The sequence below is a fragment of the Zingiber officinale genome, chromosome 10A (genome assembly GCF_018446385.1).
Source record: "Zingiber officinale cultivar Zhangliang chromosome 10A, Zo_v1.1, whole genome shotgun sequence".
In the NCBI taxonomy this organism is placed as follows: Eukaryota; Viridiplantae; Streptophyta; class Magnoliopsida; order Zingiberales; family Zingiberaceae; genus Zingiber; species Zingiber officinale.
Genome location: NC_056004.1, coordinates 11,847 through 83,935, shown reverse-complemented (window position 1 = coordinate 83,935; position 72,089 = coordinate 11,847). Strand labels below are relative to the sequence as shown.

The window sequence follows — 72,089 nt, the reverse complement described above, 5'->3', positions numbered from 1 at the left end:
TCTTCGCATTAATTTCGCCACTTAACCCTAAACCCACACATTCGGAAAATCAAATAATGAAAACAATATATATATCCTTTAAATTGTGTCCTGCTGTACACACCACATACAGAATATTTAAGAAACCAATAAGTAGATGTAGATGGTGCCAACTCGCTCGATTAACAAGGGACTTTAATATTTATTGTCAAGATATTAAATTTAAAATCTGTTTTTAATTATCGGAAGAGAAGGGACTTGATATTTTTCATTATATATACTATCGTAAACAAAATACACCGCCATTAAGTACGTAGAGCTTCTGTTTAGGAGGTTTAATTTGTCCCCGTTGTATACATGTTGATGGTGGTCTATTCATTAGTCTGAGCGTGATGCGATTAATGTGCAGGTTTGCTTCGATTTTCAGCAGGGATGTCTTTGATGGATACTTTTGCAGTCATAGTCACAAGAAGACGAGTGTCGCTTTGTTTCGTGACTTGGAACATCGCTGCTCTTATGATCATGTTCCTTGTCTCGATGATCATACACACTGGAGCACTGGTCGTTGATGGAGAGGCTGATGATTCGCATTTAGAAGCCCATCTTAAACGCCTCAACAAACCTGCAGTGAAAACGATGAAGGTAATTAAATTGTTATTCTTTCTTCCTTTAATTTTATATATCGATCCATATTGTAAAAATGAAAAATTTTCTTAATCCCATTTTTTGAATTTGTTTTCACTGCAGACACAACATGGAGACATATTTGATTGCGTTCCTCTGTACAAGCAGCCTGCTTTCGATCACCCTTTGCTAGCAGATCACACAATCCAGGTTAATTTGATTAATAAAACAAGTGCATGCAGTTACTTAACAATATATATATGATATATGTGCATGCGTATCAAATCTTAATTTGGGCCTTTAACTTGATATATATGTAGATGAAACCGAGCTTTGTGCCCAACAATATGGACGATGATGCTAATCATATTGGTAGTGATCCATTAATATCAACTAAGCCTCAATTAGAAATTGAAAGCTGCCCACTGGGCACAGTTCCGATAAGGAGAACTCAGATTAGCGATCTCCGTAGAGTTGCAAAGCTCCAAAACTACGGGAAGCGCGATGAATCTGATCATGCAAGACAAGAAGTGAGTAAATTAGAGTACATAGCTTCTAAAATTGCAAACTAAATGCATGCGTCTATATTAGTTTTACCACGTAAATTGAATTGAGATGTAGGTATGTACGTCTATCATTATTAATTAATATAATTCTTTGCAGCAAGCAGGGGCGAAACTAGAACGAGGAGGCCCTTATCTCGGAGCTAGAGGTAGAATAAATGTTTGGGACATCGAAGTCAATGATGGTGAATGGAGTCATAGTGCCATTGAAATTACAGACCAAAAAAGTGACTTCATTGAAGCAGGATGGCTGGTAATACACCCAGACACATACCTCATTTTGGTATTTATTAGCAATGATGAATATATATTCTATAATTTAATTCCTTCAACTTCAGGTGAATCCTCAACTGTTTGGTGATCAGAAATCTCGTCTCTACACTTATTGGACTGTAAGAATTAACTAACTAGATCTCTTCAGCCAATTAATAGAGAAACTAATTAATTTGTACGTAGAATGGCGGTTTTAATTAGTTTATTCATCCTAAAATTATACAGACAAATGGGTACTACAATACAGGCTGCTACAATTTGCTCTGCCCGGGTTTCATCCAAGTCAATCAGAACATTCCACTTGGTGGCGTAGTCGTCCCCACTTCTAGCTACAATGGCACCCAATACGCATTGAACACAGTAATATACAGGGTAATTAAATTAATTTATTGTTTGCGGAGCAAAACTAGCTAGCTAGGGTGAACCTATTTATATATTAATTTTGTTCCTTCCGGTTAATTTTTTGTGTACACGTGGCGATATATGCATGCGTTAGGATCCGGAGGAAATGAATTGGTGGTTGGAAATACATGGAGAACGGATGGGATACTGGCCAAAAGAACTATTCGGTGGGAGATTTGAAGAAGCTATGCAAGTGAAGTGGATCGGGTCTGTCCTGCAGTTGATGAGCGGCGGCGTCAACCACACGACGACAATGATGGGAAGTGGGCGGTTCCCGAAGGAAGGATTTGGTAAAGCAGCCTTCTTCCACACTGTTGAGGTGATGAATGATATGGGAGAGTATGAACCACCCATGTATCAAGAGTTTTACCAGACCAATGAGGGCTGCTATGAAGTGGATCCGGTGGTGCAAGAGATCTACTTCTATTTTGGAGGCCCTGGTGGTCGTTATGCTGGTTGTACAAACTAGCTAGCTAGTTAGTTCGATCGATTGTCAACTCTTGTTTGTATCAGTTGTACGTACGTGCGTGTCAATGTAACATGATACGGCCGGGGATGAAAAATGCCTCCGATTATGAATAAAAACAATGGGATTTCAAATCCTTCATTGTATCATATCTTAATTTATTCCTAAAATATATATAACTTTTCTCGATAAATATAAAGAAAAATAATTAATGAGGTTGGATATATTATATAACTAAGCACCCCGGGACTTCTTGGTAAATATAAAGAGATACTATGAAAGAAGTATAAACATTATAATGGTCTTTAATTTCTCCGTTATCTATTTTGCCTTTTTTGATTTAATCGAGTCAATGGAAGCTTTTCACTTTTATTTTTGCATAATAAGATATATAGTTTCCATCACCCCTACCCCCTCTCTATACCATAGATAGTGGAAAGATTTTAAGTTATCATCCAGATATCCATAATTCAATCTTTAGCTATGATACATTTGTAAAAAAATTTCTACCAAATGAGATACGCAACTATAAGATGCTGAGCTTCAACGAGCACTTCCTGATTTACCCTAGTGGTTGGTGAGAAACTTTTGTGTGGCTGGGTTGGTTGTCCCATGTTCAGTGTTAGCTAGTTCAATATTTTTGTCCATAGGGCTATGGTGCAGCCGAAGGGTGCCAAGTTGTCATCCAAGCACCCATGATTCGATCCCCAGATACGATGCATTTGTAGAGATTTTTTCTCCAAATGAAATGTGCAACCATGGGAAACTGAGCTTCTAGGCCACCCGCTGCATGCGCTTCTTGATTTATCCTAGCGACAGATGGAAAACTTCCGTGGGGCCAGATCAGTCATCCCAGGTTCAGTGTTACCAAGTTTAACATTTTTTTATAATAAAATGCCCACTCGAGGTGACTTTTTCACCCTATAATAAAATGTTTTCGTAATTTACCTATCTATATTTTATCGTGGGTCCGATAATACTGGCTGCTTGGGGTGAGCGATATTACCTTTTTCTCTAATATTATAATAAAATGCATCCACGGGCTAACACAGTTGATGCCTAATGGTGTTGTTGCAATAGGTCATGAGATAGAACCCCCAATGTGTGTGCAATGCCTCGCTAATCAATTGACCACCATTCAAAGGGTCATTGTACTGGGTTAAGCTCCCCATGATTTACCTCCTTTTCAAATGGCATGAGACTAGAGGGGTTTCTATGGTGAGGGTTATCACCTTTCTACTGTAATAATAAAAGCCCTTGTGGCATGGTGTAATTGTAAGAGACATGACAGTTAACCTACGCAATGAAAATATAATTCAATTCTCTCCACAGTGCTCAAACTACGGATGATGTTGAACTGCCACATCATTGTTAGGACACTTGAAAGCTAGAGGGGGTGAATAACTTTGATCGCTTCTTGTTGTTTGATATGGATTATCAGAAGCGGATCTCGTACAATAGTGTGAAAGGGGATATAATTAAGGAGAAGAAAAAGAAAGTAAGAAGGCATGGTCGAGACAAAAGCGCTCGGTAAGCAAATCTCGGACGACCATTTAGGACAGGCCGGTATAAAACTAATAGAGCGCACGACGTAGGTAGATATGCTCGACAGCCAAATCTCAACCGAGCATGTAGTGTCGGACGAACCAAAATGGGTAAAATATTAGCACTCGCATCTGCACCCGATAGAAAGCCTCGGTCGAGCAGGAAATCCCGCCCGAGAATATAAGCTCGATCGAGAGTATAAGCCAGACTAAACAAAAACAGACAAAGGACTAGAGCATTCGGATACGCTCGACAGTCAAGGTGCGACCGAGCAAAAAGTATTGACCAAACTAAAGCAACAAAAGATCAATAAACCTAAGAACTCTCGGCAAGCAAAGCCTGGCTGAGCTTAAAGGCGCTCATTCCTAAGCAAGCTCTATAACAGGTCAAACAAAGACCGATCGCATAGCATAAGGTTCAACATGACTCAATAGGCAAAGCCTGGTCGGGCATAAACACAATATGACTATAATACGCTCGATAGTAGAATCCCGGTCGAGCATGAACATGACTCGCTCGGTAATATAATCTCGAGCGAGCGAGTAGACATGCAAACTAAGGTTGGCAGAATGGGCTCGACCTAGAAATATCCGGTCAAACATAGGCATAATACGTTCGGTAGTAAAATCCCGGGCGGGCACATAAACACGCACTTTTATAAGGCTATTAGTATAAGATCCACCTAGAAAAATCTGGCCGGACATAAAGACACTCACACTTACCAAATCTCGCAAACATAACCAGTAAGGATTATTCTAGCTAAATATATATACGAACAATATGAGAATAATATATGATTTAGCAGGAAACGATTTCTAGAAACTTCTGTAAGTGCACTAAACGACAAAGAAAGGTACATCTGGAGTAAAAAAAAAGATTCCTTAAACTATCATTACAGGTGCTTACGTCATCTCATAACAAACTCTAACAAACCGGGTCCACCTCATGATTGAGGAGATAATATGAGGTGGTATAAAAAGGGGGGGTCCTCTCCGTTAGCAAGGTACATGCGACATCATCACTGAAACCCTAGTTCCACTACAGTTTTATTGTACTTCTTCTTCTTCTTCCCACTTGAACAGAGGAGACTGACCTGAGCGTCAGAGGGCCTAGCAAGGGATTCCCACCCCGGTCTTATGTCACTAATGCTTTGTCGGTTGGTTTCATAGTGCGCAGGAGGTGATAACATCCGTCGGAACATTGATCCGTGGTTCTCTTCGTCACGATGCCCTAATTCGCTGGAGTCTTCTCTAGATCTGCTTTGGGTTTCTCAGATCTAGCTTCAATCTTCTATTCTGTTGCTGGGAGGTATTTTTGACTGATTTCTTCAGGATCTGTTTTAGTTTTCTCAGATCCATCATCACTCACCTTCCCCGGAGTCATCGCCTATCCTTCCTCCGGAGTCATCGCCTACCGTTTCCAGCTCTTCATCGCGTCAAGATTTTAGACATGATCAAATTTAGCACCATATGTGGGAATCTTCAGCTGAATCTGAGACTACGTGATGGAGGATGCTGGAAAACTAACGACTATTACTTTAACCTAGGATGAATTGGAGATGCTCATCAATGCAAGAGTACAAAAGGCATTACAACAACAACAACAAGCGAATGCGGGGGGTACCTTGCCCGTAGCTGTAAATCCTATAATTTCGACCACTGATCATCGGAAAAACAGAGGTATGGAAGAAGAGGATCTTGCTTACAAAACCCCTGCTCCCGGTTCTCCTACCCGACACCCCCGAGCTTTTTTCCGTACACCTATGGAGCAAGGAGGATGAAGATCGATGCATGCTTCAAGAGTCCTCCAGTGAAGCACCGGTAAAAGAGAAACGCAAAGGGAAAATGGTGATCAGTGATAGTTCCCCTGAGAGAATTGTTACGCCATTTGCTCAAAGGATTCTTGACGATCCATTGCTAAAACATTATCAGAATCTAAATATCGGAGAGCACTCTGGAACTACTGATCCGGAAGATCATCTTTCTAAGTTTGAGAGTGCGGCTCTACTACAACAATTTCCTGATGGGGTCAAGTGTCAGATGTTCCTTACTACTCTTGGAGGAGCGACTCAGAGATCGTTCAAAAGATTACCAGAAAATTCTATTCGGCACTTCAAGGATTTCCGTAAAGTGTTTCTTCATCATTTTTCCAGCAATATAAGGTATCATAAAACTCCTTGGAGTCTTTTCTCTATTAAACAGGGGCCTAAGGAAAGCATCAGAGCCTATATTAAAAGGTTTAATCAAATAGCCATTGATGTTCCTAATGCTACTACTGAAATTTTGGTGAGTGTTTTCTCTCAAGGGCTCAATGACAATGATTTCTTCAAGGACCTAGTACGAAATCCTCCAACTAATTTTGATTTATTAATTGAGTGAGCTACTGAATTTATTAATGTTGAAGAGGCTCAAGTTGCTCGCAAGAAAGAGAATGTTATACCTATTCCGGTTCCAACTAATTACCGATCCACAGCTCCTATTCATCCACCTAGAGGACCTCGTGTATCTCGTCCACACCGTCAACCTAAACTCAGACCTCAAGTAGTGCAGCATGTGGGGATGCCACAAGAAATTCCAAGAAAGTGGTGTACATATCATATGCCAGGGATTCATTACATGGAGAATTGTTTTGCTCTGAAAAACCAGAGGACGAATAATGCTCGGTATCGTCGACGATCTCCCAACCGACAATCATATCCAAGGCAAAATAGTCTGCTCAAGCTGGAATATCGGGCGACTGAACCACAACCAGGAGTATTACAATTATCGGGTCGGCCACCTCGAGCGTCCGAACAAACACAACCCGAGATAACAACTGCTCAGCAAGGGAAGAATCAGAGTAATGTTGCCCGAGGTAACATTAATATGATCACAGGCGGGCCTACAGATGGTGATTCAAACCGGGCGAGAAAATCACACACTCGATGGTTACAAATCCATGTAGTGGGATGCAACATGGAAAGAGCAGCAGGACCAGAGATCAGTTTTATACCCAAAGATGTGGAAGGGGTAGAAGTACCCCATGACGATGTGTTAATAATCGAAGTTGTTATAGCTAATTACAATATTTCTCGTATCTTCATTGACACCAGTAGTTCTGTTAATATTATTTTCAAAAAAGCTTTTGATCAACTACAGATAGATCCGAGTGAGCTTCAACCCATGGTGACTCCTCTATATGGTTTCACGGGCAATGAAGTACAATCGCTCGGCCAAATAAAGTTGGCTATATCCTTAGGGGAGGAGCCCCTAATGAGAATCAGGAGATCTTATTTCATGGTGGTAGATGTACCTTCTGCTTACAATGCCATATTGGGTCGATCGGCATTGAACGAGTACTTTTGGACGGTCGTTTCTACTTTCTGCCAGAAGGTGAAGTTCCCTATTGATGATCAAGTTGGAAAAGTCTGCGGAGATCAATTACTAGCACGAAAACGTTATGTGAAGATCATCCGGACAGAAGCCAATACTGCTCACAAAGCTCAAAGAATGTAAGTCAATATTATTCATGAGAGACCACCCGGTCTGATATATGAAGAAAAAGAAGAGATACGAATATAGGGCAGGCGACCAGAAGCTGTGACTTATGTGGCTGCTGATTTGGATCTTCCACTCAAGACCGAGTTGATACAATGTTTGCTGCTGAATAGCGATGTGTTTGCATGGACCCCCAAGGAAGTAATAGGTGTTTCCCCCTTGTGATGGAACATTCATTACATGTCTATCCAGATGCTCGACCTATCAAGCAAAATAAAATAATTATATTTTATTTAAATGTTTTTAATCAAAGTAATATATTTTAAAATTAATATAATTTTTAATTTTACTTTTCTGTGTGAAAATTTTTATTGAAGTTATTTCCTTCTCCGCTTCATCATTTTCATTCTTAGTTCCTACTTGATTCTCATGGGTCAAAAGGATAATCAGGTGGATGGAATATTACCCATTAAATTTCTTACGGAGTTAAATTAAAGGACTGAATCAAATATGTACAAGAATTTGACTTGACTCATGAATTGTATTTTTCTACTGTAATGATTTATTTAATCAATGAATTGGATTTTTTTTCCCTCTTATAAAAAATCTAAATATTATAAAAAAATACCTCCAAATTAATATTATAATTATAATTTAATATAATTATTATTTGTATAATTTTACCCCAATAATTTGAAATTAAGCGGGGGAGAAAATTAAAGATTACCAATTGGAAGGAAAATAAAAGGAAATAAGAATTATTTTTCAGTCAATTTCAAATAAAATGGTTAGGTGAAAATACAAGGTATTAAAGTCTGAAGCTGGAAATGTAATTAATACTCACAACGTTTCCTTTAATTGTTTTCCAAGAGAGAGAGATGCTGTAATAATATAATTCTTTCTTTTTTTCATTGTTTTTTATTATTTTCTCTCGTATTTATTATACATTCCTTTGATTTGCTTCTTTTTATTAATCAAAGATCAAATTAAAAGCAAAATTGGTAGACTAGATTCTTATGGCATTTCTCTCTCTTCATATTAATCTCGTCACTTGTGCAAATATGACCTGATATTTATATCTATGTCCATTTACGGTAGACACATGATATCTTGACGTAGTGGGCAGAGATAGATTTTTATTACGTCAGAGATATGGACACGTCTGCGCCCTACGGTTAAAATCTGTCTTTAATTTTCAGAAGAGAGGTGACTTGATATTTTTCATTATATACTATCGTAAACAAAATACACCACCATTAAGTACGTAGAGCTTTTGTTTAGAAGGTTTAATTAATTTGTCCCCGTTGTATACATGTTGATGGTGGTCTATTCATTAGTCTGAGCGTGATGCGATTAATGTGCAGGTTTGATTCGATTTTCGGCAGGGATGTCTTTGATGAATACTTTTGCAGTCATAGTCACAAGAAGACGAGTGTCGCTTTGTTTCGTGACTTGGAACATCGCTGCTCTTATGATCATATTCCTTGTCTCGATGATCATACACACTGGAGCACTGGTCGTCGATGGTGAAGCTGATGATTCGCATTTAGAAGCCCATCTTAAACGCCTCAACAAACCTGCAGTGAAAACGATGAAGGTAATTAAATTGTTATTCTTTCTTCCTTTAATTTGTATATCGATCCATATTGTAAAAATAAAAATTTTTCTTAATCCCATTTTTTGAATTTGTTTTCACTGCAGACACAACATGGAGACATATTTGATTGTGTTCCTCTGTACAAGCAGCCTGCTTTCGATCACCCTTTGCTAGCAGATCACACAATCCAGGTTAATTTGATTAATAAAACAAGTGCATGCAGTTAATTAACAATATATATATGATATGTGCATGCGTATCAAATCAGAATTTGGGCCTTTAACTTGATATATATGTAGATGAAACCGAGCTTTGTGCCCAACAATATGGACGATGATGCTAATCATATTGGTAGTGATCCATTAATATCAACTAAGCCTCAATTAGAGATTGAAAGCTGCCCAGTGGGCACAGTTCCGATAAGGAGAACTCAGATTAGCGATCTCCGTAGAGTTGCAAAGCTCCAAAACTACGGGAAGCGCGATGAATCTGATCATGAAAGACAAGAAGTGAGTAAATTAGAGTACATAGCTTCTAAAATTGCAAAGTAAATGCATGCGTCTATATTAGTTTTACCACGTAAATTGAATTGATCAGATGTAGGTATGTACGTATATCATTATTAATTAATATAATTCTTTGCAGCAAGCAGGGGCGAAACTAGAACGAGGAGGCCCTTATCTCGGAGCTAAAGGTTTAATAAATGTTTGGGATATCGAAGTCAATGATGGTGAATGGAGTCATAGTGCCATTGAAATTACAGACCAAAAAAGTGACTTCATTGAAGCAGGATTGATGGTAATTAATAATTATGTTAATATACACGTTTGGGCCTAAGTCTTGACGACATGGCTTTGTCTCATGATTTTTATATTCATTTAAACTCATAATTTTTCTAAATTTTCCGAATGTTAAATCCTGACCGTATTTATTAGCAATGATGAATATATATATTCTATAATTTAATTCCTTCTACTTCAGGTGCATCCTCAACTGTTCGGTGACCAGAAATCTCGTTTCTACACTTATTGGACTGTAAGAATTAACTAACTAGATCTCCTCCGCCAATTAATAGAGAAACTAATTACTTTGTACGTAGAATGGAGGCTTTAATTAGTTTATTCATCCTAAAATTATACAGGCAAATGGGCACTACAGTACAGGCTGCTACAATTTGCTCTGCCCGGGTTTCATCCAAGTCAATCGGAACATTACAGTTGGTAGCGTAATCTTCCCCACTTCTAGCTACAATGGCTCACAATACGTCTTGGACACAGTAATATACAGGGTAATTAAACAAGTGTTGCATGCGTGCTTTAATTAATTTATTGTTTGTGGAGCAAAACTAGCTCGCTGCTGGGGGTTGTTTTAAATCAGTACCGTTTAAGAATTTAGTACGTACATTAGTTTAATTAATTATATTAATTTTGTTCCCTCCTGTATAATTATATTAATTTTGTTCCTTCCTGTTAATTTTTTGTGTATACGTACGTGGCGATATATGCATGCGTGCAGGATCTGGTGGAAATGAATTGGTGGTTGCAAATTCATGGAGAACCGGTGGGATACTGGCCGAAAGAACTATTCGGTGGGAGATTTGAAGAAGCTATGGAAGTGAAGTGGATCGGGTCGGTCCTGAACTCGATGAGCGACGGCGTCAGCCACACGCCGACAATGATGGGAAGTGGGCGGTTCCCGAAGGAAGGATTTGGTAAAGCAGCCTTCTTCGAAAATGTTGGGGTGATGAATTATTTGGGACACTATGAACGTCCCATGTATCCAAAGTTTTACCAGACCAATAAGGGCTGCTATGAAGTGGATCCAGTCGTGCAAAATATCTACTTCTATTTTGGAGGTCCTGGTGGTCGTTATGCTGGCTGTACAAACTAGCTAGTTAGCTCGATCAATCGTCAACTCTTGTTTGTATCAGTTATGCGTACGAACGTGTCAATGTAACATGATACGACCGGGGATGAAAAATGCCTCCGATTATGAATAAAAAACAATGGGATTTCAAATCCTTCAATGTATCATGTCTTAATTTATTCCTAAAATATATATAACTTTTCTCGATAATATATAATGAAATACTATTAAAGAAGAATGAAACGGGTTGTGATAAATCGACCTGAAAGGTGACATGATAGTAAGAGTCAAACTGGTATGATAGTTAAAGTCAAGGTGATGTGATAATTATACTTGAGAGAGAGTAATATATCCTCATTTGCCTTTGATTAATCGCCCAGTGCTAAGGTTCTTAGATTCAACCAGATCGAGTTATAAGCCGGGCAGAATGAGACGATTAGTCCTTAAGCCACGTGAACCAGAGAGTTTGATGTCTCAAGGCCGACCATATTTTAAGGCGACCATGATTGAGGTCGGCTAGTCTTAAGGGTTGATCAAAACGATTGACTCACTTTACACATACCAACTGCTGGGGGCAGTAGGTAGGTAAACTCGTCCGATCATAAAGTCATATGATATGGGTTATGATAGGTCGACCTATCAGATGATGTAGAGGTCATGAATGAGAAAGAAAGAAGACGCTCATAGCTGAGTGAATGTATGACTAAATATGATAATGGTTTGCCCAAATAAAAGGTTTTCCCCATACGCTCGATTGGACAAAGCCTGACCAAGCGTAAAGGCACTTGGCCTTATAAAGGTTTTAGTATATTAGCGGTCGAGTGAAGGTTGAACGAGCATCGATGTGCTTACATGTGCTCGTACGGACAAAGCTCGGTCGAGCATAAAGGCACTTGGTCTTATAAAGCTTTTAGTATATTACCGACTGAGTGAAGGCCAAGTGAGCACCAATGTTCTTACATGCGCTCAGCCGGGCAAAGCCCGATCGAGCGTAAAGACACTTGGCCTTATAAAACTTTTAGTATATTACCGGTTAAGTGAAGACTAAGCGAGCACCAATGTGCTTACATGCACTCGATCGGACAAAACCCGGTTGAGCATAAAGGCGCTTGGCCTTATAAAGCTTCTAGTATATTACCAGCTGAGTAAAGGTCGAGCGAGCACCAATATGCTTACATGTGCTCGGCGGTGCAAAGTTTGACTGAGCACAAAGACGCTCAGCCTTATAAGGCTTATAGTACATTCTCAACCTAAATATGCTTAACAGAGGGTATTCTTACATATATATACAACTGACTTGAATGGCTGTCCAGAACATGCTTAGCAAAGGATATTCTCATTATATATGTGACCGGTTTGAATGACCGGCCGAGACATGCTTAATAGAAGGTATTCTCAATATATATACAACCGGGTTGAATGACCGACTGAGACATGCTTTACAGAAGGTATTCTCAATATATATATATATATATATATACACACACACATACGACCAACTGAACGACCGGTGGAAACATGTTTAACAGAAGATAGCACACAAGTATGACAGCTTGGCAAATTTGGCGGAAAATAGTCTCTAGAAGCTTCTTCAGATATAGTAACGTGTTCCTATGCATACTTTATCAGGAATATGAGTCACAAACGACAAAAGAGGTACATCTGGGGTAAAAAAAAAAGATTTCTCAAAGGATTATTGCATGAAGCGTAAAGGGTGACTTCATCTTCTAACAAACCTACTAAACCGAGGACCACCTCACGACTACGGAGGTTATATAAGGTAGTATAAAAAAGGGGATCCTCTCTGTTGGCAAGGTAAGCAAGTTCTAGCATCTGAAACTTTGTTTCTAGGTACTTTGGTTATTGTACTTCTTCTCCTTCTTTCACTTTCAAGAGAGGAACTGACTTAAGCATTGGAGAGCCTAGCCAGGGATCCCAACCCCGGTCTTAGATCACTAACACTTTGTTGGCTCGTCTCACTGTACGCAGGATCATTGACGAGTTCTTCCGGATCTTTAGGAGTTCATTGTTCTTGAAACCCTAGTTCATCGGAGCTAGCGCACCACCTCGCAGATTTCAGATAGAATCAAATTTGGTGTCGTCTGTGGGAATCTTCACCTGAATCTAAAGATACGAGATGGAAGAAGCTGGAAAACCTAACACCATAACTATGACGCAAGAAGATCTGGAGTTACTCATCAACGCCAAAGTGCAAAAACTATTGCAACAACAACAACTAGTCAATATTAGTGGTACATTGCCCGTAGCTCCAAATTCGGCTTATGCGATGATAATGAAGGGCCCCACCCCGCTGCCACGGTGAAGGTCAAAGTCAAGACAGTCAACGAGTTGAAGGCATCGACTGGTCGAGCGAAACATGCTCCGACCGAGGAGAAGGCCCCGACCCATCGTCGACTTTGACATAGGGAGTATTTAAACAACCGACGCTCAAGGAAGAACGACACGTAGAAGCCGGGTCGAGCCGCCACCCCTCTCGGCCAGCCAGCGAGGCCTAACATCGACAGAGTTCAACTTCAACCGAGCGGCTACCCCGCTTGGCCTGACAACAGACTCGATATCAGCCGAGCAAGTGGACAGAGGACTTCCGGCCAAGCAGCTATCCAGCTCGACCCAACAACAGAGCTTGCAGATAGTGGACTTCCGGCCGGGCGGCTATCCCGCTTGGCCCGACAACGGACAGCACGTGGACAGTAGAATTCCGGTCGAGCGGCTATTTCGCTTGTCCAAGCAATAGACACAGCAGACTATCTTTTGACATCCTTTTGGGAGCTAGTGCCTTGACAAGCGGCATGGTCAGATAGAGGATCGTACGGCGGAAACTTTCACTGTCACTTTAGAGATATGCTAGGCCTGTTAAGGTACTGTGTCAGGGACACTTTATTGACAAGTCTTTTCAGGGAAAGCTTTAAGATGTGTGCTCGCTTTGGGAAATGTGCACACGTGTTACCGAAGCTCTATATAAAGGGCGTCCAAGCATCAGCGAAGGTATGCGATATTTTACTATTGCGCTATAGTCTTCTTGTTGCTCCGCTTACTGCTTCTTCTTCTTCTTCTTCTTTTTCGTCGGAGACTGACTTGAGCGTCGGAGGGCCATCGCCGGGGACCCCTTCCATGGCTCAGCACTGACGTCAATTGTGTTGAAGGGTGGACCGAAGTCCACCAGAGGTCAGCGTGAGCACCACATCCCCATCATCCATCTCATCAACTTTCGGATAGGATCACGGGCAATATCAACAACTACTTATCTAAGGGAGAGAAGGGGAGAGGAGGAGGATCATGCTTGCTTGCTTCCTACTCCTCTCTCCCTAGTTCGACGTCCTCGAGTATTTCTTCACACACCTTTTGAGCAAGGAGAATGAAGGGAAGCTACATAAGAATCTTCTGGAGAAGCACCTATATGGGACAAACGTAAAGGGAAGATCGTAGCCAGCAATAGTTCTATTGAGAGAATTGTCACTCCATTTTCTCAGCGAGTGATGGACTATCCTCTGCCGAAGCATTATCAAAACTTAAATATCTGAGAATATTCTGGGACAACTAATCCAAAAGATCATCTTCTTAATAAAAAATGTAGCTCTTCTTCAACAATTTACTAACAGTGTTAAATGTCGGATGTTCCTTACTACCTTTGGAGGAGTAGTTCAAAGGTGGTTCAAGCGATTACCAGATAATTCTATTCATCATTTCAAGGATTTTCGCAAGGTATTTCTTAATCATTTTCCTAGTAATCGGCGATATCACAAGATCCCCTGGAGTTTCTTTTCAATTAAACAGGGGTCAAAGGAATATATTTGAGCCTATATTAAAAGGTTCAATCAAGTAGCCATAGATGTACCTATGGCTACCACCGAGATCTTAGTAAGCATCTTTTCTCAAGGGATCAATGATAATGATTTCTTTAAGGATTTGGCCAGAAACCCTTTGGCCAATTTTGATTTATTGATCGAGCGAGCGACTGAGTTTATTAATGTGGAAGAACCTCAAGCTGTTCGGAGAAAGGAAGTTGTTTCTCCCACTCTCGCTTCCAATGTGGATCTTGTTACTCCCACTCCCTCTTCAAATGTGGATCCACATTTGAAGCGGGAGTGGGAGTAACAACTTCCTTTCTCCAAGAAGTTTGAGTTTCCTCCACATTAATAAACTCAGTCGCTTGATCGATCAATAAATCAAAATTGGCCGAAGGGTTTCTGGCCAAATCCTTAAAGAAATCATTATCATTGATCCCTTGAGAAAAGACGCTTACCAAGATCTCGGTGGTAGTCATAGGTACATCTATGGCTACCTGATTGAACCTTTTAATATAGGCTCAAATATATTCCTTCGACCCCTGTTTAATTGAAAAGAAACTCCAGAGGGTCTTGTGATATCGCCGATTACTGGAAAAATGATGAAGAAATACCTTGCGAAAATCCTTGAAATAGCGAATAGAGTTATTTGGTAATCGCTTGAACCACCTTTGAGCTACTCTTCCAAAGGTAGTAAGGAACATCCGATATTTAACACCATTGGTAAATTATTGAAGAAGAGCCGCATTTTCGAATTTAAGAAGATGATCTTCTAGATTAGTTGTCCTAGAATATTCTCTGATATTTAAGTTTTGATAATGCTTTGGTAGAGGATCGTCTAGCACTTGTTGAGAAAATGGAGTGACAATCCTCTCAGGAGAACTAGCTAGCTATGATCTTCCCTTTGTGTTTGTCCCATATAAGCGCTTCTCCAGAAGATTCTTGTGGAGCTTCCCTTCGTCCTCTTTGCTCAAAAGGTGTGCGAAGAAATACTCGAGGACGTCGAATTCGGGAGAGAGGAGTAGGAAGCAAGCAAGCAGGATCTGTAGGAGATCTTGCGATCGGCTAGAAGGGGGTTGGATAGACAACGCCCCAATCGTTCGCTTTCTACACTTGTTAGTTTGTGTAGTGGAAATACAACTACAAATACAAATATAAATATAAAGAACAAGCAAACAAACTGCCATGCCAATTTACGTGGTTTGGAGATAACTTACTCATACTCCACGGTTGTCCGTAAGGTGGACGATCTCTCAATCCGTCGGTGGATTAGTCCCTGGAAACTCTAGCTAGCTCAAACCTCCTTGTGGGTGAAGAAACATCACCACAACACTCACCAAGAACACTTGGATACAAAGGAAACCTTGAGCACTTAGTGACTACTAATTAGGATTTAACCAAGTCTAATTTTGTCACCTTGGCCAGCTATCCCAAGCTCCTTCTTATAGAGTTTGGAAGAAAATAGTCTTGTTATTTTACCATTACCAGTCGACTGGTTCTTGCACCAGTTGACTGGTGTCAGGCCAACGACTCTCTACCAATCGACTGCTACAGTGCACCAATCGACTGCTACAATAATTGCTCAGTGTCGTTAACTGATATAGTACCTCGTTGACTGCTATAGCACCCCCCCCCCCTCCGGGGATTTTTCCCTAAGTATAATCTCTCATGCACTCGTACCCTCATGACTCACTTGACTCTTCTTTATAGCCTTGAGCTCTTGCCTTCAAGTCTACTTCCTTTGGCTCTCATCCCTCGGATGCATCCAAGCCCGTGGCTCGTCCCTAATGTCATCCTTCGCGTATGCCTCGAAATCGCTTCCCTCGGCCCTTATCCTTGTTGCCTTTTCCACGGTCCCTCGGATGCTTCATCTTTCACCGGACTCGAAGCCATCAAGCTGAGTCATCTGTGTATCCTGCAAACCTGCACACTCACATACACATATCAAATAATGAGGGTAATCCTAACTTAAATCCTTTACCCAAACACCAAAACACATGGTCACACCGACCATTAGGATTGCTCCAATAGGATCCTCCTCCTGCCCTCTTCTCTCCCTTGGATAAGCAGTTATTAATATTGCCGGATTTGGAGCTACGGGAAATGTACCGCCAGTATTGACTTACTGTTGTTGCTACAATAGTTTCTGCACTCTGGCATTGATGAGTAATTTCAAATCTTCTTGCGTCATAGTTATGGTGTTAGGTTTTCCAGCTTCTTCCATCTCGTATCTTCAGATTCAGGTGAAGATTCCTACAAACAACGCTAAATTTGATCTTGTATGAAATCTATGAGATGGTGCGCTGGCTCCAATGAACTAGGGTTTCAAGGACAATGAACTCCTGAAGATTCGAAAGAACTCCTCAACGATCTAGACTTTTAATCAGCAAGTGTCTGGTTTTTCATGACCCACTTGGATTTTTCCCTTACCAACTTCTTGTTGGGCTTCCAATCACTAAGTTTTCAGTCCTCCGTTACCCACTTAGAATTTTCCCTTGCCAACTTTCCTTTAGAACTTTTGAACACCAAGTGTTAAGTCCTTTGTGATCCACTTGGACTTTTTCCTTGCCAACTTTCCATTGAACTTTCGACATCGTCAAGTATTTGGTCAACCTTAACCTACTTGACATCTTATTAACATATTGATCAAACATCGAAATCCAAACTTAAGTTTGATCAACCTAATCAACCTTGACCTAAGGACGATTACACCAATACTTCTTTCTAACTACTCTTACAATTTCATCTTTTAACGAATTATCTATAATAATACTCATTTCATTTCTTGTTTTACTCTTTCTTGTGTGTCATAACTTAAAATTTGAGTATTTTCTCATCTTTGCCTTGTCACCTACCCATTTTATTTCTTGTGCACATAAAATACTAATTTTTCTTTTAATCATCATATTTATCACCTCCATTGATTTACCAATGAGTGTTTTTATATTCCATGTTCTAAATCTTAGACTATTAGTTTTCTTATAATATTTATTTTATCTAATTTATGGTGTGAAAACTCTTGCTTATTTAATATTACACATAAGTTTTCATGGAGATATAGTGATTTTTGTCGATACGTTACAATCGAACCTTGCAACATGAACTCTTGTACATTTATCACTACACTCGAGTTCTATAAATGTAGTAATCATTATCAAGATATTACAATTGGATTTTGTAACATATTCTTTTCAAGGAACAACTTAGAATTAACATAATTATTTAATGGACTTATTCATTAAATATTTATCATAGTTTAATGCTAACTGATAATCTAACATGGATTTAAAATTTATCTAAGAGAAACATGTTTTTTTAGATATTAAAATGATTATGAGCAACAATTCAGATTAAATATCATAAACGTTATTGTCTTTGTTTTTAATACAAATATAAAGTTAAAGTCGAGTCATTTAATATACGAGTAGAGTATTACAAAATAACATTATCTTTGTCTATAATACAAATCTAAAATTAAATTGTACTTATTTCTTTACACATTATATAATTCTAAATAATTATTCGCATTTAACTAAGCATATTATATTAATTTTCCGTTTTATATAATTTACTTAATTAAATTAATAGACTAAATGAGCCGTAAAAGACTAAAATAGGATGCAATAAAACAAAATATAATTTGTAATGAGTTGGATGTAAAAGATGGACGACTGAAAATCAAAGTTAACAACAAATTAAATCAAGATTGAAATGATTATTAGAGGAGTCCTGGGAGTCAATTAGTATTGCAGGATAGAGTCACTGAATACGAATGGGAAATGGGAAGGACAACCAGTGAGTTATGGGAACTTAAAAGGAGTTGCACGACATTGTGCAAATGAAATTAGGACGGAAAGAGCTACAATTTGCCTGCAGAGTTAGCCGGCAGGGGGTAGCGAGAGGCAGATGCTAAATTGGACGGGAATGGACCGAGCTAGCAATGAGCATCATAAAGTGAAATGTCATCATATGGAAATCGACTATGAGGTAGGGTCTAGGGATATATAAACAGAGGAACTAGGATTAGCCGGATTATGTTAATTTTGCCCTCCTTGAAATGTTCTTTCGACTGATGTAAATTTTTTTTTTGGGTACCGTTTATCCCACTTATGTTGATTAATACAGGAGTGGCCGGTTTGATATTAAAAAAACTTTCTACGGATAAATTAAAAAATGCTCATAATAAATAATCTATAAATTTAATATTTTTACATCAATCATCTATTAAAAAAAAATCATTCATTAATTTGTAAAGATTGAGACTCAAGACATCTAATAAAAACAGACATCTTCTGTATATCATTGCCCTAGTCTGTCTTCTGTATCATTGCCCTAGAGTGACTGATGTAAACACTTGTGTGCAGATGAAATGGTATCACTTGTTATAGTGGGCCGAGTAGTTATTGACAAGGTATAGGGAAGTTGGACGGTGGTCGATTGACGACATGCATGATTGTGTGCATTTTTCATAAATATGTATCCATCTCTCTAATTAAAATGATCTAAAAGGAAAGTCTCCAGGACGAACAGATAGTTGTATGGAATATTACAATAGACACTATTTAAAAAAGCAAAAAAGTATTCATAATTTATTTCTTTACAAATAATTATGAGAACCATCGTGTGAAGCGTTCGAGATTAACGTATAAACATATGATTATTTTACCACACTACAAAAGTTACAGTAAATACCGACTTATAAATAATAAATGATAATTATTTTACTATTATTCTTACCTAAATAAGGTTCAACTTAAAACATAGACTAATCCTCAACCTTTATTTATTATAAGAAATTAAGTGGATCTTGAACAGTGATTATTCCAAACATATGACTGGAGATCACATCAAATTCACTCAACTTACCTATAAAAATTTAGGAACATTGAGCTTTGGTAACAATGACAAACTCAAGATAATTGGTATAGGTAACATTGAGTTTAAAATTGACTTTATTATTACAAATATTTTACTTGTTGAAAATTTCAAGTATAATCTCCTTAGTATAAGTCAATTGTGTGACACTAGATATAAGATTAGATTTTTATCTTTAGAATATCTAATCAAGCACCTAGATAACCCTATGATAAGTCTAAAAGGGTTTAAAAAAGATAACATTTATGAAATTAACTTAACCACTTCTTTAATTAAGAGTTACTTAACACAAAAAGAAGAAACTTGGTTATGACATAGAAGATTATCACACACTAATTTCATAAATATAAGTAAATTAAATGGATTAGTTAGAGGATTACCAAAATTACCTAACTTAGACTCAACAATATGTAATACTTGTCAACAAGGTAAACAAACAAAATCTACTCACAAACCAACTAATTAAACTCAAACCAACTCAATACTAGAACTTCTACATTTAGACTTATTTGACTCCCATGAGATCAAATCAATAAATGAAAGTTTATATTGTCTAGCAATAATAGATGATTATTCTAGGTTCACTTGGGTAAAATTTTAAAAAATAAAGATGAAACGTTTGAAATTTTTACAAACTTTTGCAAACAAGTTGAAAATGAAAATGACCTTAAAATTAAAAGAATTAGAAGTGATAATGAGGGAGAATTTAAAAAGCATAACTTTAATAAATTTTGTCTTGAAAACGCATATCATCACGAATTTTTGTGTCCTAAAATTCCTCAACAAAATGGAATTGTAGAAAGGAAAAATAGAACTCTACTTGAAGCTTCTAAAACTATGCTAAATGAATATAATCTACCTAAGTACTTTTGGGCAGAAGCTATTAGCACAGCCTACTATGTACAAAATAGAACAACACGAAATAAAACACATAACAAAACCTTTTCGAAATATATTATAATAAACAACCCAATATAAAATACTTTAAAGTATTTGGGTGTCCAGCCTTCATACTAAACACAAGAGAACACTTAGGAAAATTCAGTTCTAAAATAGAAAATGAAATCTTTGTAGGATATTCACTAAATAGTAGAGGTTACAGAATATAATAAGGTTACACTAAGAATTGAAGAAACCACCAATGTAAAATTTAAGGAATCTAAACAAAACCTAGAACAAACTCAACTTCAACCAATTGAGTTTACTCAAGGTGATCCGGTGGTAAGCATAAGGGGACCCACATGGGCAGTGGTCAATGACACGTGGGGGTCAAAGTCAAGAGGGTCAGCTTAAGGATCTTGCCGATCGGAGAGGCCCCCTGGCCGCTCGGCCAGGATAGCGCCAGGGCTGGCGCGAAGATATCTCGACCACGAGTCGGGCTTCCGATGCTCATGATTTGCTCGTATAAAGGAATTGCTGCACCGAGCGGCCCGTCCTCTCGGCTGAGCTGTAGATCAACTAAGGGTGTAGTCCCGTCCGAGTATATGCCGAGGGGCCTTCCCGCTCGATCCGGCACGCCTTTACACTCGACCGCCGGGATGGCCGAGCGGCCCTCCCGATCGGCCTGGAAACAGACAAAAGGCGCAAAAGAGGACAAAAGAGGCAGACAGCTGATGATATCCTTCTCGAGCCAGGTGCCGCCGACAGACAGCATGGTCGGTGGTTAAACTGGACAGAGAATCGTACGGTGGAAATTTCCACTGTCATGTCAAAGATATGCTCAGACGGTTGTGGTATGGCGTCAGACACACTTTTCTGACACGCCCATTCTGAGGTAGGCTTTGGGAAGCGTGCATGTCTCGAGAAGTGTGCACGCGCCTCCCCAGGATCCTATATAATGCCCCCAGACTTCGACGAATGTATGCGAGATTCTTCACTGTAGCTACAGTCTCGTTATTCTGCTTCCGCTTCTTCTCACTGTTGTCTAACTTGAGCGTCGGAGGGTCGTCGTCGGGAACCCCTTCCCGGCTCGGCTTTGCTGCAGGTTCACCGGAGGTTCACGTCATCTTGGAGGTCATCTGAAGACAGTATAGAGTGTCACGTCCCCAGCGTCCGTCGACTCGACTCTCGAACAGGATCAAATTGACGTCGTCTGTGGGAATCACACCTGAATCCGAGCAGAGAAGATGGAAGAAGCTGGACGATCACACGCCGTGACGCTCTCTCAAGAGGAGCTCGACGCTCTCATCGAGGCGAGAGCAGCAAAGATGGTGGAGCATCAACAGCAAAAAGCGTTAGCCGAGCGGATGGCGCAGCAGGCGACCTTGGCATCTGGCGATCTAGCGGCTCAAGAAGATCGACCGGAGCAATACTCCACTTGGGCACAGAATAAAGGTTAGACTGGCACACCAGTAGACGCGCCGCCCGCCCCTATTCCGTTCCATCGGGCCCTGTTCCAAACTCCGTCCGAGCTGGCTCAAGCTAACCAAGGGTCATCTGATGAAGCCCCCGCCCGGGATGTTAAAAAGGGCAAGGCGCCTCGGATCGAGTCATCCCCCGAGCGGGTCAATCGCCAGTTCTCTGAGGCGATTCTACAAGACCCGCTCCCAAAGCATTACGCCCCTCTAGCGATCGGAGAGTACAATAGTACAACTGATCCGGACGACCACCTCGGTAAGTTCGACAATGTCGCTACTCTCCATCAATACACCGACAGAGTCAAATGCAGGGTCTTCCTCACCACTCTGTCCGGCTCCGCACAACGTTGGTTCCGGAGGTTGTCGGACAGATCAATTCGGAGTTTCAAGGAATTCATTCCGAGCGGCATTCCTCCATCACTTTGCCAGCAGCCGACACTAACAGAAGACCAGCGTCAGCTTATTTTCCATGAAGCAAGGGCCGAGAGAAAGCCTCCGAGCCTACATCCAGCGTTTCAACCAGGCGGCCATGGATATCCCCACAGTCTCATCCGAGACAATGATGCATGCCTTCACTCAGGGCTTAGTTGACGGGGATTTCTTCCGCTCGCTCATTCGAAAGCCGCCCCGCGACTACGACCACATGCTGAAGAAGGCAAACAAATATATCAACGTGGAAGAAGCTCAAGCGGCCAGGAGGAAAGAAGCTCCATCCGAGCCTTCAGCGCCGGCCAAGCGGAGGTCGTCGGTCAGCCATCAGCCACCAAGAGGACCTCGGCGGAGGGAACGCGCCCTCATCAGGAAGTAAGGCTGCACGCTGTCCAACATGTGGCGGTCGATCGACCCAAGCAAAAAGGAAAGGTATGAATTCTCATATTTTGTTTGTTCCACCAGTCAGCAACCCACAACACCCGTGATTGTCAGAGTCTCGACCCGATTGCTCACCCGGCGCCGAGAAGCTATCGACGCCGATCACCTTCGCCCGATCGACGCCATCGACACCAGAGTACTAGACGACAGGTGGCTAGGGAGTCCCCCGATCGGCAACTTCATCATCAACCGAGGGTCAATCCCCAAGTCTCACAGGAGCGAATGAGACCGTCCGCTCGGGAGGAAGAAAACAGGAGCAATACTGCTCGGGGCGAGATCAACATCATTGCTGGTGGACCAACAGGCAGTGACTCAAACCGGGCTAGAAAGTCTCACGCTCGGCAACTAAGGATCCATGCAGTAGGCTGCAGTCGGGAGCGGACATAGGGCCCTGAGATTAGCTCCGGGCCCAGAGACCTGGAAGGAGTTGAAGTGCCGCACGACGACGCACTCATCATCTGAGCGGTAATAGCAAATTATACTATTCACCGCATATTCATTGATACAGGTAGCTCGGTCAACATTATTTTCAAGAAGGCGTTCGATCAACTGCAAATCGACCGGGTCAAACTGCTGCCCATGACAACCCCACTATATGGATTTACTGGCAATGAGGTTCTGCCGGTCGGGCAAACCAGTTTGGCCATCTCGCTAGGAGATGAGCCGCTTCGAATGACGCGGACCACTAACTTCATCGTGGTCGATGCCCCCTCAGCTTACAACGTGATACTGGGACGAACGGCTCTCAACGAGTTCCGAGCGGTCGTCTCAACTTTCTATCAGAAAATCAAATTCCCCGTGGAGGACAAGGTGGGAAAAGTCCGCGGGGATCAGCTGGCCGCCCGGCGATGTTATGTGGAGATGATTCGAGCTGAATCGAAGTCCGCTCCAAAAGCACCGCGCCTTGAGGTAAACACCATATCCGAAAAGCCTCTCACCTTAATTTATGAAGAGAAGGAGGAGGTGCAGATCCAGGATGGCCGACCGGAGGCCACCACATTCATTGCATCAGACCTGGAAGCGGGCCCGAAGGAAGAGCTGATCAGGTGCCTACAGCGCAACCGCGACGTCTTCGCGTGGTCAACCCACGAGCTACCAGGCATCTGGATGAGCGTCGCGCAGCACGAGCTCCATGTTCGGTCGGACGCTCGGCCCATCAAGCAGAGGAAGCGGGACTTCAGTGCGGAGCAGAACGTCATCATCAGAGCGGAAGTCGAGAAACTACTGGAGGTCGGCCACATACGTGAGGTGTAGTTCCCAAGCTGGCTCGCGAATGTGGTGTTGATCTCCAAGCCGGGCAATAAGTGGAGCATCTGCATCGACTTCCGGGATCTGAATAAGACGTGCCCAAAAGACTTTTACCCTCTGCCTCGAATTGACCAGATGGTAGACTCGATCGCTGGATACGAGTTGATATGCATGCTGGATGCCTATCAGGGTTACCACCAAGTGTTGCTCGCCCGGGAAGACCAGGAGAAAGTGAGTTTCATTATAGAAGATGGCACCTACTGTTACAATGTGATGCCATTCAGACTGAAGAACGTTGGTGTCACATATCAGCTGCTCATGAATAAGGTGTTTTGGAAGCAGATTGGGTAAAACCTGGAGGTATATGTTGATGACATACTTATTAAATCGAGCCGGGCGACCAACCTTTGTGCAGATATAGAGAAAACCTTTCAGACGCTGAGGACATATGGAGTCAAGCTAAATCCCCAGAAGTGTCTGTTCGGAGCAAAGAGTGGTCGCTATCTGGGGTACATCGTTACCGAGCAGGGCATAGAAGCGAATCCCAGCAAGTGAAAGCGCTGTAGGACATGCCACCTCCCAGAAATTTAAGGGAAGTGCAACGCCTTACCGGTCAGATAACGGCCTTGTCGCGGTTCATCTCCAAAATGGCCGATCGGAGCTTGCCTTTCTTTAAAATTCTGCACCGAGCCACCAAGTTCCATTGGGATGAAGAATGTGATCGGACGTTCGAAGAATTGAAGGTTTATCTAAACTCTTTACCTGTGTTAGCTAAGCCAACTATCGGCGAGCCGCTCCGCATCTACTTATCCTCGACCAAACATGCTGTTGGCTCGGCGTTAGTGCGGTCGGACGGCGAAGAACAGCCAGTGTATTTCCTGAGTCACATTTTAAAAGATGCTGAATCCCGCTACACTGTCCTTGAGAAGCTTGCCTTCGCGTTGGTCCTTGCCGCCCAGAGACTCCGGCCCTACTTTCTCGCACACACAATTGTCGTCATCACGAACAGCCCTCTGGGAAGAGTACTTCTTAATCCTAAGGCGTCTGGACGATTGATCAAATGGACAACAGAGCTCAGTGAGTTCGACATACAGTACCAACCCCCCGATGGCCATTAGAGCACAATCATTGGCAGACTTCGTCATCGAGGTGCAAAACCCCGAGCCCGGAGCTACTTGGAAGGTGTATGTGAACGGGTCATCCACTCGGCAGGGAAGCGGCATCGGCATTCTGTTAATTTCCGTTCAGTTGGATTACCGCGCAACTAACAACGAGGCGGAGTATGAGGCCCTCATAGCTGGTCTGCAGGCCGCTCGGCACGTAGGAGTCAGTAAAGTTCTAATTTATTCAGACTCACAGTTGACTACTCAGCAGCTCTTGGGAGCCTTCGAGATAAACAACGCAAGGCTGAAGTTGTACGCGGAGGCCTTTGAAAAGCTCAAGGTCAACTTCGACGAAGTTAGTCTGCAGAAACTTCCCCAAACGGATAACCAGACGACGGATTAATTGGCTAAACTTACAAGTTCGAGATCACCGATCGTCATCCAACAACCGATTGAGCAGGCATCCTTAGTAGCTCACATTGACAGGATGGAGGGCCTCGCGTTTCCGAGCGACTGGAGGGCGACCATAGTGGAATTTTTACGATCGGGAGCTACGCCATCCAATCGGGAAGAAGCTCAGTTGCTGAGGAAGAGAGTTGTTCGGTTCACCCTCATCAGGGATCAGCTTTATAAAAAGGCTTTTTCCAGACCGCTGTTAAAATGTGTCAGCTTGGAAGGCGTGGAGTATATTTTACAGGAAGTGCATCAAGGATCCTACGGAGGGCATCCGGGCGGTCGTTTGTTGGCCAGGAAGATTCTGCTAGCCGACTACTTTTGGTCGACCCTCCAGGAAGATGCCGCTCGGACCGTCGCCACTTGCATTTCCTGTCAAAAATATCACAATTTTTCCCATCGGCCAATGGAGGAAATGAAGGCATCTACAGTATCCTGCCCGTTCGACCAGTGGGGCATGGACGTTGTGGGACCGTTTACTATGGCGACCAAGCAGCGGAAGTTTTTACTCGTGCTGGTGGACTATTTCTCCAAATGGGTTGAGGCTGAGCCACTGGCAAAAATAACAGAGCAGATGGTCAAGAAGTTCATCTGGCGGCACATAATATGTCGGTTCGGCATCCCACGTCAGCTCGTGTCCTACAATGGTCGGTAGTTTGTCGGTCAGCATCTCCGAGAATGGTGTGAGGAGTACGACATTCAGCAACCCTTCACCTCCGTGGCTTACCCGCAAAGCAACGGACAAGCCGAAGTCACTAATCGGGAGATCCTTCGGATTCTTCGAGTTCGGCTCGACCATGTCGGAGGCAGCTGGGTGGACGAGCTCCCAGGCATATTATGGGTGATCCGCACGACCCCCAAGGAGGGAACGGGGGTCACTCCTTTCCATTTGCCGTACGGAGGGGAGGCTATCGTTCCTGTGGAGGTCAGAATCGAATCTGATCAGGTGCAACAGTACGACGCGGATAACGCCGAGCGGAGGCAACTGGAGCTGGACTTGATAGACGAGGCGCGAGCCAAAGCAGCCGTCCGGTTATTGGCGTACCAGAAAAGGATGAGGTAGAATTACAACAGACGAGTAGTTACCAGAGCGTTCCAGGTCGGCGACCTAGTATTGAAGAAGGTGAGGTCGGTCGATGACGTAAGTAAGCTGGAGGTTCCCTAGGCAGGGCCCTTCAAGATCATCAAGAAGCTCCGATCGGGCGCCTATTACCTTGAAGATGAACACGGACGACAACTAGAATGACCATGGAGCGCTAACCATCTCCAGCCATACCGAGCTGGGTGAAAGTTGCGCCAATGTAATTAGTTATGTGTATTTCCGCTCTTCGATACCCTTTGACTGCAAGAATGAAATCATGAAACACAAGGGTATAACAAGTTCGCACTAAACGACTACGCTCCATCAAACCATCGAGCGGCGACGTTAAACTCTAGAGTCGAACCGGCGACTATAAACCCCCCAGCCCGAAGACCGTCGAGCGGCGACGTTAAACTCTAGAGTCGAACCAGCGACTATAAACCCCCCAGCCTGAAAAACCGTCGAGCAGCGACGTTAAACTCTAGAGTCGAACCGGCGACTATAAACCCCCCGGCCCGAAGACTGTCGAGCGGCGACATTAAACTCTAGAGTCGAACCGGCGACTATAAACCCCCCGGCCTGAAGACCGTTGAGCGGAGACGTTAAACTCTAGAATCGAACTGGCGACTATAAACCCCCCAGCCCGAAGACCGTCGAGTGATGACATTAAACTCTAGAGTCGAACCGGTGACTATAAACCCCCCGGCCTGAAGACCATCGAGCGGAGACATTAAACTCTAGAGTCGAACTAGCGACTATAAACCCCCCGACCCGAAGACCGTTGAGCGGCGACGTTAAACTCTAGAGTCGAACCGGCGACTATAAACCCCCCGGCCCGAAGACCGTCGAGCGGCGACGTTAAACTCTAGAGTCGAACTGGCGACTATAAACCCCCGGCCCGAATATAGTCGAGCGGCGACGTTAAACTCTAGAGTCGAACGGCGACTATAAACCCCCCGGCCCGAAGACCATCGAGCAACGACGTTAAACTCTAGAGTCGAACCAACGACTATAAACCCCCCGCCCCGAAGACCGTCGAGCGACGACGTTAAATTCTAGAGTCAAGCCGGCGATTATAAACTCCCCGGCCTGAAGACCGTCAAGCGACGACTATAAATCCCAAGGGAAGGAAACAATGACCCACTAGCAAAGCACCCGCTCGGACCACACGGTTATTTGCGTCGACCAGGGAAAACAAGCTAGCAGAGCAAAAAGCAAAATTCCATTCAATCTAAGGTTTTCTGATCGAGCGGCAGAATTACAAAGACACTTCACTCAAGGTAGTCAAAAGCATGTTTTGGTATGGTAGTAAGAAGCGCAGCGTGTTCCCGGACGGGGATGATAAAGGACTCCGGGAGGTGACCCTTGGCTTTCAGATGATCCGCCGTGGCAGTGATGGCCACCTCGAAGGCGATGATGAGCCGATTGCAGACTTTCTGAACGAATTCATTCGAGCGGATGTAGCTCTGCCTCATTATAGCAAAGCGGCTCGGCTCAGCCTCTTGGTACTCCTTGAGGGCAGCGCGCGAGGCCTCGAGAGCCTCCTGAAGGGCCTTCATTTCGTCCTTGAGAGCCACCACCTCCGCCAAGCGGCATTTTTTCTCGACGTCCAGCAGGTTGGCCAATTCCTTCACCCGCTGCTCCAGGGCTCGGGCAATGACATTCTTCGCGTCCAGATCGATAATGGTACTATTCCTCTTAGTAGTCGCTAGCTCTTCTTGTGGTCGAAGGCTTGGACCTGCTTTTCGAATTGGCTCAACAGGTTCGCCTGATCAGTCGATTTCTTCCGCTCGGCCTCCAACAGTTCCTTAGTCTGAGCCAGCTCCTTCTGCAGCTTGGCGTATGATGGTGCCTGAGAGGAGGACGGCCTGCCAGAAATTTTGAGCTTCTTCAGCTCTTCCTCTAACATCGCCATACGACTAGTGATGGCCACGCTTTCCACCCAGTTTTGACAAATAAACAGCTGTTTAGTGCCGATCGTAAAAAACACGTGAATGAGTATGGATAGAAAACTTACACCGGTGGTGTGCTACAAGTAACTATTGCCTAGCAGACCAGGGGAGCATTGCGGCGACACGGGCGTGAGCGTCCTCCCATACTTTGGCGAGCGACCCTCTGATGGTAATCATGTGTTCAGGGGTAGTCGGTCGCTCAGATTCTGCCATGTAGGCCTCCGTTGGAAGGTGCAGAACGACCTTTATTGTGCGGCGCCCGCCTGGCGTTGTATGAGCGGACACTGAAGGACCAGATGACTGGTCGAACGACGTAGAAAGTATATGCCCAAGTGATAACCATGATTTTGCTATATTGTTTTAATTCATAATGCATATTTTTCATAATCTTTTCATAGCTTAATTTCACATTTTACCTCATATTTCATAATTCCATATAATTTTGGACCTAATTATAAATTAGTCTATTTTCATGGTATTTGATGCTAATATTTTATTATTATTTTGTAAGCATCAAAAGGGTTGTGGACCCAATCAGATCAGGCCACACTTGGTCTCAAATCTAGGGCTAAACGAATCTATCAAGCCTTGGAGTGTTTTGGACCGTCCATTGAAGTCACGCAGATCTGAGCCATCCGTTGAAGATCTGGCTCATCCAACCTAATGAGGAGTAGCTCTGGACCATAGATGAAGATCAATACCTTTTGATCCAGATCTAAGATGTTTTCCACCATTGATCAAGCGCCGAGACTCCTCAGTCGTCCGATCAGAACTGAAGTTGTTTAAATGTCGCATGAGAAGCTACAGTGATATTTGGACTCGACTCGCAATTTTTCTACTGTTCATATACATTGTTATCTAATGAGAATATAATTTGAAATATTATTAAACTTGTATTACTTGAAATAAGCTTAAATAAAGTATTATGAGCAACAAACTCATCTCATGATCTTCGTATCATATTATCGAAAATCTCCTCTACACTAAAGCAAATGAATGATAAACTTAGAATATCATGGTATAATTATAAACTTAGATATAATGGTATTGCTTAGGGAATCATTATAAACTTAGACTTTCTAATAAACACATGTTGTTGCTTAGAGCATCATTAAATGAAATAACAATACATATAATGAAACTAATTATAATAAACAAAAGATATTGGAAGTAAAACAAATCTAATGTATAGAATAATGGGCATGCACACTATCAAATCCACCTGAACATCACATCTAAGTTTTGTTTGTCTCAAATATTTGAGATCCTCTGCATGAGTTTAAATAGGTTCAAACAACAATGAAACAATTAAGAAATTCTACGGTTGATCAAGCGCCTACAACTGGCCACGAGCAACCCCTACGGTGGTCGGTCGTGGCTACCCGCAAGCAGGCGCCTGGGGCGGCCGACCGACCGCAAGCAGGACCCTGCGAGGGTCGCGAGCAGGCCCCTGCGACCAGCCACGAGTAGGCCACGAGCAGGCCCCTACGGCCAGCCGTGAGTAGGCCCTTGCGGCCAGCCGCGAGCAGGCCCCTGCGGCGGTCGATCTGCGACGGCGGGCTTACGGTGGTCGATCTGCGGCGGCGGGCTTGCGGTGGTCAGCAACGGGCATGCGGCGGTCGGCCTGCGGCGGCTAGCCTGCCGCGAGCAAGCGCCGGTAGGGGTCAGCCTGCCGCAAGTAGGCACCTGCGATGGTCGGCCTACCGCGAGAAGCCACCTAGGGCGGTCGCCAGCCGTGAGCAGGCCGCGGGGGTCGCTGTGCGCGTGAAACGAAAGAGATGAGGGAGGAGAGAAGCATACTTGAGTCGTCGGTTGCCGATCGCGGAGAACGAGAGAGGACACGAGGCTGCTGGACGTGGAGAGGAGATTGCCGGGAGCCGAGAAAATCGTTGAGAGAGCAAAGTTCGCGCGGAGAGGAAAGGGAGGCCACATGCCCTAATTCTAATCGGGATTACCAACGGAATTCATATTCCATCGGTAATCTATTCATTCAAACCCGGTAACTCCAAAACCCGTTAACTAAAGATAATTACCGACGAAATAAATATTCTGTTGGGATCTACCGATGGAATAAGTTTCCGTCGGGATATACCGACGGAAATTCCGTCGGAAACCTAGTGACCCAAACCCGTTAACTCAAAAAAAACATTAACCTAAGGAAATTACCGACGGAATCAAATTCTGTCAGGAAACTCCCGACGGAATCAATTTTCCATCGGTAGCGTCGGTAATTGTTGACAGAAAATTGATTCCTTCGGTAATGCGCTAACCCCATTAACCCGAAACTTCTAAACCTATTGATCCAAAGGTTGATTTATCGACTAAAACAAATTCAGTCTGTACATTCCGACTGATATTTTAAATCCGTCTGTATTTACCAATGGAAATAATTATTCTGTCGATAATCAATGATTGAAGTTATTTCAGTCGATGATTACCGACTGAATTAAAATTCATCAATAAATATCGACTGAATAATATTCAGTTGGAGATCCCATCATTATTTGCAGAATTTTTATATAATGCCACCCAAAAATGATCCAGAAGAAATACCACTACCCTGTCGTAGTGGATAGTTCTAATACACGCTTACGTCGCCCACGCTTGACCCAATCCAAATCCAATTCCAATTCCAATTCCAATTCATCTGCATCATTTAAGTAAATCTGTGTTGTTCAAGTGTAAATATATTTGACCAGTAGTTGATAGAATACCGTTGCACACTCGACTACAAATTCATTGTGCGCGCTCAGGAACAGATTGAGAAAAAGAAGTGAGCTGAATTTTGGTGTGGAAGAATTGGATTAAATAAAAAATCTTTTTTATATAAAAAATAATAAATTTAATACTAAAAACCTTTTATAATAAATAATTATATTTTTTTTAGCCGGACTAAATCCCTTGAGAAAATCCATCAGTCCATTCCAACAAAAAAATAAAATAAAATGAAATAACAAATATATCTACTTTATTGTATTTGTACGTGCAGTATGTATGCCAGACATTTTTAAGATGGAAGAGAACGTTCTTCGAGTTTCAGTCAAAGTAATTAAACTTGTCTTTCCGTACTTCGGCAGTTGTATTAATGATTATTAATTATTCGTAATTTATGAATTTTTTTATGTTGACTTAGGAATAAATTGACAAGATATTTGGAACGAGCAATCACCTTTTACCAGGTAAAGTAATTAAACTTAAATGATCACTTAAATATTCAACGATGCCCCAGTCCTTTCTTTTGATCTTGGAAGGCATTAGTATTGATTAATTAAAATTAAATGACCACTTAATTATGTCACCGATGCCCCGGTCCTTTCTTTGATCTTGGAAGGCATTAGTTCAAATGACGGCTAAGCCTCGGTACAGATTGGTTAGTTCTGACTTTTTTCCAGGGCCCACCCAATCGTGGAATTCTATCGCTCCCAACTTCACTTTATTTAAATGGGAGGGAAGTAGTCAGAGATTATGCAACGCCGGTTTCTTTCTTCCTTCGATCTACCACGTCGACCAACAACTGTCTTCCTCCGGTTCTTCCAGTTGCTGTGAACTGCCCGTGTATGCTTCCTTTAATATGCTCCAGCTTCTTCTTCTTCCAACGTACTCGAATTTGTGTTTCTGAATTTTCTGAGATATGTTTGGCCACGAATGACTATCAATTCTTTGTTTGTTGTTATAAAGTTTGGAAAAGGGTTAATTGTAAGCCGCTAGTTGACGCATTTCAAAGCTTTTGATTTAGTCTGCGAACTAGTTTACTAATCTGGAGTTGCAGCAATCCCCCATAACAAATTGGAGCAATAATATACATCTTAAGAAAAAAAAATTCCAATACTTCGTCAAACCCTTTCACTCTTTCCATATTTGTTCGTGCTATTCTGTACTTAGAGCGTTAGGCCATGGAGGTAGATTTGGAACTTATTCAGTTGTACTGTAACAGGAACGTTCAAGGCCAGAGTTGAGTCGATGGGTCCTTCACTTTCATTGCATTCGTGGTATTTGATGGAATGTGTCGGAAGCAAACTGTTTGATTTCGCAGGAGCAGAATATCTAATGATGAAATCCAATAGCTGCAGCGAGAAAGACATCAACAACATGTCATTCAGGTCACTTAGTTTCAAACTAGAAGATCCGTCAGAGAAGATGGAGCCTACAGTGCCAAATGCTTCGGTCATGGATAAATCTTTAAGCTTCAAGAATTGGGAACCCCAAGTGCCAAAACTAGAACCCACATTTTCCTTCAAGAATCAAGTTTCAGATGAGCGCGACAACGGAGTAGTTCCACGGAAAAGATTCAACTTTGTGGTCCCTGAACTAAAGCTTCCTCATAGGTCTAGTCTTCCTGAGTTTACTTCACCTAGGCCTTTGAGCGAGCTTGATGCTGCAGCCACTAAACTTCAAAAGGTCTACAAGAGTTACCGAACTAGAAGAAACCTTGCGGATTGTGCAGTAGTCATTGAGGAACTCTGGTTTGTCTCCGTTCCAACTTGTTTTTAATGTCACGTAGATCAGTTCATCTCAGTTCTAACCTTTTCTGATACAACATTGTGCATTAATAGGTGGAAAGCGTTAGATTTTGCATCACTCGAGCATAGCTCTGTGTCATTCTTCAAAGTTGAGAAACCACAGACAGCAGTTTCAAGATGGGCAAGAGCACTAACTAGAGCTGCAAAGGTAGAAATTAAACAATCGCTTATGTATTTTGTATAAAACTATTTGTCTCAGAACCTTGTTCAATCAACTTGATCACCGGATTCACCTTTCTTAGGTTGGCAAAGGTCTATCAAAGGATGAAAATGGCCAGAAGCTAGCATTACAACACTGGCTAGAAGCTGTAAGATTCCATACCCTTGTTTTAGCATAGCTAATGATATTTTAGCATAGGCCTTAATTCTGTGGTGTGTATTGTTTTGAAATGTAAATTGTGCAGATTTTAAACATGCAAATTGTGCAGATTGATCCACGCCATCGCTACGGGCACAATTTGCAATTCTATTATGATATCTGGTTCAAGAGTGAGAGCACCCAGCCATTCTTCTACTGGTAAAACTCAGAAGCATATACAGATCATTTTAGCTATTGAATTCTCCATCTTAATCTCCTATTTCGTCCTTGCTTGCTCATATTCAGGTTGGATGTTGGTGATGGAAGAGAAATAAACCCGGATAATTGCACGAGAAGCAAGCTTCAAAACCAGTGCATCGAATACCTTGGACCGGTATGTTGACTAAGTAGCTAGTTTATTGGTAACAAGTGGAATTCATGTTTTTTATGCAAGTCTATTGCTTCCATACGCAGAATGAGCGGGAAGCATATGAAGTCATTGTGATGAACGGAAAGCTCGTCTTTAAGAAAAGTGGACTTCCTGTTTCAACTACAGATGGTTCTAAGTGGATATTTGTTCTCAGCACCACAAGGGTGTTATATGTGGGTAAGGTACGTAATAAAACGCTGCAATATTTGTCTATCTAGCAGTGTAGCTGCAAATTGGAACATGTTATTCAAGAGGCCAATCAATTTACTTCACGATTCATTTTTGTATGAGCAGAAAAAGAAGGGCAAGTTCCAGCACTCAAGTTTTTTAGCTGGGGGAGCAACAACAGCTGCAGGGAGATTGGTTGCTGCAGAAGGGGTACTCAAGGTACTTATCGATAAACCATTACTTTGCAGTAAATATTAAGAACTTTTTTCATTCTCTTGCTTCTTATTCTGCTGTGTTGATTCTTCAGGCCATATGGCCATACAGTGGTCATTACCTTCCAACAGAGGAAAATTTCAAGGAATTCATCATATTCCTTCAAGAGAACCATGTAGATCTGACCAATGTTAAGGTAAATTTAACTTGCACCATATTCGTTTCTTCTTCTCCATCTGAATTCCATGTTGACTATATTCTAACACTTGTTATTAATGCAGAGATGTTCAATTAACCACGACGACTACACCTCATTCAAAGAACCCACCGATTGTATAAAAGTCGAGGTTGAGAAATCAATATTGCCACAGGTTACTGCCAAAATTAAAGTGACAGAAACAACGAAAGATTGCGACAAGCAAGGCAATGGCACAGAGCAGAGAGTGGACAAAACATTGACAACTGAGTTCAACAAGCGTTTATTGTGCAACTGGACTACGGCATCCGGGGCTCGAATTGGGTGCGTCCGGGATTACCCAGCCGACCTACAATCCAAGGCACTTGAGCAAGTAAACCTGTCACCGAGAGTTAGTACTTCACCAATAGCCCTCCCTGTTCCTTCCCCTCGGCCCAGTCATGGACTCAGGTTGTCCCCCAGGCTTCAGTATATAGGCATTCCGAGCCCCATTGTCTCTCTTACCCTACCACAGCAAATGAAAATGTGAGGTAAGGTGATGTGGTGGTGGTGCCAGTGAGGCCGAAACTGATCTGTTGCATGGTCACCTTAGTGCACTAACTAAAGGATACGAAGTTTGTAAGCTGGCTTCGGTCACTTTTTCCCAGAGCATTATATAGCGTCACATTTTTTTTTTCCTGTTTTTTTGGGTAAGTAAAAATGTACATCCAATGTCACTTTGTTTTCTTTATGGGTTGTTTGATAGAGAGATAGAAATCTTCATTTGTTTGAAGTTGGTTTTTCCGCTTGTGTTCTTGTTTATTTCCCTCTTTTACTATCATATGGCATGTTATGGATGGTTCCGAAAGTAATGTTGGGTTGATAGTCATGATATGACAGTTAAAATGAAAGAGAGATGACAATTAAAGCCTAAGCTGAGGTGGTAGTCAAGGTGTACGTAATTGGATAGACCATTCATCTCCGGAACTTAGCTCCCTACTCTTCAAGGGTAAGTTTCTCAGTATATAGTCGGTCGGTCCCAGATCATACCTCTCTTCCTTTACTCAAAATATTTTGATACAAGAGATTCTCTAACGCCTCATTATTACAGAGGGTATGAGGATCAGTATAAAAAGGGAGTTCTCTCCGTTGGCCAGGTACGCTTTACTATGCGCACTCACACACACACATCCAACTTTACTGCTATGTTATTCATCTTTTTCTCCACTTGCTTGGATACAGTTTGTATTTGCTCTCTTTGTAGTGTATGCAAAAAGGAGAACTCGGTGTCATCTTCTTCCACCTCAGAGTCTCCTCACGGTCAGTAGTAGAGCCACCTACCCAGTATGTCATCTTTCTCGATTTCAGACAGGATCAAATTTGACGTCACTGATAGTAATCTTTGCCTGAATCTGAAATACAAAGATGGAAGAGACTGGATGATTCACTACAATTACTTTATCGCAAGAAAACTTGGAGTTGTTAATAATTACCCGAGCACAGAAGTTAGTGTAGCAACAACAAGCAGCAGTCGGGGGTCCTCTATCACACGACCTGACTGTATCGATGATAGGCCCTCACACAAAGCGAGGGACTCGAGTGGAAGGATTAACTGGGTTCCAACCAATTCCTCCTCCTCTGACTAGCTTCAGGCAAGCGCCTGCACAGCCGATTAGCCTGCTGCCTATGCCACCTTCCCTGGTCGTGTACCATTGGGCAATGTTCCGCACACCATTTGATGATATGGGCCGAGTGAAAAGGGCCCAAGGATCATCTTCTGGGAATGCACCCACTCGGGATTTGCGAAAGAGAAAAGCTCAGGTGTCTAGTGGTTCTCCTGAATGGATAGGCATGTCGTTCTTCCAAGAAATATTGGAGGATAAATTGTCGAACCACTTCCGACCTTTGACAATTGGAGAATACGGAGGGGTGAATGACCTAGAGGACCATCTACTTAAATTTGAGAATGAAGCTATTCTCCACCAATATACAAAAGGAGTTAAATGCCAAGTGTTCCTTACAACTCTCTCTGGCTTAGCGTAGAGATGATTAAATTGACTCCCAGCCGAATCCATTGGTTGCTTCAAGGATTTTCGCAAAGAATTCCTCCACCACTTCGGCAATAGTCGTCGCTATCACAAAACCATGATGTTGAAGCAATCCTAATGGTTCATGCGACCATGTATTTTGGTGTTTGGGTAAAAAGTTTAAGTTAAGTTCACCCTTGTATTTGATATATGTATTTGAGTGTGCAGGTTTGTAGAATACATATATGACTCAGGTTGATGACTTCAGGTCCGGTTATGGGTTAACGATTAAAAGTTAAAGTTTAAGGGTTAAGAGGTAACGGTTAAGGGTTAAGAGTTAACGATTAACAATTACCGATTAAGTGTTAAGAGGTAAGGGTTACCGGTTAACGGTTATTGTTATTAGTTACGAGTTACCAGTTAACGGTTAAGCGTTTAGGATATTGGGTTATTAGGTAACAGTTAAGGAGTAAGGGTTAACGCTTAACGGTTAACGGTTAAGCGGTAAGGGTTACCGGTTAACGGTTAAGGGTTATTAATTATCGGTTAACAGGTAACTGTTACCAGTTAAGGGTTAAGGGTTATGTGTTAACGATTAAGAGTTAAAGTTTAAGGGTTAAGAGGTAACGGTTAAGGGTTAAGAGTTAACGATTAACAGTTACCGATTAAGTGTTAAGAGGTAAGGGTTACCAGTTAATAGATATTATTATTAATTACGGGTTACCGATTAACGGTTAAGCGTTTAGGGTTTCGGGTTATTAGTTAACGGATAATGAGTAAGGGTTAATGCTTAACAGTTAAGTGTTAACGGTTAAGGGTTAACGATTAAGTGTTAACAATTATTTGTTATCTGTTAACGGTTAACTGCTAAAGTTTAACGTTTAAGGTTTATGGTTTACGGTTAAATGTTAGGGGTTAGGATTTACCAGGTACGGGTTAAGGGTTCAGGTTTATCGGTTAGCTTTAAGGGTTAAGTGTTAAGGTTTAATTGTTAACGTTTAAGAGCTAAGGTTTAAGGGGTAAGGGCTAACGGATTCCGATAAACGATTTACAATTAACGAATATCGGTAAAGGGTTAACGGTTGAGGGTTTAGGGTTAAAGGGTTTAGGGTTAAAAGGTTTAGGGTTTAAGTGTTTAAGGGTCTAAGGTTTTAAGGGTGTAAGAACTAAGGCCTAAGGGCAAAGAGCTAAGGGCTAAGGGCTTTATGGCTTAGGCCTAAATGGACTAAATGTGCTTAATGGGCTTAATAGGCTAAATTTGCTTAATGGTCTAAATGTGCTAAACGGGCGAAATGTGCTAAATGGGCTATTTGGCCTAAATGGGTTAAATGTCCTAATTGGGCTTTGGCTTATATACTAAATGTGATGTGGCGTACATGGGCTTTGTGCTCAATGAGCTTTGTGCTAAATAGCATGCTATCCAAAATCGCCTTTGTGCTAAATGGACGCATTAGGGGTAAGGGATAAAACATTGTAACAAAAAATTGAACAAAATCGTAGGAAAAAGATAAAGGACATGAATGGTGAACGTATCGTATAGGAACGTATCGTAGTGAAATGTATCTTATCGTTTTGCATAAAAACGTATCATATCAAATTATATCATCACGCTTCGTAGTATTATAGATCATCTCGTCAAGTATGGTACCGTATCATATCGTATGGATTTTATGACAACCACTTGTTTTGTGTTTATTTTAAACCATAACATAACATAACACTACACTAAGTGACATAAAATAACATAATGTACTATGACATAACACAAAACAACACATCACTAAACAACACATCACTTCATAACATAACCGCACATCACATAACAGAACTTAAAATGAACTGACCTGATTACGATAACATCAACAAACAAACCATAACACAGAATAACCTACAACAGTACAATACTTCAAATCCTAGAAGCTAGCATAGCATACGATTGAATAGCGAGAGCTGGCGTTCAGGGACGTGCTGCACTATCCGAACAATTCCTCGCCAAGCGGATGCAATCCATCCAGTGCAGTATCTCCATATTGGGATTGCGTTCGACCAACACATCCCTCACCGTAAGCTGCAGTCCATCCCCCGCCCCCAGCGTGATCGTGCCTCGGACTCGCACTAACTTCCCCAGCTCCACATTCGCAGCCTCCCTGAGAGCAATCTTTGTCTCCACTTCAGCAGCGAGGCCCAAATCCGAACGGTCAATGAGACATGACAGGACACTGCACGCGACACGACACGACGGGACACTGCACGCGACACGACACGACGTAACACTGCACGCGACACGACGGGACACTGCATGCGACACGACACGACACGACGGGACACTGCACACGACACGACACACCCAGATGACATGACAGGCTAACAAGACGAGATGAGATGACACTGCACATGACAATATTGCAATTGACCGGACGATAATGACATGAGATGAAGACACGAAGAGGTTAGGTTAAATTTAATTAACTAATATTAGTTTATATATGTTAAGATTTATTAATAATTGATTAAATAATTAATTAATCATTCTTTTTATACCGTCGGTTCCATCGTAAACAGTTTCCGACATCTCCCTTCGCCGTCTCCATCTCCATCAAAAGCAGTCGTCTCGAGCGCTTCCGAAGAGTAACCCTTTTATATAATTATACTTTATATATATATATATATATATATATATATATATATTATTAAATAAAACTGAAAAAAAATAAAGAAAAAAAAACGAGCAGAAAGGGGTTAAAAATTTTTTTTTTTTTTTAACTCTTCTCCTCTCTCTCCCTCCTCCCTCCTCCCTCTTGTCTCTTACACGCACCAGCGTGCTGCCTGCCTGGCTGCATGCATGCATGCACGAGCGGGAAACGAAAAAAGAAATTATATATATATATATATATATATATATATATATATATATATAGAAATGATATGCTGCGGACAAAATTGAACGGATCGTTACGGACATACCTTCCTGATCGGTCACCAGACCGATCAGGAAACTTCCTGATCGGTCTCTGGACCGATCAGGGAACTGATCATTGTCTGATCGGTCACCAGACCGATCAGGAGGTTCCCTGATCGGACTGGTGACCGATCAGGAAGGTAAGTCCGTAGCGATTCGTACGATTTTGGTCCGCAGCATATCATTTTTGTATATATATATATATATATATATGATCTCCTGCGCGGCGTGCACAGTGTGTAACTGTGCGCGACGTGCAGGAGATCGCTTTGTTTTTTTATTTTTATTTTTTGTTTTTTTAATATTTTAAATTTAAAAAATTAACATTTTCTTATATAAATTCTTAATACATTAATATATCCCCTTAATATATTACAATACTCAATAAATACTTAAATTAATTTTATTTTAAAACCAAATACTATAATCTAATTATGAAATCTAAACCCCAAAGGTAAAATCTAAAAAAAAAAATAACTTTAATACTATAACCCAAAACCTGAATCCTAGAAATAAAATTTTTAAAAAATATTTTAATTATTTTTTTAATTCAAAAATTTAAAAAATAAAAATAAAAATAAAAAAACCGTGAGCGAGAACCTCTACGGCTTAGATTAAAATATTTGTTTTCATTTTTTTTCCTTTAATTTTAATTTCTTTATTTTCTTTCTCCTTTTCTTTTCCACACTCATCATTCAAAAAATACTACCTACTACCAGTCTGTCTGTGTATACTGTCTATACTCTCTACTGGCTATTTGATTTTTTACTCATCATCACATAAATTAACAGTGTATCACATAAGATAAGATAATATTCTATAAACCATCATAACATTACATACAAATTTACAACATACAATGACATAGGATCGATAATATAATATTCCATAAACCACCGTAACATTACATACAATTTTACAACATACAATGACATAGGATCGATCACACGAGATGTCTTACCAACACATAACATTAAATTAAATACCATACCATACAATACCAGCATCGGCCACACGCAGGACATAGCATTACTTAGCATAACATAGGCATAACGCATGCTTGAGTTAGGGTGTATATTCTTGCGCTGCCTGTCTCATGCACCTCAGGATGTGGACGAGGGTTTCGATGTTGGAATCTTCTTCTACCATAACAAAACATCCAATAAGCTGTAGTCTCCCATGCGGACTCAGTCCAATCCTCCCTCGGACTCGGACAGCCTTCCCCGCGTCAACTAATTCAACCTGCCTTATTACAATTTCTCACGACACAACTGTTTCGAGATTTTGATGGAGGAATTGGATGCAAGTAGTGGTGTCGCTGCCATCGTAGAGACGGAGGGTCAGAGTCTCGTCGGTCCGCTGCACACTTACCACTCTCCCCACAATCTCACTCAATGTCACCGGCCTACCTCTTCGGTTGGTGAACGACGGAGGAGAGTTTGGTTCTGTGTGTATGGAAAGGGACAGGAAATCACATGCTCGACTTGGCCAAAATACGGCTACATTTCGATTGCTGTTGGCCATGTTTATAGAAGACGAAGAAGAAGAAGAAGAATAAGAAGAAGAAAAATAATAAGTCGAAGAGAAGAAATGAGAGACCGACTAGGGTGAAGAAGAAGAAGAAGAAGAAGAAGAAGAGGAAGCACCTCTCTCCCGCACCTATTATTTTATTATTCAACCTATTATTTTATTATTATCTCCCGCACCTCTCTCCCTCTCCCTCTACGTAGGAGAGAGAATTTAGGTCAGAATTAGAGAGAGATGGGGACCGACCCTATTATTATTAAATTATTAAATCATATAACAATTTATCTTTATTTAATTATTATTATTTTTAATATGAATTTTTATTATTATTATTTTATCCCTCACTCCTTTTCTCTCTCGCCGAGGAAAGAGAGTATGAGCGGGAAATGGAGGGAGAGAGTGCGATTGGCAGAGAGGTTGGGTGAGCGGGAAATATTAAATGACGCAATCATTGGAAGAGAGATTGGGTGAGTGGGAAAATAATGCGGCCAATGATTGGAAGAGATAGAGTGTGTCTTGCAGTTAGGATAATTAAATGAGGCAATGATTGGGAGAGATAATGCTTAGGTGGGAAATCATTATCACCATCTCTATCTCTCTGCCCCCTCCCTCTCACACTTACCCCATAATTTTTTATAACCTATTATTATTTATGTAATTAAATTTCCCTTATTATGTAAAATACTGAAAAATGGCGAATAATGATAAGAAATTTTTTTCAAAATTTTTAGAAATTTTTCGGAGCTCGTATGGACGAGTTTACGGGGATAAAAACGGGGCCCGGGGAAAGCCTATTTAGGCTACCCAATTTAAGCAAGGAAAAGTTATTTTTCTTTTCCTTTCTTATTCTCTTTTTCTTTTATTTTTATTTCCTCCCCCGTGCCAAGCCGTCCCCACGCCTTGTCCCCCTCGCGGTCGATCTGCCCTAACTGCAAGCGGGTGGCTTCCTTCTCCCTCGCGTGCATAAAGCTGAGACCAAGAGAAGTCGGCATTTCTCTTCTCCCTCTCCTCAGTCGAGTGATTCTTTGCCCTAGGTGCCGACGCCACTGACGCCCTCTCCGATCTCCTCACGCACGCCATCGCCATTCCGACGCCCGCCGATCGCCGGCCGCCTCCTATGTGCTTGTGCCCTAGCTAGCCACCGGCGCTCGTCGTCCCTTGCCATGGAGATCCCAGTGGCGCCGCCGACCTCCCATGTGCCCTAGCGCTACTGCCTCTCTCTGCGCTAGCGACGACAGCCGACCACAACCCACAGTGCGCCCTCCAACCATCGCCGACCATCTATTTTCTCTTCCCTTATTGTGTTGTGCCCTAGATTTTGGGTTCACAGTCGCCGCCACACCTCTGCATCCTCACTGTCGTCGGCCACCAGTTTCTGCCGAGCCTCCCACTTAAACCTTGCGCCCTCACCAGCTTTTGATTTACTTGCTGCCATCATCGGAGGAAAGGAAGTAGGTAAAGACTCTTGTTCACTTCTAACAGAGATGTGGATTTAGGTAAATTAGTGCTAGAATCCCTAACTAGATGGATTTGGGATTGGTATGTGCTAACTGCTCTAGTCTCCAGCAGCAGCTAATCCTTTCCGGAGAAAACTTCCTTGGCTGTGGATTAACAGGAGCGGCTAAGGAGGTAAGGGGTAGAGCATTTGATATATGCTATAGGTCATGATTTTGATTCGATTATTTTAGATAGATGATCATGTGTAGATTAATTCTGTTGGAACCCCAAGGTGTTTTGATGTAATTAAAATAAGCTAAGTTAGGTCCTGCGTTTGTTTAACCCTTGTGTCTAAGTGTGCAGGAGCTTAGGAACACAGGAAGTCGAGCGGAAGACGCGGCTAGCGAGAAGGACGGCACGGGAGAGAGCCGACGGGCTCGGTACGTTCGAGGGACGAGGTGTCCGCGGAAGAGTACACCGGTGGACGAGAAGAGCGTGCGCGGCGCTCGAGGGACGAGAAACCGGGAAGGAAGACTGCTCGAGGAGAAGGCCGGAACATGGGTTCGGGTGAGCCCTATTCCGGAAGGCCGAGATCACCCAAGCTAGCTGAGCCGGAGCGAACAGACCCAGACCGAAACGAGCTAAACCGGAGCAGTGGAACCGGACCACAAAAAGTCAACAAAGTTGACTTAAGAGGTCCGGGCGCCCGGAACAGACCCTGGGCGCTATTGAGGGTCCGGGCGCCCGGAGCTGGATTTTGACCAGGATCGCGTCAAACGCGATCTGATCGTTGGGGATAGAATTTTATCCCCTCCAGGGCGCCCGGAACTCCTTCCAGGGGCCCGGACCAGTACTATAAATATAGTACTGATCTGCACATTCAGAACAACGAACTTGTAATCAATTCTTTCTGTGCTTCCAATTTTGTTCTTTTCATTTGTGCTGTAAACGTTGTAAAGAGGCTACTCCGCCCAGAGGAGAATCAGATAGTGCGCTTACATTCCTTGGATTAGCAATCCCCTGATTGCAAACCAAGTAAAACTCTGGTGTCTGCTTTTCTTTACTTAGTCTCTTTTATTTATTTATTACAAGTGTCTTTTAAATTAGTTGAATATCCGAGAAGGGTTTTTGGTTTAATTTTTGTAGGGCAATTCACCCCTCCCCTCTTGCCGGCCTTCAAAGGGACCTGCACCCCTCCCCTCTTGCCGGCCTCCAAAGGGACCTACAAATTCTTGTGGGAAGAATGATGGTAATATGATTAGGGTTTTGCCCTAATTTAGGATTAGAGATTTTTTTTAGCTATTTAGAAGAATTGTAGCTAAATAAAATATATTTCTATTCGTGGCACAAGACTTTGACGCGAGACGAGTATCTCGACGTCGTATTTGGACCAGATTAGACTTTTCGATTGGAGGTGGGTACTTTGACTTTATGTCATTTGATATGCATAGTAATGTTTTTAACAAATAGCAATGATTGTGTTTCTTATCTGCTTCGGTTGGTCACTACCTGATCTGTTACATGTTTGTTTGTGTTGTTTACTTGTTATACACTTCATGTTAGTACCTACCTGATTATACATGCTTATAGGGGTAGTAATACATCCATGTTATTTGTTATGTTCAGGACCTAGGGTTTTTGATACCTTATCTGATCTATGTATCTTAGATCTTCAGATTGATCCATTGATGCTAGGGTACACATTTTATATTTGTGGATAGGTTCAGGATTTTTGCCATGCTTAATGTCATGCATCATCTCGCATGATTGCATGCTGTGCGATAGTCTGCTCCATTATTATAGAGCACATCACCAGTTACATGGATCTGCACACACCACCACTCATGGGTTAGTAGTATACCAGGCAGGTGTGTGGCAGTTCTGCTGTTTGGCTCCGTTGGTCCGGTGACTCAGCGTGGTAGCCGGCAGACAGTACTGCTCTGTTAGGCTCCGCTGGTTTAGTGTAGCAGCGTGGTAGCCGGCAGACGGTTGGACTTTGTTTGGCTCCGTTGGTCCGCTAATGGGTAGTGCGACGCAGCGTGGTAGCCGGCAGAGATTCCTCCCCATCATTGTGTACCGGGAGATAAGAGCATTGAGCTCCCCCATTTATGATTTGGAGTAGGAGGATAGGTGTAATCTGACAGCATCCCGTCCACTCGGTCACTCATCAGGAGCAGTGATGGCAGAGTGCACGGTTGTCACAACCCTACCCACTCGGTCTCACCATTGTGTGTGAGATGGCTGACTGGTGTCAGGGGTGACCATGTCATTAACATCATATGCATTTATGCATTTTCTGATTGTATTTACTGCACTTATATATTGCATTTGTATGGATGCATATGTTTGACATGCATACAGAATTTTGATACCTCTCGGTCTATCGACCCTGTTATACTTATACCTTGGTCATGGTTAGTACAGTTTTCTCCTGCTAGTTTCAGTTGCATTTTTCCTTCTTGTATCAGGAGACTGTACGCATGATTAGTGTTGGTTGTTATTTTCTTTATTATGCATATAAGTTGTTACCCGCTGAGTGTTGGACTCACACCCTCCTCCGTTGCTATTTTCAGGTTGATGTTGTCCGGAGAGTTCCAATCGCTAGTCCCCTGCAGTCCATGAGGACGTTTGTTGGTCTTTTGGTTTTTCTTTATTAGACTATGTTTAGACTTGTTATGTTTTGATACTTTGGATCTTATATGGACTTTTACTTGTCGATGGATTTTTATTCGATATGATCTTCTACACGCCTGCCTGGACGGCAGAAGAGGTAAGTTGACTTTATTTGCGTCGTTGAGTTTTTGTGCTTTATGAGTGTAGTTGAATAGGATATCGGTTTTGTGCTTTATGAGTGTAGTTGAGTAGGATGATTTGAGATGTTTACTTATCATTTGTTTTAGTTTACTATTTAATTACGTGGATGGTGTGATTGCTTGCTTATTTATTTGTTGTTATATACATATGTTCCGGCCGTGTTGGTCATGTATGACTATGGATGTAGAAAAATTTCAGATTGTCACCTGTACAGAGGAGATGCTGCCGAAATTTCTTCAGACAGGGACTCCCCCGGGGCGTGACAATTTACCGCTCACTTGGCTACCAGGATTCATAAACTCTAGTATTTAACCTGGAGATCTAGAGTTCGAATCCTGGGGAAGGCAAAAATCCACTGGCCAGGGGTGGGAAGTCCTTATGAGTAACGGCACGGCCAAAGGGTCGTCGGTGCCCCTCGTGTTAGGATGTATACTAAAAGTCTAGCTTGTGGTATAAACATTTATCTAGAAATAAAAATCATATTGGTCAAATGTCTACATTTATGATAAATGTAGTTGTTCAATTAATTTATATTGTAGATAACATGGTGTGTGGTGTCACACACAGAGGATCATGTTATCAGCACCTTATAAATTATAAACAGTAGCTCACGACCAAGATGGAAAGGAACAAATCATTGGAAGGTCATAGTGTAATTAGGTATTAGTTTATCTTAACTATATAATTACACTAGTACACTTAGAGTGTATTGAGTAGGATAATTAGAGGTTGTTTCTTTTATACTGACTTTTTAAAGGAACAAAGACCTCAGTTATTATGGAAGTGTGTGCTTTTAATCCTAATATAATAACAAGCACATATATTTGATATTTATTTCTTTAATTTATCAATGGGTGAGATTTAGTTCGATAAATCAATAAGCCCGATAAGTTGGGAAATGATATCACTTATAGTGTGTGTTGTTGATTATAGAAAGAAACTGTATCATAGTAATCTAGGTTGATAATGTCCTCAAGAGGAGCTCATAAAGATTGTCATGTTAAACCCTGCAGGTGGACTTAGTCCGATATGACGATAAGGTTGAGTGGTACTACTCTTGGAGCTAGATATTAATTAAGTGAGTTGTCAGTAACTCACTTAATTAGTGGACATTCGACATCTTAAACATAAGAAGACTAACACACTCATAATAAGAAGGAGCCCAAAAATATAATTTGGGATTGGTGCGGTAGTTCAATAATAGTTCTCTAGTGGAATGAATTATTATTGATAAAATTAAGTTGTGTGTTCGGGGCGAACACGGGATGCTTAATTTTATCGGGAGACCAAAACCAATTCCTCCTCTCGGTCCCTATAGTAGCCTCTTAATTATAGAGTACTATACCCACCTATACCCACCTTCTTACCCATCCTATAGGGGCCGGCCAAGCTAGGTTGGAGACCAAGCTAGGGTCGGCCATGACTTGGTTCATAGGTGAATTCATGTGGTCGACCCTAGCTTGAACTCAAGCTTAGGTGGCCGACCCTATTAAAATAAAAAGGAATTTTAATTTTAAATTTTTTTTATGTGGATAACATGATTTAAAAGAGAGTTTAAAATTTAAATCTTTCCTTTTATAAGATTCTACAAAAGATTAAGAAAAGAGCTAAATCTCTTTCCTTATTTGTAGATTAAAAGGTTGATTTTAATTTTGGTAAAAACTTTCCTTTTAATCATGTTCATGATTTAAAAGAAAGTTTAAAAATTAAAAATTATCTTTTATTAGTTTCTACAAAAGATTAAGAAAAGATTTAATATCTTTCCTTATTTGTAGATTGAAAGGAGATTTTAATTTTTAGAGATAACTTTCCTTTTTGGAAATTATCCACATGTTTAAAAGAAAGATTTTAATTTATAAAATTTCCTTTTTATTAACCAATCATGAAGGGATAAAAATTATTAGAGAAATTTTTATAAATTTTCGGAAACAAATTAGGAAGTTTTAATTCTTGTTTTAATTAAAACTTTCCTTATTTTGGGGAGAAAGTGGCCGGCCAAGAAAATTAGAAAAATAAAATTGATTTTTAATTAATTAATTATTCTTTTTCATGGCAAAAGAATTAAGGAAGTTTTTATTAAAATTTCCTTATTTACCAAGACCAAGGATTATAAAAGAGGGGGTAGAGGTGCCTTAATGGCTAACGACTCTATTCTTTTTCTTCCTCTCTTTTGACAAATAGACAAACTAATTTTCAACTATTATGACTTTTATCTATTGCTGTCCTCTGTGTGTCGCAAACCCTAGCTGCTGCCATCTTTGGCCACCGCCACCGGGTCTAGTTGTCGCATCCATCTTGCTCCTTGTTCATTAAGACCAAGGTGCCTTAATTTGTCAAAAAGATAAGTTGACAAGATAATAAAATTAAAACCCCTCTTACAAATGTCTGATTTTGTATACGTCCATACTATCATGACATATAAAATTTACGGTGTTTGAGGTAATTTTATTTGTCATAAAGTTTTTTTTGACAAGGTAATTAATGGGTAAAACCCTCCTCTTACAAATATTTGAATTTGTATACGTCCACACTATCGTGGCATGCAAAATTCACAGTGTTTGAGGTGTTATAATATTGTTTATCAAACAATTTTAATAGACATGCATTTGTTAATTTTCTTTTCAAATTAACATTTTCCTTCTTTAAATTATTATTCTTAAATTTTAGTTTACATAAAGATTTAGTCATTAATGTTATTCCAGAATAAAGTTGATCAGGGGCATACCTCACTTATCATATCATATTCGAAGTTAGATGCTCTCCCTTCGCTGTTATTTTCCTCAGATGTTGCTTCCCCTTCATTGATACTCTCCTCTTGGTGATTTGCCATGAGTGATAGTCTGACATACTCCTCCAATTCAGACTCCGATGATGACTCATCTCACGTTGTCTTCAGATTTTTGTACTTTGGTTTGCTTGGCCCTTTGTCTTTCTCTTTCTTTTTCAGTTTTGGGTAGTCATCCTTGATGTGTCCTTCTTCTTGACAATTATATCATCTTACTTTCCGTTTTTCTGGAATAAACTTCTTGGCCAGTAACATGATAAATTTGTTAGATTTAAAAAACTTAAAGAATTTTCTTACCTTGAAGGTTGTTTCGTATTCGTCAATTATTAAGTCTGAATCTAGTTCATTCTTTTGGACTTGCAGTGCTAGGTTCTAATTTGGTCACTTTCTTTGTTCTGAACGAGACTCGTGTAATTTGAAAGTAGAAAAAAAGATTTTCTAATGTACTTACCTTAAGGGTGTGTTTGGTTCAAGTTATGGTATATAACCTTAGTTATGTGATTATCAAGTAATTACATAACCAAGGTTATAGGGAATAAAACATAATCATTGGTTGTTTGGTTCAATTTAGGTAATCTAGTAAAATCTCGTTTGTTTGGAGATTTTAATACATAACCTAATGTGATATATTACCTTATTACCTCTTGATTTAATAATGATAATATATATATATATATATATATATATATATATATATATATATATATATATATATATATATATATATATATATATATATATATATATGTTATATTCCTTTTGATGCGCTGTAGTGGGCCCATTTTTAAAATATAAAAACTATCAGAATTTTAAATATCTCTTATTTAAAAAAAAAAACAAAAAATGCACCTTATTATAAAATACATTATTTTTTTAATCAATGTGATAAAAATATTATATATAAAAAATTACTTAATAACTGGCTCAAATGTTATTTAAATTTGATCAATATCATGTTAAAAATTTGAAATTGTGAAATTGTTATTGCAGCAATAGTTTTAAAATAATTTAATTCATTTTAATTTAATTAATAAATAAATATTGAATTGTTTTTTATTTTTTAAAAAAAAATAAAAGGTATTTTTAAATAATTTTAATAATTGAAAATATCTTTTGATTTTAATTATAATTGCTTTACTCTATTTGGTTAAAGAAGAATAGAAAGAAAATAATTTACACCCAAGTAGCTGAGCTGTATTTAGAACTATTACAAATTCATGATGATACTAAAATGTGCAATGACGGCAAATATGACAACAGTACAATTCACTCTCTGCCTAAACTTTGACAGACAATTCTATTTAAATAGGGAACTGGAAATGCTTCCAGAATTGGCACTGCAAGTGTAACTTCAAAAGCCACAAAATTAGCCAATCATCGAAACATCTGTCTCAAATATCTGATTTCCTAGTTGTGCAATAACGTCTACAAGATACTGAAGCAGTTTGAAAAACATGTTTCATCCAATGTTCCGCTTTCTTAATCTGCTCGCAATGCTGTCAATGGCAGGATTTACATCTTCAAGCGATTTGTTTACCTTCTTAGCCGCAACATTCTTTGCACTGTGCTCATCTGAGCTAATTACCCCAACTTCAATAGAAAAGTATTCCTGACATCAGTACAATTCTTTCATCAGTTACTTAAAGGAAATAAATAAACACATAGAAATGAATAATACACAAAATGCACAAAGCTATTGAAATACTAAGTCGGAAGGCACAAAGCTATTGAAATTCTAAAAACATCGCTATAACTAAGTCACTTGAGGTTTAGTAAAATGCACATGACTTGTATATTTTATCCTGACAAATAAATAGGTTGTATCACTGAAAAGATAAGCAGATAATCTACAAGTTCTAGTAACCAGATCATAATCCTTAGCACACTAAAGAATGATCATGAACTTAAATGTAACAACTAGGTTATGTAACTTTCAGAATTACCTGCTATTTAATCTGAGCTCCATCATTTGGACAAAGAGATCCACACAAAGGTGACGGGCAAGCTGAGAGGCATATATTCCAACCAATTCCTCATGTTGTTTAGAAAATAAAAACATAGAATACCTGTTATTACATGCAAATTTAGGACGTTTTGGTTAATTGTTTATGCAAAAATCATGAAATGATTAGCCTTTTTCCCTCACTAAGGTCATCAAAAAATTTAGAAGAGGTTCAAATTAGCAACGTCTCTGAAAAGGCGGCACGAGTTGAAATGCGTATATGTATCCAAGCCCAAATTGAAATGCGGCACAGGTCCAATACAACATATGTGTAGAGAACTAGAGATCATCCCACAGTAATTCCATAGGCTGTTTGTGGAGATCATGGTGCTCAATCTAGTGGAGAAGGTGATGGGTTCCATTGAAGCAGCAACAACAAAATCCTAATTTGTAAAATATGCATAGAAGTAAGAGCATATACAAACTTACGTATGAAGTATGAGATCACCAACAACCATCAACTTGTAACAATCCAATTCGGATTCTTGCTTGTTTCCAAAATATTTTCACCGTATCTAGAAAGGGCAGTGCAGCTTAGAATTGATTAGTATATGATATAAATGAGTAACTGTTAGGAACTATGCAGGTTAACAGAGAACCATAAACTTATTGGTTCAAAGTAATAAGTTAAATCATTCGAATGTCATAGCACCTACTGCAATAAATACCATATTTACAGGATACAAACTTTAAAATGATGTCCAAGAAGATTATTCATACAAGATAAAAGAATGAATTGGATAACAGAAACAAATGTTTTGCAAGAAGACCAGATTATAATGTATAAGCACAATCTTATTGATTTCTCCTCCTATCTTTTTGTAAAAAAAAATTACCTCGTAATCAAATAATTTTCACAGAATTGCCCCCGGAGGTACAAATAAATCCAAACAAGAACAAGAACCTAATCATCCAAGTTCAATCCAAACAAAAAGATATATCCAAGTTCAATCTAAACAAAAAGATACATTCAAGTTCAATCCAAAGTATATCAAAACATAAGTATCAAGAACCTAATTCAAATATTTAATTCATTTTGGATGGATCTCATTGAGCTACTTTATCACATAAGTTCTCGTAAATGTCTTTGGCAATGCAAAGAAATTGTCAATCTTGTGTTCATCCTTGAGAATATGCTCTCCGACATTCATAATTTCTTGCTCAGAGAATTTAGAAAGTTCTATTAGCTCATCATATATCTTCATTTTCCTATCACCACTCTCGGTTTGTTTCTTGAAGTATGTGGAAATTCCCTTCATCTCCTCATTAGCCTCAGTAACAGCAATAACATACTTGTGAATCTCTCCCACCAAGTCATCTAAAGCATCATCAGCCTTTCCTTTTCTCTTTTTAGTGGTTGGCTTCTTGTTTGATGGACAAATTGATGAATCCAGAGTCTCAGATTTCCTTATTGCTTGGTTGGCATCATTAGATTCCTCACCTTTGTAACATTCAGCAAATATTTCTGCATTAGACGTGTCGACCTCTTCATCGCATAAATTTATCTCTTTTACTACATCAGCAGGGGTTTCTGCATTAGTGTTGGGTTTTTCGGGCCGCGAAAACCGCTTTTTCGCGTCGCGGAAACCCCGAAACCCGCCACCGGATCGGTGCGAAGAATAAAATTTCGAAAATATTACGAGTACGAGTTTCTAAACCTCGATCTACAGTAGATCTACAAAGGAGAAGGAATATACCCTTGATGCGAAGTCCTTCGCAATCCCGCTTGTCCTCGGTTGGCCGGATCTCGAAAGTGTCAAAGTAGAGATTTCTCTATGTGTATCCACACAAGGAAGAGATGGAGAAAAACCTCTAAGGATGTGCTAGCAACCTTAGAGATCAGTAAGGGAGGAGAGGGAGAGCAAGAAGAAAACTCTAGAGGAAGAAGAAGATGGAGTTACTCAAGAAAAATAAAACTCACTCCTTGAATAAAAGTGGCCGACCACTTTAGGTGGAGTTGTAACCTCCATGGAAGGCCAAGAGTCACAACTCTTGGTAACTCCCATGAGGTGGCATCTCACTTAAGCAACCATGATGATGTGGAGCATCATCATTGGCCCACTCAATGGCAACTCACCAATGAGGTGACAAATGGTCAAGTCAAACTTGACCTTTCATCTTCCTCTCAAGTCAAGTCAAACTTGACCACTTCTCTCTCTTGGTTGATCTAATCTAACCATTGGTTCAAGTCAATTTTAATTTAATGAATCTCTATTCATTGAATTAAATTAATTCAATGAGTCTAAGTCCAAATTAGACTCATCTAATACATGAACCAAATTGAGTCCAACTCAATTAGCCTACTTTGGATTACTCTTAATCCAATTTGGTTCATCACATGAACCTAATCCTTTAGGTTCATCAAATGAACCTAATCTCCATCTAATTGTCCTTTGTGTGTGACCCTATAGGTTCTTATAATGTTGGCAATGCTCCTAAACCCTTTTAGAAACATAAGTAATGAGCGGTATCTAGCAACACATCACTACTACCCAAGTTATAAGAATGTTGAGATCCAACATCACCTTGTGACTACTAATTATGACTCCTCATAATATATGACAAGTGTCCTTCTATCCTAGACATCTAGATTGATCAATGCGAGGCATAGACCGTGTCATCCTTTGACCAATCTAAATCTTGAACTCCAAGTAGACTCACTAAATCAAATGAGCTCAATATCTCATATTGACTCATTTGGGCATGACCATGCACTTCGTGGTCTCACTCTATCAAGAATATCGATGTCTCTCCCGTCATATAGGAAGGATAGATCTCATTTACATCACTCACATCCCTCTGCATAATTCGTTACATACCCACCCAGTTACGGGTGACGTTTGACGAAACCAAAGTACATAACTCCTTATGTAGGGAACCATGGTGACTTCATGTCTAAGGACTAGTAGTCATACTAATAGCCACATGAGAAAGTATATGACACTCATATAACGATCCATGATACTTTCTCATGGCGGGTCATTCAGTATACATTCTCCAATGCATACCCATGTGTCAACTTGATATCTCTATATTTATGACTTGTGAGATCAAGTCATCGAGTTGACCTACATGCTAGTCTTATTGCATTAACATTGTCTCTGAATGTTAATATTCGACTAGAAATGATTAAGAGTAGTGTTCCCTATATCATCTCACTATCGGTTCAACTAACCGATTGATATAGGTGAGAACCTTCTACTCAAGGACGCTATTATACTTAGTTTATTTGACACCAATACAAGTAAGTATAATAACCAAAACAAATGCCTTTATTTATATAAGAATATGATACAATAAGTCCATAATACAATCATCAAATGATTGGCTCTAGGGCTCTAACTAACAATTACCTCCTGTGGCATGATCTTTCCCCCACACAAACTGTCACGCCCCCAAAGGAGTCTCTGCCAGAAGAAATTTCGACAACATCTCCCCTGTACGGGTGACAATCTGAAGCATACAACATACAAAATATACATCAGCCACACTCGGCTGGAATATATATATACCATAGAAAATGGAAACAACATAACCACGCAGTTTAATATACTCAGCCTACTCGGCTGGACAAAAATAAAATAAGCACAACGGAAAGAAAACGAAGAGAAAACCCACAAATTGCAAAGTTATCAAAACATCACAAATACCAAGTCCACACAACAAGTATCAAAACATAGTTCTCACAACACCAAATCCAACGAATACGAAATGCAAGTAAAGAGAAACAGAACCAAAATCAATTTTCGAATATGACGCGGGACCCAGGACTGGCAACCGACATCTCTCCAAGCATCCAAGACTCATCTACTGCTACCTGGCGAAAGAAAACCAATTTGCGAGGTGGTGAGTATTGTAACTCAGCGGGTATAGAAAGATAGTGCATGACTTTAATCAACCAATAAAGAATACCCAAAAGGAATACAGTCTTATAAGAGAATAGCAGATACAAAAAATAAAACCGTGATAAAGGTTCATACCTGGAACCATATCCTAGGCTAGACATAGAAAGTCAGAAATGGTACTAATCTGCTACGGTATTGCTCATAACTACAGAGGTAATGGATAAGGTATATAAACATTTCCAATTTCTAAACCAAGGTTTAACCACCTATAACGTGAGCATGTCTTAACATAAGACAGCATGTCAGCATAAGTGAACAACAGCAAGAAGCAACGACAACATAAATATACCACAGCAGCATAAATAAACAATAACAACATAAGTAAACAGCAGCAGCCAAAGCAGGCATAATAACAGCGTATGCACGGATGGTCACCCCGCCCACCTCTCTGCACCACGACCTACGGTCGAGAGGCCGGATCAATGACAACTATACCACAAAGGCCGCCACTCCGCGAAAGTGGCCGGATGGACCCGAGTAGCTAACTAGCTACACAAAGGGGTCCTCCGCCGCAACTCCGCCTACCACCAACCGCAGTGGCCGAGACGACAGACAAGCTGATCAACTCCACTACCACTCTCTCGAGTGGCGAGGATGTGGCATGCATGCAATGACATGATAAGTAAATGCAACAATCATCATATATATAGTAAATGTATGCTATAAGCCGACGCTAATATCATACATAAATAAGCAACAGTCCAAAGCATACAAATATGGTATCTAGTATCTGCTACTGATCATGGACAACAACAAGAGACTGTATAGATATGGAACGAATTTCTCAAAGATTGCGTGGAAGTATCAAGCACAAGAAAAATAAGAGTGGAGTCAAGGTAAACAGTCCATATCCAAAATAATTCATGCACTAAGGTCAAACTACTACAAGAAAACAAAGTAAGAAGTACCCGCCTTAAATATAGCTCGAGCTAAACAATTCCCGCGTCGGAGTGCTCGTCTCGAAATAACGTCCTGCAAATTATATACTATACAATTTAGCTAATGTCATAAGCAACAACTAGCTAAACCGAAACCCAACCTAATTAGCGAAAAACCCTAATCCAACTATGAACCTCGATCCATCCAAATCCACCCAGAATTCAAGGCTATTTGCCGAAACCAAAACAGTATTAAGGTTGATTCAAAATATGCAAATCTGCCCAGAAATCCAAGGTTGTCTTACCGAACAAAAACTACATCAAGATCAATTCAAAATCCTTAGATCTGTCTAAACAAATCCGTAGCCATTCAAAAGAAATAGAAACCCCATTGCAATCACATTCTATCCTACTAAATTGGAAGAACAAAGAACAAAGAACGTCATTGACTCAGATCCTCTGTACCATAAACTGAAATCAACCTTCACAAGAGATGAAACATGAAGTAGGACAAAGATTCTCCAGCTCCCTTGACCCGTGAATTCAGCACCATCACAAAGAATCATAAATTATCACAAAACAATATCACTTCCACCTTAAGACTTGGAACCTTCACAAGACCAGAATACAAGATCAAGCCAACATCTCACACCCAAAATAAATCTGTCCAAAACAAAATCGAACTATCACAGCAACATGAACAAAAATCGAAACCATATACCACCACCAAATTTCGTCCACTGCTTCACAACCAATTCGTGGAAACCAACAATTCCACCAACACCGAATCCTTGCTAAACAACCAACCAAGTTTTAGATCACGTTTAGCTCCCTACCTTTGAATCAAATAAATTCCCAAATTCCACTGCTAACTGAAAAATAGAACAAGATCGACTAGAAACCACCCAATCCACTGCATTTCGATAAGACAAACCACTACGAATCGAGATCCTAAAACAGTCCAGCATTTTCATAAGAAATAGGAAACAAAAGTATCCTCGATCAAGACTTAAAACAATGGCACTAAATCTGAACTTTCAGAAGCTGTAGGAAGGAGCGATACTTCATCAGAACTAGTGGAATCCATCAAGAACTTGGCCAGAACTCAATCCGTAAAAGAAAAAAAACTAAACAAAACAAGATCAAACGCGAACGCCCAAATCCATAACCAAATCTAACCACTTACCTCCAAAATTACTGCTAGGGCACAGCACCGCGAGAGGGAGAGGGAGGGGATCGGGATGAATACCGTTGCTAGGGTTGCATCGGCGATGGGCGGCGAGTGGCGCGACGTCCGCCTTAGGGCACGGAAAGAGGAGGCCGACGGTGCAGTGCTCGGGCGAGGGAGAGGGAAGAAGGAGGTTCGGCGCAGACGACGGAAGGGCGTTGCGTGGTCGGGCTCGAGAAGAGGAGATGTGCATCGGGTGGAGGAAGAGGCAAATAAAACTTAGGTTAAACTCTACAACCTTAGGTTAATTAATCTAATCAACTCCCTATTAAATAGGTATTCCAAATAAACCTTTTCCAAAGCTTAAAATTTTATCCCCTCAAAATACGTCCTACGGCTCCGATTAAATCCCCGAAAATTTCTAAAAAATCCTAAAAATTCCGTTAAAATTATTCGTCCATTAAATCTTATTATTTAATTATTATTTGGGCACCGTATTTTACACAAACATCAAGTCATCAAGGTGGGGGAACTCTTTGTTCCTTAACCCAATAGCAGCTGGATGACTCTAAATTAAAAACATATCATTAGCAAAAAAAAAAAAACCCCCCACAGTTATCAAAGAAATGGAAATACACAAAGTAGAAAAAGTTACCTTAACCCAATCATCAAAGACATCTTTTGTTGTAATAATACACTTCTCAACATCGTTCCACCCAAATCCACTACTATGATTCAACATCTCGGTGATAACATGAAACTGTCTCTTTAGTAGCTTATATCTTGACTCAATATGAGAAGTAGCCTTACTTGATGGCAATTTAGCAGCCATGAGTTTCTCCAAATGCAACAAGTACCCAGTTCGAAAACCATTCTCGCTCTTCCAAGCTGAATCTTTACTCAACTCAACAAGGCAATCAACCAATGCAGCATCCTCTTGTTTTGTCCATAAGTGTTTGGTACTTTGAGTTTTCCTTTTGATCTTCGGCGGCATTGAACTTTCTACGTTTTCAACTACATTTGGCATCTTTTGGCTCTTTCCTTCCATTGAAAACTGAAATTAAATCATTCAAATAACAAATTGTTCTTGCAGAAATCATAATCAAATTGTTCAAATGAATAATACACAAAATGCATAAACAATCATATTGTTCAAATGATTCAAATGGATAATAAACCCAAATACAACATAATTAAAAAGTTCAGTACATGGAAATGAAACCTAAATTTCAAGAAAGAACATTAAATTTAATTAATTGATGACTGCCAGCTCGTGAACATATCATCTACAAGCTTGTCTATCCATTCAGTCCAAGCAGAACTGGTCTCACAATGCCTAATCGGATCATCATCATCATCATCACCACCACCACCATCACTTTCATTTGAATCAAGGACATCAAGCTTAGTCTCTATCGGATCAATTGTCATTTCATACCTTTTGAAATTATGGAGAATTACAACAAGCAGAAATAATCCTACATTGAGTCTTAACATAATAAAATGACTTATCTCTTAATATAGCCCATCTAGCTTTCAAAATGCCAAAATACTGTTAGGATTGCAAGGTTGCAAACATAGTCCCATATTGGAAACACATGGGAAAGATCATGGGTTTATAAGAGAAAAGATATCTCCATTAGCCTGAGGCCTTTTAGGGAGAGCCCAAGAGCAAAATCATGAGGGCTTAGGCCCAAAGTGGACAATAGCATGCTATTGTGGAGATATATAAATTCTTTTCGATCCTACAATTGGTATCAGAGCCCAACAGCCTCAGAGGGAACCGCCATCTGAAGCACAAAGATCAGAACAATGGCTGGCGCGAACATTCATCCCCTAAAGTTCGACGGAGATTTCGCTACATGGAAGCGAAAAATGGAGGTATTCTTTAAAACAGATTTTGATATTTTAATTACTATGAAATATGGTTTTGCAGCTCCTAAAGACAAAGAAGAAAACACGTGGAGCAAGAAGGAGCAAGTCAATTTCGTCGCCAACGGAAAAGCTGAATTCCACCTCCTCAGTGTTCTGCCACCTCAGGAGGTAAGCCGGATCGGAAGCTACAATTCAGCGAAAGATCTCTGGGAGAAATTCCTGGAGCTTCACAAAGGTACCTCTGAAGCGAAGCTGGCGTGGCGCGACATCCTCCGGACACAACTAACAAACCTCCGGATGAAGAACGGCGAGAAGATAGCGCAACTCCAAGCAAGAATCAAGGAGCTGATAACGCAACTAACGAACCTTGGAGAAGAAGTAACCAATCGGGACTCCATCCAATACGCGCTCAATGCCTTCCCGAGGACTTCAGAATGGGCGTCCTTAGTAGATGCTTACTACATCTCTAAGGACTTTGAGGTAAGTAGTTTAGAAAACTTGTTTTCAACTTTCGAACTTCACGAGTCTCGACTTGCAGAAAAAGCAGTAGAGAAGTCGAATCTCAACATTGCCCTACGAGCTGAAAAGGACGATCCCAACTCCGAAGCGTCAATCGACGAAAACGAAGCTGCGTTAATGGTAGGGCATTTTAATAAGTTTTTTAAATCTAACAAGTTTAGATCGCAGTCAAGTAAGCATCATCAAAAAGGAAGGACAGTCCGGTGCTACAATTGCAACGAAGAAGGGCACATCAAGGATGATTGCCCAAAATTGAAGAGCAAACAGAAAGAGAAGGAAAGAAGCAAGAAGCCAGCTCGACCCAAGCACAAAAATCTGAAGGCGACATGGGACGACTCTTCATCCTCCGAGTCAGAAGTCGAAGAATTCTCGGAACTAGCACTGATGGCCAACCATCAGCTAGAAGAAACATCTAGCTCAGAAATGAGCATTGATGAAGGGGGAGGAACATCAGAAGAAGAAAGCAGCAGTGAAGGGGGAGCGTCACCAGACCAAGTAAGTAAGGTACGCAATCTAATCCCGACTCAATCTTTTAAATTTATTAAAGCTCTTTCTAAAGAATTAGATAAATTAGAAAAAGAAAATGAATATTTGAAATCAGAAAATGAGGTTTTAAAATTAGAAATTAAAAAATTAAAATCTGATGCATGCTTAAAGATAAATATTTTTTCAAAATCAAAACTTAAAATTTATGGAAAATTAAACTGGTATATAAGGAAGCATCAGGGTCAACTTAAGAAAATTCCTAAGAATTATATGCCCCCTAAGTTTTTGACTAATCCTGTAAGAAGGAACCTTTATTGGGTTCCAAAATCTAAACTAAGCTCTTAAAATTAAAAGCTTTATAGAGAGAAAATTAAACATTTTCCTTATGAAGGTTTTGTCTAAGAAAGTGGTTGTTCTCCAATAACCAAGAAGGCCTAGTGCCTCGCCACGACCTAGAAGCTGAAATATTGAAACAAAATGTTTAATTAACTTTCTGAAAAAGCATTAAAAGTAAAATTAAAATGCTTTGAAAGTGCACAAATATTTTTTTTTTTTTTTGTGACTTTTCTAAGTTTTAGATTTTTTGAAATTTTTTTTAACTTAGAAAATAGATTTTTAACTTAGAAATTCTTTTTGAAAATTCTAAGAAATTATATTAGAAATTTTTTTTTTCTATCTTAAGAAATTGCTTCCCCGTTTTTGCTGTGATCAAAGAGGGAGAGAAAAGTACAAGTTTAGGGGGAGTTAGGAAATTTAAAAGAAAATTTAAAAGTTTAAATTTTTATTATTTTTCTAAATAGTGTTGCAATTTTACTTATTGCAAAACTTATGCTTAATATGCTAGTTTAGTAATTTTTCTTTAAAATTACTTTGTGTGTCTGTTTTACCCTAACTTGAACTTGGATTGATGCACATCAAAAAGGGGGAGATTGTTGGACCCCGTGGTAGTTTTGATGTGATCAACCAAGTTAGTTAGGTCCTGCGTTTTGTCTGAACCCTGTGTTTGAGTGTGCAGGAACTTAGGAGCGCAGGAAGTCGAGCGGAAGATGCATCTAGCAAGAAGGACGGCACGGGAAGGGAGCCGACGGACTCGGTGCGTCCGAAGGACAAGAGAGCTGCGGAAGAGTACTCCGGTGGAGCGAGAAGAACGTGCGCGGCGTTCGAGGGACGAGAAGCCGGACGGAAGCCTGCTCGAGAAGAAGGCCGGGAACTGGGTTCGGGTGAGCCCTATTCCGGATGGCCGCAATCACCCAAGGAGCCGAACCGGAGCAAGTCAACTAGAGTTGACTTGTCAACAATTCGGTCAACCGAACACTTCATTAACCGAAACCATTCATTAACCGAAACCAGCCGTTGGTGACACGTCAGCAACACATCTGCCAGCGGTGAAGTGATCGGTCGACCGAACCCAAGTTTATCCAGAGACTGAGTCGAGCGTTTTCATCGGGCCAGCACAGAGGAAGACCGTTGGCCGATCGGTCGCCCGAACACAAGGATCGGTCGACCGAACCTGAGCTCGATCAACAGAGACTACACCTGGATGGAAAGCTAGGCAGGTACAGCAGGTTCGGTCGACCGAACCTGGGGATCGGTCGACCGATCCCTCTCGAGTCAAACTTGATCCCGAAGGATCAGGTGATCTGATAAGCTCGAGAACCCCTATATAAAGAGGGTCTCGGGCAGCTTTAGAGAACAACGAATACGAACGAAATAACAACTCTTGTACTCTCATTCTCTTAGCAACTACTGTGCTATCAAAGTGTAAAAGACTTCTCCGCCTTCATAGAAGGAGTTTTCTTACTGCGCTTTTCTTACTGCCCTGGATTAACAACCCACTTGGTTATAACCAGGTTAATTTCTGTCTCCTTTTATTTCTGCAGTTAATTTCTTATTGTTGCTTTATTTTAAGAGTTGAAAAGTTTTGAGGAGGGTTATTTTTACTTGCAGGTAATTCACCCCCCTCTTGTCGGTCCCCGCTGCACCAACAATTGGTATCAGAGTCCGGACTGCCAGAAGGTTTAACCGTCAACTGTGCACAAGAGCTATGGTCTGATTGAGCCATGTAGGTACAATATTAATCTCGAACAAAGAAAGTGGGGGCTCCTATGTTCGGATCAAGAGGACCAGACACCAGGCAGGAAGTCCTAGTTGCGACTAGGCAAGGAAGTCCTAGTAGGTCGGGTGGACCGAGGGGCAGGAAGACCTGGTGGGTCGAGGATCGGACGTGGGAAGCCTATGGTCCTTTGTTTGAGGGGGGATTGTTGGGGTTGCAAGGTTGCAAACATAGTCCCATATTGGAAACACATGGGAAAGATCATGAGTTTATAAGAGAAAAGATATCTCCATTAGCATGAGGCCTTTTGGGAAGAGCCCAAGAGCAAAACCATGAGGGCTTAGGCCCAAAGTGGACAATATTATGCTATTGTGGAGATATCTAAATTCTTTTCGATCCTACAAACACCTCTCAATGCAATTTCTTGCTTGGGAATGCTTCATGTTAAAGTATTCTTTGGCTGTCGCTGGTTGGTAACCTTGCCTCCATTCAGTCAAGTGGTACCTTTGACTTCTATATGGTACCAAAAAAACTTCCCCATTTGTGTATCCAGCATCACACAAATAATAACAACCTATATATATATTACGAGTGAACAAGTATTAATATATATATATAAATCGGATATATAAACCAAATATTTGTTAAATATATTACAAATGACTATTATTTTATAATAATTACAACTTAATTACCTTGAGCAATCTTCAAGTCATTCCTCCTACTAATAGCATCCCTTAAGACTCTACCATCTGCCGCAGATCCTTCCCAACCCGGTAGGACATAGCTAAATTGCATGTTCGGTGTGTATACACCCAAAACATTGGTTGCAATTTCACCTTTTCTAGTTCGATACCTAGGTTTATCATTTGCTGGCACATTGACATTAATATAAGTCTCATCTAATGCTCTAAACAACCCTACACTCAAAGAAGTATTATAAAATCAATTTATTTTATTATGTACATTAAATTGATTAATAAAAAAAATGTATAGAAATCATATACTTGTACCTTGAACCATTTCCACCTATCATCCGTGCAATTTTCTGGGATTAGTTCTGGCTTCTTAAGCAAAATGTTGTGTAACCGCAGAATAGAGTTCAAAACTAAATGAAATTGCCTACTAATTGTCTCGCCGAATCTAGCTGTTTGCCGTTTTAGGACCCTATTCTTCACAGTATGTGCAATAATGTGAAGAAAAGGTATTACAAGTTCATTAATTGACATATTTATGTTTCCTTTCAATTTCCCACGCGTCGTTAGCAAATAACAAAGTTTGCTTAAAGACCTTCTATCCATCCTACAGTTATCAACACATTGTCGATCACTATGAAAAGTCATCTCATTTATGTTTATAGACCTAATATTATATCTAGACAAGGCATGATAAGCATATGATATGCTCCTTCTCAATCTAGCACTCCTCCTCTTAATAGCTAAGACCATTACCAACGATAAGAGCATAAGACTACGTTTGGTAAGGTGTAATCTGTCTTGTAATGTAATCAGGATTACATTACAAGGCTGATTATTTTGTTTGTTTTAACTTTAAAGCTGTAATGTAATGTAATCTCGATTACAAAAGGTAGTGAAGTTTTGTAATCTGGATTACAAAGCAAATACTATGTAATCCGATTACATTACGTGGTCACTGTTTAACCAAAATTTGAATGTCGAATATACCCCTAGTTAGTCGACCGCCCGGTGGCCGCCGACCGCCCATTGATCGCCGCCCGCCCACCGACCCTCGTCGCCGATTGCCGGTCGCTGCCGCCGCCGGTCGTCGGCCGTTGCCGCTGGTCGTCGGCCGTCGCCGCCGGTCGTCGGCCGCCGCCGCCGGTCGCCCGCCGCCCGCCGCCGCCGCCGGCCGCCGGTTGCAAGCCGCCGTCATCGTCGTCACCGGCCGTCGGTCGCTGATCACCGGCCTTCGGTCGCCGGCTGACCGTCATCGGTCATCGGACGCAAACTCCGACAGAGATGCAGCGGCCGTCGGTAGAAGTCGCGGGATATTTTTGTCATTTTATAATAATATGAATTACATTCTTTATAAAAAATAATGAATACCAAACAAAAGAATATAATCACCCTTGTAATCAAAGATTACATACATTATATTACCAAACGTAGTAATGTAATCAAGATTACACTACATTACGTTACAAATTTGATTACATTACAAGATAGATTACATTACATCCAACCAAACGTAGCCTAATAAATAACTTGCTTTCCATCATCTTCATGCGCATAATAAGTACAGAAATCATTTTCATCTCCTGTCGTACTGCTAACTGAGTTATATCAACCTATCATGTAATTAGGGCAATGAACCAAATAATAAATTAGCATGGTAGAAAATTTCAAATTGTAAACAGCAAGTTACAACAAAAAACCAAATAGTTGAAAGAGAGTTTGTAGGTTCAACTTACAAGTTGCAAGAACCAAACAAAAACTAAACAAGAACTAAACAGCACAAAACAAGTACTAAACAGCAACTAAACAAGAAATTTTAGTTGTTGTTTAAAAATTAGAGAAGTCTCAAGATAGTCTGCAGCTGACAAGTGGGGGTTACATATAACCAGAATAGACTTCAAACAACATCAGTAGGATAATTGATGCTAACTGGAATGAACATATGAAAACTTATGTTGAAGCAGGGTGGAAACAATGAACTTGATTGCCTAAAGGAAAATGCAATTGTTGTCACAGAAGCAGCAACCAAGAGTGCTACGACTTTGGATGACTCTTTTTGTGAAGAAATGTGCTTACTACAATACCTAACCAAGACCTAACCGACAAGACCTAACTGACAAGATCTAAACAAGAGCTAAATAAAAACTAAACAGCAACTAAATATCAAGAACAAACCAAAAACTAAACAGAACCTAAAACAAAAGGGCAACCCATAGATGACAAACTATGGGACGACAAATTGACCAAATCAAAGTTGATCAGTTCTAGCAATGTATAAGATCAGTTCAAATTGACCAAATCATGATGCAACAATTGCTAACAGTGTATAAGATCATACCTTTTCCAAGAAGCCGAGTTGGGATCATCGCAGAGAAACGCCGCTAGAAGGCCTGAGCTTCGTGTGCGCGAGGGGGAGGATCGTCGCGGAGAACCAGCGCTAGGTCGTCGCGAGAGGGAAAAGCTCGTGCGTGTTCACGAGAGGAGGAGCGGCGAAAGGCTAGGGTTTCCGTGCGTGTTCGTGAGAGGGAGGAGCGGCGGGTTTCCGTGCATGTTCGCGAGAGGAGAATCGGGAGGGTTTGATTATACTCGAGGGTAGATTGAGATTTGATAAATCTATAAGGTTATTTTTGTCGCAAAGGGTAAATAGTGAAGGGTAATATTGTCTTAAATTTTTGGTTAACCAGGGAATCAAGGAAAACTCCAGGTTTATGGGGTTTTCTGATTCCGGGCTATATGCCCAAATTGCTGATGTGTCAGGCATCTATCATAACTTAGGAATCATCAATTACCAAAACCAAACAAGGTTTTGGTTGATAACCTTTGATAGATAACCAAGGTTATCAAAGATAACCCCGAACCAAACGCACCCTAAGGCCTTTGGAGATATAATAGGAGTCTACTATAGATGTTCATTCCGGTATTCTCGGGAACGCATTTAAAGCATACCTTTGTGTGTCCCGATTAGTTACCATTTCTTCGAGGTTCGTTAATCCGGTGATTACCTCCTTGATTCTTCTGTGTAGATAAGCAAATGATTCGCCTTCTTCCATACGGAGGTTGCTGATTTGGTTCCAGAGCAAGTCTTATCTCGTGAGTTTTGCTTCGGACGTTCCTTCATGTAGCTCTAAGAACTTCTCCCAAAGATCTTTTGCTGATTCGTAAGCTTCGATTCGACTGACTTCCTAGGGTGGAAGTACGCTCAATAGGTGGAACTCTGCTCGTTCGTTCTCTACGAAGTCGGCTTGTTTATTTTGTCCATTAGTATTCCTCCTTTTCAGCTCATTGTTGGTCTATAGGACTATAAAACCATATTTAATTATTAAAAGTAATTCAAAATCACTTTAAAAATATACCTCCATGTGTTTCTTCTATATCGTTAACGCCCCCTCGAAATTAGGTAGGTAAATGTTGGGTTTAACCATCGTTTTGCACTTTAGTTGGCGGTTAATCCTTCTGAAGCGGTTGGTACTCTAATACCACTTGTTGGCATATGTAGGCTGACATAAGGGGGTGAATTATCTGTAAAATAAAAATAATCCTTTCCCGATCTTTCAACTCAGATTAGTAGCACAACTATAATAAATTAATTTAACAACTAAAAATAAAAGAGGTAGAAAAATTATTTAGTTACAATCTAAATGGTTGTTAATCTAAGACAAATGAAAACACTATAAAGTATCCTTCATTGAATGCGGAGAAGTCTCTTACACTCGTTGAACGCTCAGAAATATATTAGGAAATGAATATAAAAATTGTTGAATATTTTCTATCTCCGGGGTTTTTTTATAATCCTTGAAAAATGTTATCCGCAGTTTGAAGGCACCTTCCATCGGATAGATTTTATTCTTTTGAGGGGAGATTGTTGGATTACAAGGTTGCAAACAAAATTCCAATCGATTAGAAGTATTCAACCGATTGGTCAATTGATTTGACAATTTTTTTTAAACAAAAAAATTGACACCCCGCGCCTAAGCAACACCCAGCCGCCTGGGTGGTCACCTAATGCGGTGATGCCTACTGACATCACCATGAGCGCTTTTTTAATCTATCATAAAATAGCTAATAATACATAATTGTCCTGGTATAAAAATTGAAAATTAATTTAAGTATATCAATGTATTTAAAATTTACATTGCAAATAAACTTAAAATTTAAAAATAAAATTTATCAATAAATTAGCTGTTATCATTTTAAAATTGTATTTATTAAAATATGGTATCTAAAAGCATTAGGGATATCTAAATAAGTCAAGTTGAGCTCAACTTTAGAATATTTAAATTTATTTGATAAGATAATTGAGTCAAGTTAAATTGAGTTTAAAATAAATAAAATATTTAAAATAGTTATATAAGCTTGACTTGGTTATTTTTGATAAACTTGGGTTTGACTTGAACTTATTTCATTTAGATATTATTAAATTTTTAATTCAAGTTTGGCTTAAACTTGATTCATTTAAATATTATCAAGTTTTAATTTAAATTTATTTGATTGTTTTAAAATTTTTATTTATTTGATTGATTATTAGATTTGATAATTTAAACATGTTTATTTATTTAAAATTTTATTTTATTTATTTAATGAGTTGAAAATACTTTTATTAATAAATATTATTCATAAAAATTATTTTATTTATAAACTTTAATCAGCTAAATAAATATATATTTAAATTTATTTATTTATTTAATATTATTTATATTAAAATAAGAAAAATAAATTTCTACCTACCTTTTTCACAAACAAACCTTGAATTCACCGATAATCCTGACACATTTAAAACAGACACTGGGTGATAAAATATTAAGAGAGTTTCTGGAGAGTAAGTCAGATTAATATATGTCAGTGGTGTCTTTTCAAGATACCTTGCCCATGGAAGGATTAGTTCGACCAGTTACCCAGAGAGAGGGGGTGGGGGAGGAGGAGAGGCGGACGGTACTGTCTGTACATATTACGATTTAACTTAAAAATTATATTAATCAAATTTTATTTATGAAAAATATTTACAATTTTATTGTATTTACACATCGCTAATAGTTAATTTTATTTGTCAATTCATAAGATTAAGGGATGTGATGGTAAATTTATGATTTATTGTTTTAATTATAATTAAAAATAATAATAAATGATACACTTTACATAGAATAATTATAAATGTATATTAAATATAATTATAATATTACTATTCGAATAATCACGAATTGGATTAAAAACTATGGCAAGGTATTGATTTTGAAATCTTTTATAAACGACATAAGCTGAGGTTTATAATTTATTACTAAAATTTTTGAACTTTTAAAATTTAAAATATGGATTGGTTTGTTTTTTATTTAATTATTAAATATATTTAACTTTTTAATTATGAAAATAAATTATACAAATTAAGCATAAAAAAAACTAATGTAATGTAGTTTCCATCATCCATGATGCACCGGAGCTCCCTACCATAGTGGAGGGAGGTCCTTTGTTAATTTTGAGGAAGCGGCTCACGAAGTCACGTCTTAATTTTTTTATTAAATATTTTTTATTTCTATTTTAAAAAAATAAAAAAATAAAAAAATGAATGTAAATTTTTAGCCATGGAACCATTACAAATTTATTTTTTATGGTTGTTCAACCGTCAAAAGTTTTTTTATTTAAAGGATTATCTATAAATATATTCTCAACTTTTCATTCTTCTTATTATTTTCTTAATTTTCATCGTCTTTCAACTATGGAAATATCTGATTTATTTCAAATGACTGAAAATCCAAATCGATTTATGCTCCTTAAATTCAAGTGAAATGAATTGATGGAAGATATAAAATATATAGATGAATAAAGAATGCTTCGACTATATAAACAATAACAAACAGTATATCAGATAACTTAAAATTCTTCTAATAGAACATGAGAAAGATATTTGAATTGAGATCAAGCCGAATTGCTCATTTTTTCAATGATTTTTCTTTGATAAGTCAATATATATGATATATTATGATGTTGACTTCGAATGCAAAGAGGACTAATCTTTCATATAGTCGATATAAAAATCATTGAGAATTTTTTCAATGGAAGGTTAATGCGACGAGAGAAAAATGGTTTATTGTCATTTCAAAAATGCACTATGACTATTTGTCAATTGACATATAGAGTCCATGTTGATTAATATAATGAGCACCTACAAATTACTAAAACAACTATCTTTCAATGGTTATGAACTCTTGTTGACATATAATTGAAGTATTTCGGACCCAATATTTGAGAAAACCCAATGTTACTTGAAACACATGAGTAGATAGACGAGGTCCCTATCATGTTGGGTAGTATTAATTTTATGCATGAATAGTGAAAAAATTATCTCGTTACTTGGAAATGTAAGTTTACTCAGAGAGATCATGATGTTCAATAATTGTATTTCAAATAGTCACATCTGTAGATTTATAGTTCTGATATATTTTTTTGGGATTGTAGAGTTGTATAATGATATCAATGTGCTTAACAAATTATGATTATTCAATAACATCTTACAAGAAAATACACATAAGGTTAATTTTATGATTAGTAATACAAAATATACAGAAGGATACTATTTGACTGATGAGATTTATCAAAAATGGATTACTTTTGTCAAGTGCTTTCCATACTCCAAGGATTCCAAGAGAAAATTTTTTAAGGAACGACAAGAGATAGCGAGAAAAGATGTAGAATGGGCATTTGAGGTGTTCCAATCTCGATGAACAATGATCAGAGGTTCAGGATAATTTTAGTATAGGGATAATTTAAAGGACATCGTATATACATGTATTATTTTCCACAACATGATTATTGAAAATGAGTGATATATAGTCCATTAGTCTGATGATAAAAGAAATTTTTTATTATAAATATTTCAAAGTCTCATCCAAAATATCTTTAGAGAAATTGTCAGCTATGTGATAATTAATTGTATTATCAACTTCGGGTGAATAAATTTGGGTATGTTATAGTTGTAATTAATAAAAAAAACAATTTATTAAATGTAATACAAATACAATTTTTTTTTAAAAAAATTATTAATGTTTTATCAAAGTACTAACTTTTTTTTACTTATTAATGTTATTTAAATTAATAATTTATGAAATTAAATTTTATAAAATTTAATTATATATAATATAGAATATGAATGGAAGATAACAATATATATTTAAAAAAAATATGAGACCTAAAAAAAATATTTGAAAGAGAATTTTTTCCATAGAGGATATATAAAGTTTTTATTTATTTATTAATTATTATTATTTATAAAATGATCGTGACAATAAATGAGATCATGTACAAAATTCCACGTCTATGAATACACTAATTTTGATTTGTAGAGTATAGTGCAGTAGCGTTTAACGATGTATGTTGACGTTATGTCAACGACTTGGTGCAATAGCGTATAACGGTGCAGTAGCGTATAACGGTACAATAGCGTCTGATGCACGCGACTACGCAATCTACCGAGGCGTTGTCAGATCAAAAACCTTAAGCGACTTTATTTCAAATTTGAGCCGCATTTTTTCTTAGCGCCGATTCACGCGATACTCATGTATTTAGTTCGCTTGTCCATAAATAGAAAGGTAGATGCATAAATCAGCATCTTCATAGTCGCTCCATTCTTCTCTTTCCTCCCCTTTTACCCATGTATGGTTCTTTCTTATGTTGATAAAGCTCCGTTCTCAATATTTTTATAAATCAGTCATCTATCAGGTAACTTTTAATTTCTTTTAATCATTACTTATGTTTGGTATTTGGTTGAAATGCTTTACAATTTAGAAATACCATGCGTTTATTGTTCATCGTTTCTTTGAAATTCAATATTGAAGTTAATATTATTAAGTTAATTACATGGATATTTTTAGTTACTATCAAGTTTTTACAATCTTAGTCTCTGTGAACGTTGAAAACACTAAAAACATGTGCCCACCGACGCTATATTCTTTATTCGCGTATCTAACGGTCTCGGATAGGAATGTCCTTCCCATCTGCAAAGGGAGGGGAGGGATGGAGGATGTTGGAGAAGGGGATAGGGAAACCCAGATCCTCCAGAGGTTGCTGTGGTTCCTTCTTCATTCTGGGTTTAAGGTTTGATTCTTCATCCCTACGCACGAAGAGGAGGTTAGTCGAGGACGGAGTTGAGCGACTGGGGAAGCTGAGCCATTCCGAAATGCTGCTAGCTAGCTTGGGGTCGGTCGGGTCCAAAATTCGGATGGGGGCACTGTCCGAATTCCGAATCCGATCTTGAGTTCCCTCAATCTACCGGCGGAGGAAGGGGTAGATGGCCGCCGGAGGAGGAGGGGGTAGATGGCCGCCGGATCTTTTGCTGCTGCAAGGGGTGAGTGATTGGTGAAACGCTAGGACGCGTATTTTTTGAGTCAAAGATTTGGATGGATAATAAAAGGAGATTGGTGGAAGAGCGGCCTTATCTTTACTTCAATGATTTTTCCATTGATATCAAAGTGGTCATGATCATACGGCACAGTGGCCACTGACCCTAAACGAGGACTAAAATATATAATCAAAAAATTCCAAAAACCACAGCAACCACTGACGGCTGTATTGAGTGTCCTTCGCGCTCACTGTGGTAAGAAAAATTGTTTACCCTCTACATTATTCATTCCTCTCAATTATCGTGACATGATTTTTCGAGATGTCACGTTCCATGACATCCGTTTCCTCCTCCATTCCATCTTGACGACACCCATTGAGTTGTCGCAAAGTGAAGGAAAGACGGGACAGGACGAGGGAAAAACAATATAAAAAAATAAAAAATATATATAAATCAATTGTAATAACGGCTTTGTTAATGTCCGATTAAAAAAATTAAAATTATCATTAAACATTATTCTTCTTAGCGGTCCTTGGATTCGGATTCGATCCTATTTATATTTTCCCCTCAGATTCGAATAATTTGATTTGGGTTATATTTTGTTTTTCCTTTTTCTTTACCTCTTGCGGTTTGTCTCCAATTTATGTTTTTTATTAACTTGTATTCTGTTTTTTTTCCTATATATTTAATATTTTATTCGATTTTATTTCCCTTCAATTAATTTCAATTAGTTAATTGAAGTATGGTGCGTCAATTAATCCAAGAATTCAATAATTACATCAATTCAATTGCGCTAACAACTCATTGTCGAACAGTTTCACTGACAGTTTCAAAAAGAAAATATTATTTGCCAGTCACACCGTAAAACGACAAAGTTTCTTTTCCTCTCATACTCATTGTTGTTTCGTGCCCCGCTTTCTTTCTTTTCTGCGAGGCACCCTTAACACACTTGGTTTTTAAAATAAATAGTTTACGTCAATCATTCAATCAATCGTAAGTTTCATTGTCTAATATAATCGTAAGATCACAGTTGAAAATTTGGAAGCATAACATAAAAAATCTCATAGAAATTATATCGCGACTCATGACAAACTTTAAATCCACTCTCTTTTATCTTATCTTGCATTTGTGAGTAATATTATCTGAATTTAAGATTTAGGATTTAAATTTTTAAGATTTATAATTTAGACTGATAGTCGAGGTAAAGAATAAAAAAATATATACTGTCACTATCATCATTCATCAGGAATATAAGATACTGGTCCGTGCGTTTGAGACTAATCATTAGGCCAAGTGAATGAGGAGGAGAGTTCGCGGGGTGGTGTGAATTGTAAATGAGAGGAAATCAATTGTGAAAATATCTCATGTACGCGTTCGAGGTGTTTATATTACAGTCCTGATTAGTTTGACAAAAAAAAAAAAGTAAGACGTAGAAGAGTGAAGGGTGCATGTGGGTAGTATCTTTATAATCATCTCACGCGGTGCATTAATTAATTAATGCACTGCTAGATGCATCAATTATATGTGTGTGTGTGAACTCTAGAGGATGTCAGTGTTTAAATATTTTTAGGTGAACCCAATGAAATGTTGGTCTGTAATTATTTTCAGGTGAATTCAAAAAATTGTCGATGTATAAATATTTTGAAATGAACAAAAAAACCACGGGTGTTTAGATATTTTCAGGTGAGCCCAAGAGAGTAGCGGTGTTCAGGTGAACCCTAGATGATCGTTGAACTTTAGATGATCAATTAATTCTAAATGATTATTGAATTCTAAATGGTTAATTAACCTTAATTGGACAGTAAACCCTAGATAATTAGTGAACCCTAAGACATGTTTAATCTTAAAGCATATGTGAACCTTAAAAATTCGTTAATCGTAGAGTTTTCGAAAACCCTATAAATTTGTTAACCCTAGATTATCCTAGAACCCTAGATGGTTAGTAAATCCTAGGATATGGTTAACCCTAGAGTATCCATGAATCCTTGGAATTGGTTTACCTTAGAGTTTTCAGAACTTTAGTAATCGGTTAACCCTAGATTTTTCGTTAAGCCTAAATGAGCTTTGGGCTAAATGAGCTTTGGGCTAAATGGGTTTTCATCTTTGGGGTTTAGGGTTTAGGGTGTAGGATTTAGGGTTTAGGGTTTAGGGTTTTTTTTTTTTTTTTGGTAAAAGGGACCTTTATTCCACTAAGGAAAGACCCAGGCTATCAGGGGGACCAAACCTGATCTGCTAGTCTAGGAGAACAAGGGGTTTCCCTCTTGCGAGAGAGTACATGTGATTTTGCAACACA

At 39.7% G+C, this 72,089-nt stretch overlaps 3 protein-coding genes and 1 long non-coding RNA gene across 12 annotated transcripts; 3 read left to right on the top strand and 1 right to left on the bottom strand.

The window, feature by feature from the left end:
* The first annotated feature begins 411 nt into the window (after positions 1-411).
* On the top strand, positions 412-5,299 carry LOC122027958. The gene is made up of 8 exons (XM_042586971.1): positions 412-621; positions 727-813; positions 924-1,133; positions 1,267-1,419; positions 1,505-1,558; positions 1,665-1,811; positions 1,936-2,296; positions 5,184-5,299. The coding sequence occupies exons 1-8, from the start codon at positions 412-414 to the stop codon at positions 5,297-5,299; spliced, it is 1,338 nt and encodes a 445-aa protein (XP_042442905.1).
* A 397-nt stretch (positions 5,300-5,696) lies between these two features.
* On the top strand, positions 5,697-10,815 carry LOC122027957. The gene is made up of 8 exons (XM_042586970.1): positions 5,697-5,976; positions 8,693-8,925; positions 9,030-9,116; positions 9,225-9,434; positions 9,571-9,723; positions 9,907-9,960; positions 10,067-10,213; positions 10,441-10,815. Exons 1-8 carry the CDS (start codon positions 5,697-5,699, stop codon positions 10,813-10,815), a joined length of 1,539 nt encoding a protein of 512 aa, XP_042442904.1.
* Positions 10,816-31,903: 21,088 nt separating this feature from the next.
* LOC122026096 (IQ domain-containing protein IQM1-like) lies at positions 31,904-35,156 on the top strand. Of its 2 annotated transcripts, none has more exons than XM_042584731.1 (10): positions 31,904-32,091; positions 32,471-32,999; positions 33,090-33,204; positions 33,299-33,364; positions 33,461-33,573; positions 33,661-33,748; positions 33,829-33,966; positions 34,079-34,171; positions 34,260-34,361; positions 34,447-35,156. In XM_042584731.1, exons 2-10 carry the CDS (start codon positions 32,497-32,499, stop codon positions 34,888-34,890), a joined length of 1,662 nt encoding a protein of 553 aa, XP_042440665.1. In that variant the 5' UTR covers positions 31,904-32,091; positions 32,471-32,496; the 3' UTR covers positions 34,891-35,156. The 2 variants fall into 2 exon arrangements, with proteins under 2 accessions (XP_042440665.1, XP_042440666.1); XM_042584732.1 differs by having other exon boundaries at positions 31,905-32,091; positions 33,485-33,573.
* A 13,928-nt stretch (positions 35,157-49,084) lies between these two features.
* Positions 49,085-56,142, bottom strand: LOC122027318. Of its 8 annotated transcripts, none has more exons than XR_006124360.1 (5): positions 53,626-53,686; positions 53,245-53,344; positions 50,321-50,406; positions 49,833-50,227; positions 49,085-49,498 (listed from the first exon to the last, which is right to left on the bottom strand). It is a non-coding gene; the product is annotated as an uncharacterized LOC122027318 (long non-coding RNA). The 8 variants fall into 8 exon arrangements; XR_006124355.1 differs by having other exon boundaries at positions 49,833-49,955; XR_006124356.1 differs by having other exon boundaries at positions 49,833-50,406.
* Positions 56,143-72,089: the final 15,947 nt, after the last annotated feature.

Bases quoted from the DNA above. Each gene is read 5' to 3' on its own strand.
- LOC122027957 (XM_042586970.1), top strand. From the start codon at position 5,697: ATGGTGATCAGTGATAGTTCCCCTGAGAGAATTGTTACGCCATTTGCT. The intron at 5,977-8,692 runs GTAAAGTGTTTC...ATTAATGTGCAG, and splicing joins TCGGCACTTCAAGGATTTCC to GTTTGATTCGATTTTCGGCA. The intron at 9,961-10,066 runs GTAAGAATTAAC...AAAATTATACAG, and splicing joins GTTTCTACACTTATTGGACT to GCAAATGGGCACTACAGTAC.
- LOC122026096 (XM_042584731.1), top strand. From the start codon at position 32,497: ATGGGTCCTTCACTTTCATTGCATTCGTGGTATTTGATGGAATGTGTC. The intron at 33,205-33,298 runs GTAGAAATTAAA...CACCTTTCTTAG, and splicing joins CACTAACTAGAGCTGCAAAG to GTTGGCAAAGGTCTATCAAA. The intron at 33,749-33,828 runs GTATGTTGACTA...TTCCATACGCAG, and splicing joins GCATCGAATACCTTGGACCG to AATGAGCGGGAAGCATATGA.
- LOC122027958 (XM_042586971.1), top strand. From the start codon at position 412: ATGTCTTTGATGGATACTTTTGCAGTCATAGTCACAAGAAGACGAGTG. The intron at 1,134-1,266 runs GTGAGTAAATTA...AATTCTTTGCAG, and splicing joins CTGATCATGCAAGACAAGAA to CAAGCAGGGGCGAAACTAGA. The intron at 1,812-1,935 runs GTAATTAAATTA...TGCATGCGTTAG, and splicing joins TGAACACAGTAATATACAGG to GATCCGGAGGAAATGAATTG.